The sequence below is a fragment of the Ylistrum balloti genome, unplaced genomic scaffold (assembly GCF_031769215.1).
Source record: "Ylistrum balloti isolate Yb309-2 unplaced genomic scaffold, AGI_CSIRO_Ybal_v1 Utg369654, whole genome shotgun sequence".
Lineage (NCBI taxonomy): Eukaryota > Metazoa > Mollusca > Bivalvia > Pectinida > Pectinidae > Ylistrum > Ylistrum balloti.
In genome coordinates, this window is record NW_026781908.1 from 4,252 (window position 1) to 76,340 (window position 72,089).

At 38.3% G+C, this 72,089-nt stretch overlaps 2 protein-coding genes across 2 annotated transcripts; both read right to left on the reverse strand.

Annotated features, from left to right (window-relative positions):
• Positions 1–23,753: 23,753 nt before the first annotated feature.
• Positions 23,754–24,605, reverse strand: LOC132557433 (uncharacterized). Its single transcript, XM_060221922.1, has one exon. The coding sequence runs from the start codon at positions 24,603–24,605 to the stop codon at positions 23,754–23,756; it is 852 nt and encodes a 283-aa protein (XP_060077905.1).
• Positions 24,606–43,851: 19,246 nt separating this feature from the next.
• Positions 43,852–47,024, reverse strand: LOC132557418 (neuropeptide CCHamide-1 receptor-like). The gene has a single exon (XM_060221916.1). The coding sequence runs from the start codon at positions 46,618–46,620 to the stop codon at positions 45,475–45,477; it is 1,146 nt and encodes a 381-aa protein (XP_060077899.1). The 5' UTR covers positions 46,621–47,024; the 3' UTR covers positions 43,852–45,474.
• Positions 47,025–72,089: the final 25,065 nt, after the last annotated feature.

Here is a 72,089-nt window from a genome sequence, read left to right on the forward strand (position 1 = left end):
AAGGGGGATGATGTCACGCACACCTGTATGTTTACCTGTGCATTGTTATTGAGTTGGTCACGTGAGCGGGTATGCGAGTGTTAGCGGAACAGTGGACATTGACTGTCCAGGTGACCAGCACGCCTTTGCTCTGTTTTCGTCACCTGTTTGCCGATTTTATGGCGTGAGTGACTTTGTTTAGTCGTGGAAATGAAGCCCAGACATCTGACTGGGGTAAGTATTCTGTCTTTCTTTCGTAATATGCTGTTTTATGTGGTTGTTTATTGCCATATTTACGATGTCCTTCTTATAGGTCAAGCTATCTATTGTCGGTGCGTGTTCGTTCATGCGTAGCTTTCAGTGTTTACGATGCATGTTTATTTTCTAGGATTTAACGTTGAATTAGGCTGGATACATTTGAAAATTGTTATTGTACATCTAGAGTGGCTATTTTGTCAGTTATTTAGTCGTTGTAAAACCGTAAAGTACACGTAGAAATGTGGTTACGTTCGTGTTAAAAAAAGTATGGAAGCCGTGAGTGGAAGTCGTGTGCGCATGAACCGTTGTGAGAGCGTCACGGTATAAATTCTATAGAAGGCCGTTAGCGTCGTGTATGTTTCGCGTAACGATATGGTTGTTTTGTTGAATTTTGATATTGTGTATTTTATCACGCACCGTAGAATTTTAAAATGTAGTCGTGTATTCCCATTGTATTACACAAACAAATAATAGAGTATTGATTATAAATAATGTTAATTTACTGGTTAGTTGTAAGAAACCAATAGGTAAACTAACGAGCATCAAACACGTCCAGCTTTATATCGTACAACGGAACCAACAGGTAAACTAACGAGCATCAAACACGTCCAGCTTTATATCGTACAACGGAACCAACAGGTAAACTAACGAGCATCAAACACGTCCAGCTTTATATCGTACAACGGAACCAACAGGTAAACTAACGAGCATCAAACACGTCCAGCTTTATATCGTACAACGGAACCAACAGGTAAACTAACGAGCATCAAACACGTCCAGCTTTATATCGTACAACGGAACCAACAGGTAAACTAACGAGCATCAAACACGTCCAGCTTTATATCGTACAACGGAACCAACAGGTAAACTAACGAGCATCAAACACGTCCAGCTTTATATCGTACAACGGAACCAACAGGTAAACTAACGAGCATCAAACACGTCCAGCTTTATATCGTACAACGGAACCAACAGGTAAACTAACGAGCATCAAACACGTCCAGCTTTATATCGTACAACGGAACCAACAGGTAAACTAACGAGCATCAAACACGTCCAGCTTTATATCGTACAACGAACCAACAGGTAAACTAACGAGCATCAAACACGTCCAGCTTTATATCGTACAACGAACCAACAGGTAAACTAACGAGCATCAAACACGTCCAGCTTTATATCGTACAACGGAACCAACAGGTAAACTAACGAGCATCAAACACGTCCAGCTTTATATCGTACAACGGAACCAACAGGTAAACTAACGAGCATCAAACACGTCCAGCTTTATATCGTACAACGGAACCAACAGGTAAACTAACGAGCATCAAACACGTCCAGCTTTATATCGTACAACGGAACCAACAGGTAAACTAACGAGCATCAAACACGTCCAGCTTTATATCGTACAACGGAACCAACAGGTAAACTAACGAGCATCAAACACGTCCAGCTTTATATCGTACAACGGAACCAACAGGTAAACTAACGAGCATCAAACACGTCCAGCTTTATATCGTACAACGGAACCAACAGGTAAACTAACGAGCATCAAACACGTCCAGCTTTATATCGTACAACGGAACCAACAGGTAAACTAACGAGCATCAAAAACGTCCTCAAACACGTCCTTTCTTATCGTAAAACGAACCAAGAGGTAAACTAACGAGCATCAAACACGTCCAGCTTTATATCGTACAACGAACCAACAGGTAAACTAACGAGCATCAAACACGTCCAGCTTTATATCGTACAACGAACCAACAGGTAAACTAACGAGCATCAAACACGTCCAGCTTTATATCGTACAACGAACCAACAGGTAAACTAACGAGCATCAAACACGTCCAGCTTTATATCGTACAACGAACCAACAGGTAAACTAACGAGCATCAAACACGTCCAGCTTTATATCGTACAACGGAACCAACAGGTAAACTAACGAGCATCAAACACGTCCAGCTTTATATCGTACAACGGAACCAACAGGTAAACTAACGAGCATCAAACACGTCCAGCTTTATATCGTACAACGGAACCAACAGGTAAACTAACGAGCATCAAACACGTCCAGCTTTATATCGTACAACGGAACCAACAGGTAAACTAACGAGCATCAAACACGTCCAGCTTTATATCGTACAACGGAACCAACAGGCAAACTAACGAGCATCAAACACGTCCAGCTTTATATCGTACAACGGAACCAACAGGTAAACTAACGAGCATCAAACACGTCCAGCTTTATATCGTACAACTAACCAACAGGTAAACTAACGAGCATCAAACACGTCCAGCTTTATATCGTACAACGGAACCAACAGGTAAACTAAACATCAAACGTCCAGCTTTATATCATCAAACATCAAACGTCCAGCTTTATATCGGACAACGGAACCAACAGGTAAACTAACGAGCATCAAACACGTCCAGCTTTATATCGTACAACGGAACCAACAGGTAAACTAACGAGCATCAAACACGTCCAGCTTTATATCGTACAACGGAACCAACAGGTAAACTAACGAGCATCAAACACGTCCAGCTTTATATCGTACAACGAACCAACAGGTAAACTAACGAGCATCAAACACGTCCAGCTTTATATCGTACAACGGAACCAACAGGTAAACTAACGAGCATCAAACACGTCCAGCTTTATATCGTACAACGGAACCAACAGGTAAACTAACGAGCATCAAACACGTCCAGCTTTATATCGTCCAACGAACCAACAGGTAAACTAACGAGCATCAAACACGTCCAGCTTTATATCGTACAACGGAACCAACAGGTAAACTAACGAGCATCAAACACGTCCAGCTTTATATCGTACAACGAACTAACAGGTAAACTAACGAGCATCAAACACGTCCAGCTTTATATCGTACAACGGAACCAACAGGTAAACTAACGAGCATCAAATACGTCCAGCTTTATATCGTACAACGGAACCAACAGGTAAACTAACGAGCATCAAACACGTCCAGCTTTATATCGTACAACGGAACCAACAGGTAAACTAACGAGCATCAAACACGTCCAGCTTTATATCGTACAACGAACCAACAGGTAAACTAACGAGCATCAAACACGTCCAGCTTTATATCGTACAACGGAACCAACAGGTAAACTAACGAGCATCAAACACGTCCAGTTTTATATCGTGCAACGAAACCAATAGGTAAACTTACGAGCATCAAACACGTCCAGCTTTATATCGTACAACGGAACCAACAGGTAAACTAACGAGCATCAAATACGTCCAGCTTTATATCGTACAACGGAACCAACAGGTAAACTAACGAGCATCAAACACGTCCAGCTTTATATCGTACAACGAACCAACAGGTAAACTAACGAGCATCAAACACGTCCAGCTTTATATCGTACAACGGAACCAACAGGGAAACAAACACGTCCAGCTTTATATCGTACAACGGAACCAACTAAACGAGCATCAAACACGTCCAGCTTTATATCGTACAACGAACCAACAGGTAAACCAACAGGTCAAAAACTAACGAGCATCAAACACGTCCAGCTTTATATCGTACAACGGAACCAACAGGTAAACTAACGAGCATCAAACACGTCCAGCTTTATATCGTACAACGGAACCAACAGGTAAACTAACGAGCATCAAACACGTCCAGCTTTATATCGTACAACGGAACCAACAGGTAAACTAACGAGCATCAAACACGTCCAGCTTTATATCGTACAACGGAACCAACAGGTAAACTAACGAGCATCAAACACGTCCAGCTTTATATCGTACAACGGAACCAACAGGTAAACTAACGAGCATCAAACACGTCCAGCTTTATATCGTACAACGGAACCAACAGGTAAACTAACGAGCATCAAACACGTCCAGCTTTATATCGTACAACGGAACCAACAGGTAAACTAACGAGCATCAAACACGTCCAGCTTTATATCGTACAACGGAACCAACAGGTAAACTAACGAGCATCAAACACGTCCAGCTTTATATCGTACAACGGAACCAACAGGTAAACTAACGAGCATCAAACACGTCCAGCTTTATATCGTACAACGGAACCAACAGGTAAACTAACGAGCATCAAACACGTCCAGCTTTATATCGTACAACGGAACCAACAGGTAAACTAACGAGCATCAAACACGTCCAGCTTTATATCGTACAACGGAACCAACAGGTAAACTAACGAGCATCAAACACGTCCAGCTTTATATCGTACAACGGAACCAACAGGTAAACTAACGAGCATCAAACACGTCCAGCTTTATATCGTACAACGGAACCAACAGGTAAACTAACGAGCATCAAACACGTCCAGCTTTATATCGTACAACGAAACCAATAGGTAAACTAACGAGCATCAAACACGTCCAGCTTTATATCGTACAACGGAACCAACAGGTAAACTAACGAGCATCAAACACGTCCAGCTTTATATCGTACAACGGAACCAACAGGTAAACTAACGAGCATCAAACACGTCCAGCTTTATATCGTACAACGGAACCAACAGGTAAACTAACGAGCATCAAACACGTCCAGCTTTATATCGTACAACGGAACCAACAGGTAAACTAACGAGCATCAAACACGTCCAGCTTTATATCGTACAACGGAACCAACAGGTAAACTAACGAGCATCAAACACGTCCAGCTTTATATCGTACAACGGAACCAACAGGTAAACTAACGAGCATCAAACACGTCCAGCTTTATATCGTACAACGGAACCAACAGGTAAACTAACGAGCATCAAACACGTCCAGCTTTATATCGTACAACGGAACCAACAGGTAAACTAACGAGCATCAAACACGTCCAGCTTTATATCGTACAACGGAACCAACAGGTAAACTAACGAGCATCAAACACGTCCAGCTTTATATCGTACAACGGAACCAACAGGTAAACTAACGAGCATCAAACACGTCCAGCTTTATATCGTACAACGGAACCAACAGGTAAACTAACGAGCATCAAACACGTCCAGCTTTATATCGTACAACGGAACCAACAGGTAAACTAACGAGCATCAAACACGTCCAGCTTTATATCGTACAACGGAACCAACAGGTAAACTAACGAGCATCAAACACGTCCAGCTTTATATCGTACAACGGAACCAACAGGTAAACTAACGAGCATCAAACACGTCCAGCTTTATATCGTACAACGGAACCAACAGGTAAACTAACGAGCATCAAACACGTCCAGCTTTATATCGTACAACGAAACCAATAGGTAAACTAACGAGCATCAAACACGTCCAGCTTTATATCGTACAACGGAACCAACAGGCAAACTAACGAGCATCAAACACGTCCAGCTTTATATCGTACAACGGAACCAACAGGCAAACTAACGAGCATCAAACACGTCCAGCTTTATATCGTACAACGGAACCAACAGGTAAACTAACGAGCATCAAATACGTCCAGCTTTATATCGTACAACGGAACCAACAGGCACACTAACGAGCATCAAACACGTCCAGCTTAATATCGTACAACGGAACCAACAGGCAAACTAACGAACATCAAACACGTCCAGCTTGATATCGTACAACGGAACCAACAGGTAAACTAACGAGCATCAAATACGTCCAGCTTTATATCGTACAACGGAACCAACAGGCAAACTAACGAGCATCAAATACGTCCAGCTTTATATCTTACAACATAACCAACAGTTAAATTAACGAGCATCAAACACATCCAGCTTGATATCGTACAACGGAACCAACAGGCAAACTAACGAGCATCAAACGTGTACAGCTTCATATCGTACAACGGAACCAACAGGCAAACTAACGAACATCAAACACGTCTAGCTATCTACCGTACAAAGAATATTTGTCACTATGACGACCGCAAAACTTCCCCATACTTTTCTGAAACCTGCATCTTTTGAAATCCTGTGTTACGAGTTTGTCCGTCAGTTGATGACTTCTGGCACGGAAGAGTTGACAATGGGAACAAGTCCTTGAATATCGAATTATCTGTTGATTTGGGACGCAGAATGTTGCTATCTAGAAATCAACATCCTGATTAGGATCATAACACTTTCTTTGTTGGGGATATACCCCCACCCATTCCTCTTATTGTCCAACTATTAAACGCAGTTTGAAGGATGACCATCAACAAGTATCATCCCCGAAAACTTTGAAGCTACCCATCAACTAGTAGTGGAAAGCTAGAATACAACACTTTACGTGTTCGTAGGAGTATCGAACCTTTCATATTGATCCACACACGACATACCTCATGGCAAACTGTCCATGGTAGGTACAATCGCAGGAATGATTTTTGATGATATTGAGATATTGATGGTAAACATCAATCGGGTCTTGCTAACTTGCTACAAATCCAACCCAGAAAATTTCCATTTTAGGGTTGTTACTCGTGAAGAACGTAGACTTTATCATTGTGATAAATTGGAAATAATAGCACGGAAATGAGCCACATTCCAAATGACCAAGAAGTTTAAAGGTACATGGTCCTCCAGAAAGATATGGTGACCTGTTTTAGGACAAAAAAGGTGCTATTCAAATCGGCTACCTGTCCCATGGAACTAGTATTAATGTATGACGCTGACGTATGGCAGCTGGTTGAACAATTGAACAAAAGAGACGCCGCGGAGAGATTCTGCTTCTCCACATCGCGCCAGTCCATACCAGCTGTGTTTCGATGGAGGTTGTGTTCGAGTGTAGCTCTGAACTCTTTCCTCATCTTGACTGATTTTTCAGACCTTACTCCCCACGACATTCACCACTCTCACAGACTGAAACTAATACATCGTGACCAGACATTTGCTATGGAGGATGGGCTGAGTGCTACGTTGGAGGGCTGGTCAGATGACCATCATGTTGATAACTATTGATTGTGATGTTGCTCATTCTGTGTCTCAAACGTTTAAAATATGCCTTATATATAAACGCGCATTAATTTGTTACACTCCCATACGTGGCCTGATCATGTTTACATCTTTACATCTCCATACTGACATGCATTGACTTTAGACACAGCTATAAAATGATTAGATACACTCTAGAAGACATGTCTGTCGTTTAATTATGTAAATATGAAATAACATCAAGACAACACACTGACTTCGCTTTAAATGTAAAGGTATTAAGGCTTAAGATATAACTACACGAATGAGCTATAACCCAGTGCCTACATGAAATGTTTAAAAAAACATGTGTTTCTTGCTTGGTCTTTTCGTGGTAACTGAATGTTACATCTCATGAAAAGGATACACCAAACAAGTTGTCATAACTTTCAACATGTGCACCGAGAGTAATGGTTCGTGTCTCGCGCGTTTGTATGATACAGTATGCAATCCTTTAGGCCTATATAATACTCGCAGTACGTAGGACACGCCTTAATTCGCCATAGACTTTGTGGTTTGATTACAAACATCGAGAGTGAGATTGTTTCCAATAAGACGAATCGTATTCCTCTGATTAAGTCTAAGTCATTGTATTTCACAAGTGATGATAGGAAACTAAAGCGAGGTAATGCTTATCATCACTTGGGCTGTAAACAGACAGCCCTGTGGCACAAAAAGGCCGATTACCACACACCTATATAGACATATGTTACTATACGTAAACACGCCTCAAGCTTTTTCTAATGACATTGGTATTTTGGGAAAGTGGACATAAATTCCTTCGCTACATTTGAGAGTATACCTCCCCGCGTTTTTGGTTGATTGCATGCCATTTGTACCAATCACTAGACTCTCTAACAGCCTTACAATAAAACTAAACAATTATCTTAACTACGGCCCACATAGAATAAAGCTAATCCATTTTCCTGGTTCGCTTGCACGTAAAACAGCTTCTGTACACTTTCTTAAAATAACCGAAGAAGCTTTTGTCTAAATTTCATCCATCAGCGATATTCACTGTACATTTATTTCATATACTCCTATAAACATAGAGAATGTTTACATATATACATAATACACGTTTTAATACACATATATACATTATATATGTTTATACATATATATATATATATATATATATATATATAATACACGTTTTGATACACTTACATACATTGTATATGTTTACATATATACACGATACACGTTTTAATACACTTAAATACATTTTAAATGTTAGTTTTTCTTGTTTAGTATAAAACCTATGCAGAAATGTATTGCATGCATTGTACAGTGTCTCATTAAGAGCTGTATAATGCAGTTAACAGAGTATCGTAACACGAGTCCGAAGCGCCTACAAAAACATAGTATTTACCATTAAGAAGTATTTTGTCTGTAATCAGTTGTGTCTGAAGAGGAAGTCAAGTCATTGTTCTGGTCGGTGTGGAGCTTCCTAGCGTTGCTGTAGAACTCTAACGTGAGCTTACCATGATTTAAGTGTGTGAAGGAGAAATAGATGGACTGGCTGGGAAATGAACGGTGTGAAGCGTGTAGCACAACGGAAAACAAGCCTCCGTGTTGATCGGTAGTATATTTAGTTTCCTCAGACAAGATTCAATATCCCTAGTTTCCTTAGCTTCATGATTTTCTCAGAGAAAGAGTAAAATTCACGCGAAACATTCATGTCAAAATCAAAGCAGAATTGCGGTGTTAATAGAAAACATCATTATTCTTATACTACAAACTCTACCTCTGAAGTCAGCTCTACATATAATTATTATCGTATGTACTTTAATCTAACTCTCAATCAAAACTTGTAAAAGCTTATCACCAGGCACTAATAGGTGAAACATCATACAATCAAATAATATATGTGAATGATGTCGTGACTTCAAAATAAGATGGCAATCTCTCGATCGATATTTGTCTTTTTGAAGCATTGTTCCTGTTTAATATCAAACTTTAACAATCGAATCCAAATAATAATAGTTTGATGTTTATTGTTTGTTGTAATGTTACATAGTTCTTCAATGATATCAAATTAGAATAAGATGTTGGTATGGTAATTTCCTTGCTTTCTCTGTTTATAAAAACATGGACAGACATCGTTCACTGTAAATAAGATTGTGGACAGACATCGTTCACTGTAAATAAGATTGTGGACAAACATCGTTCACTGTAAATAATATTGTGGACAGACATCGTTCACTGTAAATAATATTGTGGACAGACATCGTTCACTGTAAATAATATTGTGGACAGACATCGTTCACTGTAAATAATATTGTGGACAGACATCGTTCACTGTAAATAATATTGTGGACAGACATCGTTCACTGTAAATAATATTGTGGACAGACATCGTTCACTGTAAATAATATTGTGGACAGACATCGTTCACTGTAAATAATATTGTGGACAGACATCGTTCACTGTAAATAATATTGTGGACAGACATCGTTCACTGTAAATAATATTGTGGACATACATCGTTCACTGTAAATAATATTGTGGACAGACATCGTTCACTGTAAATAATATTGTGGACAGACATCGTTCACTGTAATTAAAATTGTGGACAGACATCGTTCACTGTAATTAAAATTGTGGACAGACATCGTTCACTGTGAATAAGATTGTGGATAAACATCGTTCACTGTAAATAATATTGTGGACAGACATCGTTCACTGTGAATAAGATTGTGGACAAACATCGTTCACTGTAATTAAAATTGTGGACAGACATCGTTCACTGTGAATAAGATTGTGGATAAACATCGTTCACTGTAAATAATATTGTGGACAGACATCGTTCACTGTAAATAAGATTGTGGATAAACATCGTTCACTGTAAATAAGATTGTGGACAAACATCGTTCACTGTAAATAAGATTGTGGACAAACATCGTTCACTGTAAATAAGATTGTGGACAAACATCGTTCACTGTAAATAAGATTGTGGACAAACATCGTTTACTGTAAATAAGATTGCGGACAGACATCGTTGACTGTAAATAAGATTGTGGACAAACATCGTTCACTGTAATTAAAATTGTGGACAGACATCGTTCACTGTAAATAAGATTGTGGACAAACATCGTTCATAAATAAGATTGTGGACAAACATCGTTCACTGTAATTAAAATTGTGGACAGACATCGTTCACTGTAAATAAGATTGTGGACAAACATCGTTCACTGTGAATAAGATTGTGGATAAACATCGTTCACTGTAAATAAGATTGCGGATAAACATCGTTCAGTCTAAATAAGATTGCGGACAGACATCGTTGACTGTAAATAAGATTGTGGACAAACATCGTTCACTGTAATTAAAATTGTGGACAGACATCGTTCACTGTAAATAATATTGTGGACAAACATCGTTCACTGTAAATAAGGTTGTGGGTAAACATCGTTCACTCTAAATAAGATTGTGGACAGACATCGTTCACTGTAAATAAGATTGTGGATAAACATCGTTCACTGTAAATAAGATTGCGGATAAACATCGTTCAGTCTAAATAAGATTGTGGACAAACATCGTTCACTGTAAATAAGATTGTGGATAAACATCATTTAATTGTTGATAAGATTGTGGACAAGCATCGTTCACTGTAAACAATATTGTGGACAAACATCGTTCACTGTAAATAAGGTTGTGGGTAAACATCGTTCACTCTAAATAAGATTGTGGATAAACATCGTGACATTGTGAACTGCGAACTTTTTTTCGTTTTGTAGGCCTAATGTTTCGGGAATATTTTACCTATTTTCAACTTCCATCACGATATTGAAAATCACACTTTTAACTGAACGAGTCTCTCGATGTTTTATAGTATTGATGTACGGAAACGTAGAGAAGAAATGTGTTAGAAAACAGTAGACTGAAGACCAATAACGTAATAGACAGATGTAGCGATTCCCTTCATAATAGACACATGTACAATGCTTTATGTCAAGGTTAGTTCTTCAACGATATAATATACAGTTGATACATACATGTATAAAGAGTACATCAGTGACAAGGAACATGATATAGTGTTAATAGGTATTATGGTATATTTACAAGTAGTCAGGGAAGTCCGCACAAAAGCATTGACTTTCTTCACGGTAAGGATTCATTACATGTACCATAACCACAGACAGCACTTCTAAAACAATATACAACATTGGAAGGAATTCTTCAATACGATTGTCCTCAGTTGGTATCCAAGCAAATCTGACAATAGTTACTTGAAACAAACCTTTGAATATTCACTACCAAAATACCTTTAAATTAATAACTTTATCTACAATAACCAGTAACAAACCTTTCCATAATTACCAGTAACAAACCTTTCTATAATTACCAGTAACAAACCTTTTTACAATAACCAGTAACAAACCTTTCCATAATTACCAGTAACAAACCTTTCTATAATTACCAGTAACAAACCTTTCTATAATAACCAGTAACAAACCCTTCTACAATTACCAGTAAAAAACCTTTCTATAATTACCAGTAAAAAACCTTTCTATAATTACCAGTAACAAACCTTTTTACAATAACCAGTAACAAGCCTTTCTATAATTACCAGTAACAAACCTTTTTACAATAACCAGTAACAAACCTTTCCATAATTACCAGTAACAAACCCTTCTACAATTACCAGTAAAAAACCTTTCTATAATTACCAGTAACAAACCTTTCTATCATTACCAGTAACAAGCCTTTCTATAATTACCAGTAACAAGCCTTTCTATAATTACCAGTAAAAAACCTTTCTATAATTACCAGTAACAAGCCTTTCTATAATTACCAGTAACAAACCTTTCTATAATAACCAGTAACAAACCTTTCTATAATTACCAGTAACAAACCTTTCTATAATTACCAGTAACAAACCTTTCTATAATTACCAGTAACAAACCTTTTTACAATAACCAGTAACAAACCTTTCCATAATTACCAGTAACAAACCCTTCTACAATTACCAGTAAAAAACCTTTCTATAATTACCAGTGACAAACCTTTCTATAATTACCAGTAACAAGCCTTTCTATAATTACCAGTAACAAGCCTTTCTATAATTACCAGTAAAAAACCTTTCTATAATTACCAGTAACACCAGTAACAAACCTTTCTATAATTACCAGTAACAAGCCTTTCTATAATTACCAGTAACAAGCCTTTCTATAATTACCAGTAAAAAACCTTTCTATAATTACCAGTAACAAGCCTTTCTATAATTACCAGTAACAAACCTTTCTATAATTACCAGTAACAAGCCTTTCTATAATTACCAGTAAAAAACCTTTCTATAATTACCAGTAACAAGCCTTTCTATAATTACCAGTAACAAACCTTTTTACAATAACCAGTAACAAACCTTTCCATAATTACCAGTAACAAACCCTTCTACAATTACCAGTAAAAAACCTTTCTATAATTACCAGTAACAAACCTTTCTATAATTACCAGTAACAAGCCTTTCTATAATTACCAGTAAAAAACCTTTCTATAATTACCAGTAACAAGCCTTTCTATAATTACCAGTAACAAACCTTTCTATAATAACCAGTAACAAACCTTTCTATAATTACCAGTAACAAACCTTTCTATAATTACCAGTAACAAGCCTTTCTATAATTACCAGTAACAAGCCTTTCTACAATAACCAGTAACAAACCTTTCTATAATTACCAGTAACAAACCCTTCTACAATTACCAGTAAAAAACCTTTCTATAATTACCAGTAACAAACCTTTCTATAATTACCAGTAACAAGCCTTTCTATAATTACCAGTAACAAGCCTTTCTATAATTACCAGTAACAAGCCTTTCTATAATTACCAGTAAAAAACCTTTCTATAATTACCAGTAACAAACCTTTCTATAATAACCAGTAACAAACCTTTCTATAATTACCAGTAACACAACCTTTCTATAATTACCAGTAACAAACCTTTCTATAATTACCAGTAACAATCCTTTCTATAATTACCAGTAACAAACCTTTCTATAATTACCAGTAACAAACCTTTCTATAATTACTGATAACAAACCTTTCTATAATTACTAGTAAAAAACCTTTCTATAATTACCAGTAACAAGCCTTTCTTTAATTACTGATAACAAACCTTTCTATAATTACCAGTAACAAGCCTTTCTTTAATTACTGATAACAAACCTTTCTATAATTACCAGTAACAAGCCTTTCTATAATTACTGATAACAAACCTTTCTATAATTACTGATAACAAACCTTTCTATAATTACCAGTAACAAACCTTTCTATAATTACCAGTAACAAACCTTTCTATAATTACCAGTAACAAACCTTTCTATAATTACCAGTAACAAACCTTTCTATAATTACTGATAACAAACCTTTCTATAATTACCAGTAACAAACCTTTCTATAATTACCAGTAACAAGCATTTCTATAATTACCAGTAACAAACCTTTCTATAATTACCAGTAACAAGCATTTCTATAATTACCAGTAACAAACCTTTCTATAATTACCAGTAACAAGCATTTCTATAATTATCAGTAACAAACCTTTCTATAATTACTGATAACAAACCTTTCTATAATTACCAGTAACAAACCTTTCTATAATTACCAGTAACAAACCTTTCTATAATTACCAGTAACAAACCTTTCTATAATAACCAGTAACAAACCTTTCTATAATTACTGATAACAAACCTTTCTATAATTACCAGTAACAAACCTTTCTATAATTACCAGTAACAAGCATTTATATAATTACCAGTAACAAACCTTTCTATAATTACCAGTAACAAGCATTTCTATAATTACCAGTAACAAACCTTTCTATAATTACCAGTAACAAGCATTTCTATAATTACCAGTAACAAACCTTTCTATAATTACTGATAACAAACCTTTCTATAATTACTGATAACAAACCTTTCTATAATTACCAGTAACAAACCTTTCTATAATTACCAGTAACAAACCTTTCTATAATTACCAGTAACAAACCCTTCTACAATTACTAGTAAAAAACCTTTCTATAATTACCTGTAACAAACCTTTCTATAATTACCAGTAACAAGGCTTTCTATAATTACCAGTAACAGCCCTCCCTATAATTACCAGTAACTAGTCTGTCAGTAGACACTGATAACAAGCCTGTTAATAATTGATAATAAAATCATCTTATTTACTGTTAGAGTACAAGGAGTTTAGGACAAGACATTGTTGTTGATGTTACTGACGATTATAATGAGTCTAAATATGGACATCCAACAATTACCTGTAGTTAGATTAAACTACGAACATAATACTACTCGGTCAGCATTCCTTTGTCAGCAATGGTTTCTTGAACTTGGTACACGTTGTTGTCACATGTCGCATGCTTTACGCGAGATTTGTGTAAATCAATCTGTTTCCATTTTTATCATCTCGATGTAAGGGTCACCGGAGATTTGTGATTAGAAAATAACATAACTGATGAAAACCGATATGTTTTCGTTGTTTACAGAGTGAACATTCTTGACATTATGGGAAAAGTCAATATTATTAATCATTCGGTTTTATACAAAAACAAAAAAACAAAAACCAATTCATGTTGTCTTCTGTTAAGATTCTTTATGTTTCTTTTCTAGATAAGACGGTTGAATTTTCTTTCAGGTTGTTTTTCATAACATTAAAAAGAAATTTGCATTTACATTTTTGAAGAAGCGTTATTGACGAGCGAGGAAATTAGTTTCTTGTGATTGTTTTTCGGTCGTTAGTAATTTAAATCTTCCTTTACTCAATCATTGTCTAATAAGTTTTTTTTTTAGATTATTCCATTCATTACGTGTTAGAATGTACAGCGAGGACAAAATGACATGACAAGACAAGATAATGTATTTTATTACTCGTTATAATGTTACATAATATTATAAACAAACACGTATTCAAGCACACACATTAATATAAAACACACACATGGCTAATATAAAACACGCACGATTTTACATTTCAATATCCAAGCACACACATTAATATAAAACACGCACAATTACGACCAAGCACACACATTAATATAAAACACACACAGTTAATATAAAACACGCACAATTAATATAAAAGACGCACAATTACGACCAAGCACACACATTAATATAAAACACGCACAATTAATATAAAAGACGCACAATTACGACCAAGCACACACATTAATATAAAACACGCACAATTAATATAAAAGGCACTGTATAAAACACACACATTAATATAAAACAAAATTAATATAAAAGACGCACAATTAAATCAAGCACACACATTAATATAAAACACGCACAATTAATATAAAAGACGCACAATTACGACCAAGCACACACATTAATATAAAACACACACAGTTAATATAAAACACGCACAATTAATATAAAAGACAGATAATCAATTACGACCAAGCACACACATTAATAAAACACACACAGTTAATATAAAACACGCACAATTAATATAAAAGACGCACAATTACGACCAAGCACACACATTAATATAAAACACACACAGTTAATATAAAACACGCACAATTAATATAAAAGACGCACAATTACGACCAAGCACACACATTAATATAAAACACACACAGTTAATATAAAACACGCACAATCAATATAAAACACGCACACTTAATTCAAAACACACACAATTAGTATAAAACACGCACAATTACTACCAAGCACACACAGTTAATATAAAACACGCACAATTAATACAAAACACGCACAATTAATATAAAAGACGCACAATTACGACCAAGCACACACATTAATATAAAACACGCACAATTAATATAAAACACGCACAATTAATATAAAACACGCACAATTACTACCAAGCACACACAATTAATATAAAACACACACAGTTAATATAAAACACACACAGTTAATATCAAACACGCACAATTAATATAAAACACGCACAATTATTTCAAAACAAAACTGATTTTACCGTGATATTCCTTTAGATACAAATGTTATTTAAATTGATAATATTTGCTATGATAGCACTGAAAGTGAATAATTTCAACATTTTATACGTAAATATTGTTTGTCTACAATATCATCTCAATTGATATTGTTTGTTTACAATATCATATCAATTAATACTGTTTGTCTACAATATCATATCAATTGATATTGTTTGAGTACAATATCATATCAATTAATATTGTTTGTCTACATTATCATATCAATTAATATTGTTAGTCTACAATATCATATCAATAAATATTGTTTGTTTACAATATCATTTCAATAAATATTGTTTCTCTACAATATCATATCAATTAATGTTGTTTGAGTACAATATCATATCAATTAATATGGTTTGTGTACAATATCATATCAATTAATATTGTTTGTCTACATTATCATATTAATTAATATTGTTAGTCTACAATATCATATCAATTAATGTTGTTTGTGTACAATGTCATATCAATTAATATTGGTTGTGTACAATATCATATCAATTAATCTTGTTTGAGTACAATATCATAACAATTAATGTTGTTTGTTTACAATATCATATCAATTAATATTGTTTGTCTAACATATCATATCAATTAATATTGTTTGAGTACGATATCATATCAATTAATGTTGTTTGTTTACAATATCATATCAATTAATATTGTTTGTCTAACATATCATATCAATTAATATTGTTTGAGTACAATATCATATCAATTAATATTGTTTGTCTACAATATATCAGTTAAGATTGTTTGTCTACCAACGAAAACCAGTCTACACAATTTGTTGTTATTATTTTCTGGGTAATGATGTATTAGTATTATAGTATTAGTGACAGCCGATTCGATACTGCTATCCCAAGACTTCATTTTAATTACCTATCTGAATTCTTTTATATATCATTGATGATGATACAATCTACTCCAAAACAGGAATTAGTGATTTCCGTTCTGTTACAGTATTTCTCCTACCCAGTTCACAGTCATACGTCATTGATGTTAATGGAACCCATTCAGTCTCTTGGTGTACGAGTTTGTTTTCATTCTGTACTTTGTCATACACTGTCATACATAGTTCCAACTGCAGGACATATTCATTTGTTTTTTTTTTTTTTTTTGTTTTTTGTTTGTTTTGTTTTTTGTGGGGAGGTGTTTGTTTTTTTTAATTATTATTGCTCTTTTTTATTTGTTTTTGTTTTGTTTTTGTGGGTTTTTTTTACATTGTCATATTCAATTTCTTCTGAAGGAACTTATTCAGTCTCCTGGGTATTTTTTTTCATTCGGATTTAAAAGAGCTTTTGTCCTTTAAAGGTATATAATTCTATCATTTATGGTATTTGAATATGTTTGAAAACAAGGCAATCATACGAAGAATGAAATCTTGGTCTTCATTGAACCACAGTTTACTCGATGTATTGCACTATTAAAGCAAATTACGGAAACATGTAGGCCTCACCAAGTCATACCCTTGTTAGTCTTTAGATATTCACTACAAGTACGTTTTTCGTTACTATTTGACAACAAGGACTACACTGTAAGAAATATAACTGAATGGATTGTCCGTTAGAATCACAGATTTCTGTAGGAAAGTAATACACTCATCTTTTGTTGGAAGGCCGGAACTGAGTGTGAAGCCCGAGACTGAGGATGAAGGTAGGGTTTGAGGGTGAAGTTCGGGACTGAGGGTGAAGGTCGGGAATTAGGGCGAAGTTCGGGACTGAGGGTGAAGGTCGGGGCTGAGGGTGAAGGTCGGGACTGAGGATGAAGGTCGGGTCTGAGGGTGAGGTTTGGGACTGAGGGTGAAGGTCGGGTCTGAGGGTGAAGTTCGGGACTGAGGATGAAGTTCGGGACTGATGGTGAAGGTCGAGTCTGAGGGTGAAGTTCGGGAATTAGGGTGAAGTTCGGGACTGAGGGTGAAGGTCGGGTCTGAGGGTGAAGTTCGGGAATTAGGGTGAAGTTCGGGACTGAGGGTGAAGGTCGGGTCTGAGGGTGAAGTTCGGGACTGATGATGAAGGTCGAGTCTGAGGGTGAAGTTCGGGACTGAGGGTGAAGGTCAGGACTTAGGATGATGATCAAGAGTGAGGGTTAAAATCCTGACTTAGGGCGAAAGTCGGGACTGAGTAAAGTTCGGGACTGTGAGCGAAAGGTCGGAACTGAGGGTGAAGGTCGGTACTGAGGGGGAAAGGTCGGGTGGGGGGTGAAGGTCGGGACTGAGGGTGAAGATCGGTTCTGAGGGTGAAGGTCGGTACTGAGGATGAAGGTCGGGTCTGAGGGTGAAGGTCGGTACTGAGGATGCAGTTCGGGTCTGATGGTGAAGGTCGGGACTGAGGGTGAAGGTCAGGACTGAGGGGGAAATGTCGGGACTGAGGATGAAGTGCGGGACTGATGGTGAAGGTCAAGTCTGAGGGTGAAGTTCGGGACTGATGGTGAAGGTCGAGTCTGAGGGTGAAGTTCGGGACTGAGGGTGAAGGTCAGGATTGAGGGGGAAATGTCGGGACTGAGGGTGAAGGTCAGGACTGAGGGGGAAATATCGGGACTGAGGGTGAAGGTCGGGTTTGAGGAACAAATGTTCGTGTCAGTAAAAGACAAAAGACCTGTAATATGATAGATTTCTGGTTTGTCAAGATTCTCATATAGCTTGTTAGTATATCTACATGTAATAATGGGTTCGCCAATACAGGCTGGCGTCTTCTAATAAAACAATTAATAGGAGAGCTGACATACATTACATCTGCAGCTCTGGACTACACAGAGCAGCTCTTCATGTGGTCCACTATTAATGCTCATGATATCGTGATAAACGCATGCTATCAATTTCGGATAACAAACACAAAGTAAGCAGGGAGCCTTTGATTACACTAAGATGCACGTGTTACCGTCGTTTTACAAAATCATCATAGTGAAAGTCATATCTAGAGGTGATTTTCGTCTTTCAGATATGACAGGTTACAAACAAAAAAGTCGAGAACTTCCTGCTATTTCTAAAGGAGCAGCGATAAGGTGCGTGCACGATCAGTGTTAATAGTTCTATCATGACGTTGTAAGACTATTTTAGTTCTGTGATGACGTAGTGTTGTCATGTGTAGAAATGTCATGACGTAGTGTTGCCATGTGTAGAAATGTCATGACGTAGTGTGGTTCCATGTTCTGTCATGACGTTGTAAGACTATTTTAGTTCTGTGATGACGTAGTGTTGTGATATGTAGAAATGTCATGACGTAGTGTTGCCATGTGTAGAAATGTCATGACGTAGTGTGGTTCCATGTTCTGTCATGACGTTGTGTGATTCTGTTTGTTTTAGTTCTGTGATGACGTAGTGCTGTCATGTGACGTGACACTCTAGTGAAACAGCAGGCCAAGGTAACACGTGACACTCTAGTGAAACAGCAAGCCAAGGTAATACGTGACGTTCTAGTGAAACAGCAGGCCAAGGTAACATGTGACGTTCTAGTGAAACAGCAGGCCAAGGTAACACGTGACGCTCAGCTGTCCTTAATACACCCCAACAACATGTGCAATATGAGAATACAAGTTTGTGACTGTTATTATCCATATCGGTTCTGACGTCAAACTATGTTAAGTCTACTCACCAGCAGGTAAAGTAATTGTCCCAATGTTATGAAGAATCAATTCCTACTCACCTGTTTGATTACGGTATAAACAGATTGTTCAGAAGAGAAATACGTGTTAGAAATGAGCCCTTGAGACTTTAAACGATAGAAAGCATCACTGACACTTCCACACCTGCTTATCAAGTACGTTCAATATGAAATATAAAACATAAAAATATAATTTGATAATCTATCGACTTTGAACAAGAAAAAACTCATTAGTTTTAGAGTATAACGTATTAGATATTACTGTGATAAGTGTGACAATACGGCGTAGCGTGGGACTATAAAGACCTGTGTTGTAAACTTTATCACCAGATACAAGAAAGTAACTGCTATTTTCAATGAAATGGAAATGTAACGACCCATCAATCATTTCCACTTAATATTGGGAGCTCATCCCTCATCCATTTGTGGGATCTTATTCAGTATAACAGGAACATCAATCAGATTTCTTCTGTAAAACAATGGACATCAGCAATAACTGTACCCTTATTATCACACGGGGATCCTGAGAAACATAAACCAAAACCCGTCTTAAAGTCCAGGAGTTTCTTACCGGCTCAATATAGAGGGCAGGGCAAAAACACCACGTAATGAGATACTTCGACAGGAAATATAAAAGTGTTCACTGTATGTGATCCTTCATACACAGTGTGTTTATATAACACTGTAAGTGATCCTACCTAGACAGTGTATTTATATAACACTGCATGTGATCCTACCTAGACAGTGTGTTTATATAACACTGCATGTGATCCTACCTAGACAGTGTGTTTATATAACACTGCATGTGATCCTACCTAGACAGTGTGTTTATATAACACTGTAAGTGATCCTACCTAGACAGTGTATTTATATAACACTGCATGTGATCCTACCTAGACAGTGTGTTTATATAACACTGTATGTGATCCTACCTAGACAGTGTGTTTATATAACACTGCATGTGATCCTACCTAGACAGTGTGTTTATATACCACTGTATGTGATCCTACCTAGACAGTGTGTTTATATAACACTGTATTTGATCCTACCTAGACAGTGTGTTTATATACCACTGTATTTGATCCTACCTAGACAGTGTGTTTATATACCACTGTATGTGATCCTACCTAGACAGTGTGTTTATATAACACTGTACGTGATCCTACCTAGACAGTGTGTTTATATACCACTGTATTTGATCCTACCTAGACAGTGTGTTTATATACCACTGTATTTGATCCTACCTAGACAGTGTGTTTATATAACACTGTATGTGATCCTACCTAGACAGTGTGTTTATATAACACTGTATGTTATCCTACCTAGACAGTGTGTTTATATACCACTGTATTTGATCCTACCTAGACAGTGTGTTTATATACCACTGTATTTGATCCTACCTAGACAGTGTGTTTATATAACACTGTATGTGATCCTACCTAGACAGTGTGTTTATATAACACTGTATGTGATCCTACCTAGACAGTGTGTTTATATAACACTGTATGTTATCCTACCTAGACAGTGTGTTTATATAACACTGTTTGTGATCCTACCTACACTGTGTAGGTGTTCCAGGGGTCTTTGATCATCCCTGGTGGGCTAATATAATTGATGATCCCTGATGGGCTTAAATCATTGATGATCCCTGGTGGGCTGGAATCATCGATCATCCCGGGTGGGCTGGAATTATTGATCATCCCTAGTGGGCTGGAATCATTGATCATCCCTGGTGGGCTGGAGTCATTGATCATCCCTAATGGGCTGGAGTCATTGATCAACCCTGGTGGACTGGAATCATTGATCATCCCTGGTGGGCTGGAGTCATTGATCATCCCTAGTGGGCTGGAATCATTGATCATCCCTGGTGGTCTGGAAGCATTGATCATCCATGGTGGGCTGGAATCATTGATCATCCCTAGTTGTCTGGAAGCATTGATCATCCCTGGTGGTCTGCAAGCATTGACCATCCATGGTGGGCTGGAATCATTGATCATCCCTAGTTGTCTGGAACCATTGATCATCCCTGATGGGCTGGAGTCATTGATCATCCCTGATGGGCTGGAGTCATTGATCATCCCCGGTGGGCTGGAATCATTCATTTATTGTAGAATATGTTATTTTGTTTTAGACACCTTCTTCATGACTAATGCCCATCACCATGGCAACTTGGTTTAGTTTGAAAGATAGCGTGTTATGTAATCAACTGTCATGGTTTTGTAAAACAATGATGGGTGTGTAATGTGAACCGAGTTTTCGGGAACTCTGTATTAGGACTGTCGCCAAATTGACAAGTACTACCACCGTATTCTTTTCCTGCACAAATTATACAAATCACAGTGGCAACTAGCCAATTATTGCCTTTTAAAAGTCGAACGCTTCATTTATACATCTGTTTTTCATGAAGAAGACGTTCCCATGAAAATTATTGTTATTCCAAAAATGCGTTGCAAAGAAAATTACATTTTTGAGTTGGTGCCACAGATTTTTTTATTATTAAGACGAGATTATGTTCTTCATAGTCTATGTTTTTACTGACGATAATATGCATGGACAAGACAGAGGCTATAGGGACGATAGCAGCAACTCATTACATTTCATATTGAATTCAAAAAGATTACACAAACGGAATAGGATAAATTTATATTAAACTTAGGGTATGAACAAATGATGCTGGTAATTTTAGATCATGACTTTTTAGTTATCATTGCCAAATCATTCCAATTTTATCGTGACTGTAGGTGACGAACTGACTGCCGTTAGTAATCTGGCTTACTTTAACTCGCCCAAAAGATGATAACTGACAGTCAGTCACAGCACTGGACGAAGTGGACACTGGTCAACCTATGGATAAGCTATAGAAACGAAAGTGTTTTGACTGGTAACCTGTAATTGTCTGACCGTACACGACACCTGCTGTTGACCATACACAACACCTGTTGTTGACCGTACACGACACCTCCTAATGACCATGCACAACACCTGCCGTTGACCGTACTGCTGTTGACCGTACGCGACACCTACCGTTGACCGTACACGACACCTGCAGTTGACCGTACACGACACCTGCTGTTAAAGGTACACTACACCTACTGTTGACCGTACATGACACCTACTGTTGACCGTACATGACACCTGCTGTTGACCGTACACGACGCCTGCTATTGACCATACACGATACCTGTAGCTGACCGTGCACAACACCTACTGTTATCCGTACACGACACCCGCTGTTGACAGTACACGACACCTCCTGTTGACCGCACACAACACCTATTGTTGTCCGTACACGACACCTGTTGTTGACCGTACACGACACCTCCTGTTGACCGTACACAACACCTGTTGTTGACCGTACACGACACCTGTTGTTGACCGTACTGTTGTTGACCATACGCAACACCTACTGTTGACCGTACACAACACATGTTGTTGACCGTACACGATACCTGATGTTGACCGTACACGACACCTCCTGTTGACCGTACTGTTGTTGACCATACGCAACACCTACTGTTGACCGTACACAACACATGTTGTTGACCGTACACGATACCTGCTGTTGACCGTACACGACACCTCCTGTTGACCGCACACAACACCTATTGTTGTCCGTACACGACACCTGTTGTTGACCGTACACGACACCTCCTGTTGACCGTACACAACACCTGTTGTTGACCGTACACGACACCTGTTGTTGACCGTACTGTTGTTGACCATACGCAACACCTACTGTTGACCGTACACAACACATGTTGTTGACCGTACACGATACCTGCTGTTGACCGTACACGACACCTCCTGTTGACCGTACACAACACATGTTGTTGACCGTACACGATACCTGCTGTTGACCGTACACGACACCTCCTGTTGACCGCACACAACACCTATTGTTGTCCGTACACGACACCTGTTGTTGACCGTACACGACACCTCCTGTTGACCGTACACAACACATGTTGTTGACCGTACACGACACCTGTTGTTGACTGTACTGTTGTTGACCATACGCAACACCTACTGTTGACCGTACACAACACATGTTGTTGACCGTACACGATACCTGCTGTTGACCGTACACGACACCTCCTGTTGACCGTACACAACACCTACTGTTGTTCGTACACGACACCCGCTGTTGACAGTACACGACACCTGCGGTTGACCGTACACAACACCTCCTGTTGACCGTACACAACACATGTTGTTGACCGTACACGACACCTGTTGTTGACTGTACTGTTGTTGACCATACGCAACACCTACTGTTGACCGTACACAACACATGTTGTTGACCGTACACGATACCTGCTGTTGACCGTACACGACACCTCCTGTTGACCGTACACAACACCTACTGTTGTTCGTACACGACACCCGCTGTTGACAGTACACGACACCTGCTGTTGACCGTACACAACACCTGTTGTTGTCCGTACACGACACCTGTTGTTGACCGTACACGACACCTTCTGTTGACCGTACACAACACCTGTTGTTGACCGTACACGACACCTGTTGTTGACCGTACTGTTGTTGACCATACGCAACACCTACTGTTGACCGTACACAACACATGTTGTTGACCCTACACGATACCTGCTGTTGACTGTACACGACACCTCCTGTTGACCGTACACAACACCTACTGTTGTTCGTACACGACACCCGCTGTTGACAGTACACGACGCCTGCTGTTGACCGTAAACAACACCTGTTGTTGACCGTACACGACACCTGTTGTTGACTGTACACGACACCTCCTGTTGACCGTACACAACACCTGTTGTTGACCGTACACGACACATGTTGTTGACCGTACTGTTGTTGACCATACGCAACACCTACTGTTGACCGTACACAACACATGTTGTTGACCGTACACGACACCTGTTGTTGACCGTACACGACACCTCCTGTTGCCCGTACACAACACCTGTTGTTGACCGTACACGACACCTGTTGTTGACCGTACACGACACCTGTTGTTGACCGGACACGACACCTCCTGTTGACCGTACACGACACCTCCTGTTGACCGTACACAACACCTGTTGTTGACCGTACACGACACCTCCTGTTGACCGTACACGACACCTGCTATTGACTGCTTCGACGCTTGCTCTACAGGTCACATATCATCATTAGGAATTGACACGGTATTGGCGACAAAGATAAATGTTTTGTTGTGAAATACGTTCAGTACCCATACAACTCTACACTAGAGTTATAACTAAATATTTCTACGGGAAATCTTCTTAACTCGATTTGTAAAAAAGCAGTATTTGTTGATTTTCCTAGTCTTAGTAATTACTTAAGAAATGCGATATGAAGTTTTTTTTTTTCAATTTCTGCAGCTTTGTGATAACCCCTGATTTCAGAACCATACATTAAAAAGACTATTTTACTAAATATCAAGTACAGCAAGACGAAATTCAATATTAAAAACATTCTTTCTACAAACATTATTGACGTATAATACTTTTCGTCCTTTCCCATTAACATTTAAAGCATGACCAAGGTGATTAAATTCATCTATCATTTCAATTCCTTCTACCGTAAAACATTTCTCCTTCGTAAGTATTTAACCACCATTCCTAAAGATGTTGTCTTACTTACAGTTAAACTCCATTTTCTACTATACTCCCCTAATGAATCTAGTATTTTCTGTAAGTCATCTGGTGTTTCAGATAAAATAACCATGTCATTTGTATACATACGTAAAAAACGTTCATAGTCTGGATTTCTATTGATGAACAACTCTTTTTTATAAAATAATTTTTTAAAACATTAACAAATAAAGTAATTAAAAAGGGAATACAATATTTGCCCCTGAAATAATCCACAGTCACATTTGAAGAAATCAGTTATACCACTGTATTTAACACAACTTCTTACTTTGTCATAGAGATTTCTAATAATTTTCAGAAATTTCCCATCTATCCCTTCCTTAATCATTTTATACCAAAGATTTTGACGACTAACAAAATCAAAAACTTGTTTGTAGTCAAAAAACAACAATAAAATCTACGACGATTTTAAGAGTTCTATTGATCAGAGACTGTGATACTATATAGAATAACATGCATTGTCGATAGGTCTTTTCTAAATCCAAACTCTACATCGATAGAATAAGTTTTATCAATGCTTTATCAATCTCTCATTGAGTATAGCTGTTAAAAGTTTACCAAGACAAATTACTTAGGTAATACCCCTATAATTAACTGTTACAAACACATATTTTTAAATAGTGGTATATCTCCAATATTCCAATTATCCGGGAAAATCCAGAGCTGAAGATTCTGCTATAAAGCACTTTCAAACAAGCGGCCAAAATATCTTGACATGCTACAAAAAGTTCACAAACCGTCAAGTCCACAAACTTTATTACGTTTTAAATTACCGATTACATGTAAAACCTCTCTCTCGGTGATATCTGTATCTAATTCTTCATAAGGATTCATATCATTACCTGAATTATCGTACTTCTTCATGAATCTGTCAACATCATCATTTAGAGTCAAATGATGCCAGATTTTTGATGTGTTAAAAGAAATCATCGTTCATCAAATCACTTTCTTTGACTCTTGACCCCTTGACCTCTGTAAATCCTATTTCATATAGGATGATGTCGGTAACGACCTTAACCTTTATTACTAAACAATTGTCCGATTATCTCCCTTATACATTACTCCAGTATAAACGTATCCAAACAAAAACATAATTATTACCCGATGAACCTTTCGGGAATGTTACAATTACAACCCCCATAGTGATAAACATAGTACCCAGCACGTGATGGCAGAAACAACATAGCATTGTATTTACCCAAGTCATGTGTATGTGATGAGATTGCTATACAGAGCTAGAAGAAGTGTTTTCATATTACGTATAAATTGAACTAATTGAAATAGATTTACAGAAAGGCACCCATATGGTAAAGGCATTCGCCTCTTTTCTATCACTAGACTTCCGTTTCTGTGACCAGTCTCCCCTTTCCTATCACCAGACTTCCGTTTCTGTGACCAGTCTCCCATTTTCTATCACTAGATTTCCGTTTCTGTGACCAGTTTTCTCTTTTCTTTCAGTAGACATCCGTTTCTGTGTCCAGTCTCCTCCTTTCTATCACTAGACTTCCGTTTCTGTGACCAGTCTCCCCTTTTCTATCACTAGACTTCCGTTTCTGTGACTAGTCTCCCCTTTTCTATCACTAGACTTTTCGTTTTCTGTGACCAGTCTCCCCTTTTTCTATCACTAGACTTCCGTTTCTGTGACCAGTCTCCCCTTTCCTATCACTAGACTTCCGTTTCTGTGACCAGTCTCCCCTTTCCTATCACTAGACTTCCGTTTCTGTGACCAGTCTCCCCTTTTCTATCACTAGACTTCCGTTTCTGTGACCAGTCTCCCCTCTTCTATCACTAGACTTCCGTTTCTGTGACTAGTCTCCCCTTTTCTATGACAAGACTTCCGTTTCTGTGACTAGTCTCCCCTTTTCTATCACTAGACTTCCGTTTCTGTGACCAGACTCTCCTTTTTCTATCACTAGACTTCCGTTTGTGTGACCAGTCTCCCCTTTTCTATCACTAGACTTCCGCTTCTGTGACCAGTCTATCGTCTCTGTATCATTAATATCTCTCGGGTTACGTTTATGTGTCCCGTATGTGCAGTCTTTCGTCCGTTTTTTTTTTTTTTTTCTAATATTGCATGTGAACCATGTCTCTTCGTTACCTAGATCTCAAATAATTGTGTTCTTAGGTGTGCTTCGCTATACGAGGCTCTCATCATTAATGGCAACTTATTACAAGTAATTTTATACAATCTGTATAAAAAAACAGTCACTGCATTTGAAGTTTTATTGTATTTGTCATAGGATACAAAATCCGACTCTACAAGAAACACTCTTACAAATATAGATATCACAGTCATTTCTGTACTCATCTTGTGATACAAAATCTGACTCGACAAGACACACTACAATATAGGTATTACAGTCATTTCTGTACTCACCTTGTGATACAAAATCCGACTCTACAAGACACACTCTTACAAATATAGGTATCACAGTCATTTCTGTACTCACCTTGTGATATAAAATCTGACTCGACAAGACACACTACAATATAGGTATTACAGCCATTTCTGTACTCACCTTGTGATATAAATTCTAACTCGACAAGACAAGACACACTACAATATAGGTATTACAGTCATTTCTGTACTCACCTTGTGATACAAAATCTGACTCGACAAGACACACTACAATATAGGTATTACAGACATTTCTGTACTCACCTTGTGATACTCTACAGGAAACACTCTTACAAATATAGGTATCACAGTCATTTCTGTACTCACCTTGTGATACAAAATCTGACTTGACAAGACACACTACAATATAGGTATCACAGCCATTTCTGTACTCACCTTGTGATACAAAATCTGACTCGACAAGACACACCACAATATAGGTATCACAGCCATTTCTGTACTCACCTTGTGATACAAAATCTGACTCGAAAAGACACACTACAATATAGGTATCACAGCCATTTCTGTACTCACCTTGTGATACAAAATCTGACTCGAAAAGACACACTACAATATAGGTATCACAGCCATTTCTGTACTCACCTTGTGATACAAAATCTGACTCGACAAGACACACCACAATATAGGTATCACAGTCATTTCTGTACTCACCTTGTGATACAAAATCTGACTCGACAAGACACACTACAATATAGGTATTACAGTCATTTCTGTACACACCTTGTGATACAAAATCCGACTCTACAAGACACACTCTTACAAATATAGGTATCACAGTCATTTCTGTACTCACCTTGTGATACAAAATCTGACTCGACAAGACACACTACAATATAGGTATTACAGCCATTTCTGTACACACCTTGTGATACAAAATCCGACTCTACAAGACACACTCTTACAAATATAGGTATCACAGTCATTTCTGTACTCACCTTGTGATATAAAATCTAACTCGACAAGACAAGACACACTACAATATAGGTATTACAGCCATTTCTGTACTCACCTTGTGATATAAAATCTGACTCTACAAGACACACTCTTACAAATATAGGTATCACAGTCATTTCTGTACTCACCTTGTGATATAAAATCTAACTCGACAAGACAAGACACACTACAATATAGGTATTACAGCCATTTCTGTACTCACCTTGTGATACAAAATCTGACTCGACAAGACACAACACAATATAGGTATCACAGCCATTTCTGTACTCACCTTGTGATACAAAATCTGACTCGAAAAGACACACTACAATATAGGTATCACAGCCATTTCTGTACTCACCTTGTGATACAAAATCTGACTCGAAAAGACACACTACAATATAGGTATCACAGCCATTTCTGTACTCACCTTGTGATACAAAGATACAAAATCTGACTCGACAAGACACACTACAGTATAGGTATTACAGTCATTTCTGTACACACCTTGTGATACAAAATCCGACTCTACAAGAAACACTCTTACAAATATAGGTATCACAGTCATTTCTGTACTCACCTTGTGATACAAAATCTGACTCGACAAGACACACTACAATATAGGTATTACAGCCATTTCTGTACACACCTTGTGATATAAAATCTGACTCTACAAGACACACTCTTACAAATATAGGTATCACAGTCATTTCTGTACTCACCTTGTGATATAAAATCTAACTCGACAAGACAAGACACACTACAATATAGGTATTACAGCCATTTCTGTACTCACCTTGTGATATAAAATCTGACTCGACAAGACACACTTCAATATAGGTATTACAGCCATTTCTGTACTCACCTTGTGATATAAAATCTAACTCGACAAGACAAGACACACTACAGTATAGATATAAATATTTCTAAACACTGTTTTTCTCTTTTGATAAGAACTCTGACTTTAAGTTTTGTTTATGTCCGTGTTTTGTCAACATGTCTGTAGGAATATTGTTAAAATTTATTATGTGTATGTTGTTTGATTTAACCCTAAGCTCACCGTTATGATTCTAATCCCGGGCCCTATTTTTGGTATCCTATTTCACACTTCCGTGTCGATGGTCATCAAATTACACGATACACCATCACAAATGTGATCATAACCGGAATCTGACATATCGCAGAACATCCATCTAACCGATGAGCATGACGAATTCACTGGCCGCGGACAAATCGGTCTTAAATTGACATGGAACGAGAGAGCTTGGGACTCATTAGCAAATCCCTAATTCCTAGGTCTGGAAAAAAGTGACCTGGAATGCTTTCTCGTACCGCCATAACAATAATAAGCATTTCCTTTTATTGCAGTATCAAAACAGCTTCCGGGCCAATAAAGTGTAATGTAACATGTACAGATTTAATATTAAAACGGTTTCAAAGTCAACCCAATCAATATTTACAGTGAAGGAGCCGGAAGTGACGTTGTGGCTTAGTCTACCGTTTAAAGTCTCCGTCGACATTTTAAGATTTACTAATTGAACCTACACGGAAGCTTCGTGGTTGATTTAATTTACATGAAACCGCGGGGGATGGGTTAGGAGTTAATAAAACATGACCCAACACGGAGAGTTCCGGACCAGTAATTTATCTATATAAACAAAAGCCTACCAGACATAAATCTAACGTTACCAACAAAATTGCATACGGACAATTAACACTTAAAAAATGTAATGTAATAACGACAACTGAACTGGAAATAAACTATGCTAATTTCATTATGTATCAATGAAAATATAATCAGAATATTCTTCATTCGGTTTCACAATCTGCTGTAACGGACATGTATATAATTTCAATAAAATACAGATGTATCATGATACATATATACAGGGTTATACAATAGCAATCAGCTTTGTCTGGCAGAGGACAAATTAGGACTGAGTAATAGCCCAAATTTTAAAGGCGACCTCTCAGGTAACCAGCCCATTGTAATGGTGACCTCACAGGTAACCCGCCCTTTGTAATGCTGACCTCTCAGGGAACCCGCCCATTTTAATGGTGACCTCTCATGTAACCCGCCCATTGTAATGTTGACCTCTCAGGTAACCCGGCCGTTGTAATGGTTACCTCACAGGTAACCCGGTCATTGTAAAGGTGACCTCACAGGTAACCCGGCCATTGTAATGGTAACCTCTCAGGTAAACCGGCCGTTGTAATGGTTACCTCACAGGTAACCCGCCCATTGTAATGGTGACCTCACAGGTAACCCGGCCGTTGAAATGGTGACCTTTCAGGTAAACCGGCCATTGTAAAGGTGGCCTCTCAGGTAAACCGGACGTTGTAATGGTGACCTCTCAGGTAAACCGCCCATTGTAATGGTGACCTCTCAGGTAACCCGGCCTTTGTAATGGTGACCTCTCAGGTAACCCGGCCGTTGTAATGGTGACCTCATAGGTAACCCTCCCATTGTAACGGTGACCTCTCAGTTAAACCGGCCGTTGTAATTGTGACCTCTCAGGTAACCCGGCCATTGTAATGGTGACCTCTCAGGTAACACGCCAATTGTAATGGTGACCTCTCAGGTAACACGCCAATTGTAATGGTGACCACACAGGTAAACCGGCCATTGTAATGGTGACCTCACAGGTAAACCGGCCGTTGTAATGGTAACCTCTCAGTTAAACCGGCCATTGTAATGACGACCTCACAGGTAACCCGACATTTGTAATGGTGATCTCTCAGGTAACCCGGCCATTGTAATGGTGACCTCTCAGGTAACCCGGCCGTTGTAATGGTGACCTCACATTGTAACGGTGACCTCTCAGGTAACCCGGCCATTGTAATGGTGACCTCTCAGGTAACACGCCAATTGTAATGGTGACCTCTCAGGTAACACGCCAATTGTAATGGTGACCTCACAGGTAAACCGGCCATTGTAATGGTGACCTCACAGGTAAACCGGCCGTTGTAATGGTGACCTCTCAGGTAAACCGGACGTTGTAATGGTGACCTCTCAGGTAGCTCGGCCATTGTAATGGTGACCTCTCAGGTAACCCGCCCATTGTAATGACGACCTCACAGGTAACCCGACCTTTGTAATGGTGATCTCACAGGTAAACCGGCCATTGTAATGGTGACCTCTCAGGTAACCCGGCCATTGTAATGGTGACCTCTCAGTTAATCCGCCCTTTGTAATGCTGACATCACAGGTAACCAGTGTCATCCACGTACATCAAAATAAATAGGTTTATCAAATGTAATTCATGACTGTGAAAAATAGAGTCTATAAATTCACTTTCTATATCATTGACAAATAATGAAAAAAGTATTGGAGACAACGATTCCCCTTGTAATCAACCGACATGTATCTCAAATATGGCGGACAATTTGTCATTTAATTTTACACATGAACGTACATTATCATAAATTAATTTAATTACATTAAGAGGTCTAAACCTAATACCACTTCTCCAAAGTTTATACCACAAATTCCGGTGTGTCACACCATCAAATCTGTGTCCCTCGTACCTAATTCAGGCTTAAAACCAAACTGGACAATGGAAATCAAATATTCCCGCGCTTCGCAGTAGAAGCGGGAATAATTTGTCTCGTGCGGCACGGTAGGCGTTTTTCAGCACGAGCGGTCGTGTACCGTGACGTAGGCAGGCTAGGGTAGGCAGTGTAGGCACTGGCGTGTCATTTTCTAGCCGCCCATCAGGACATGCGGTTCGACCTGTTAAACATCATTATGATTACACCCATATATCTTTTTTTTTATATATATTTGTTCCAGTAGAAAGGTTGAGATGCATATAGGCATGAAGCTATTACTAGGCACTGTGCTGATATAGTCAGTAACACTTAGAAATGTTTTCTATATTTCCTATGGTTTTTATTATTGGATAGAGCATGACGATCGGTCTAGTTGTCATCGCGGGAGGAATCGGGCTTGTGGGTACGGAAACAGGTCCTGGCCATTGGACGCAGGTTTCCGAGTAATTATGTGTTTTTTCCTGGGCGTGCAAGCTCATTCCGGTGATCGCGTGCTCTGTGGATTTTTTTTTTTTTTTTTGCATACATATATATCGAGATGTTACGCCACCTGATTGTCAACAAATTATTAATAGTACATCGCATTTGTTGCAATCACTTAAATATAAAATTATTGTGCATATATATATGTTGATTAAACGCTGGAGACACCGCTCTACGTCCTTGCGGCGAGCTGACGGCAAACTGGATGTTTGCCTTTGAGTCGTTTTTTTTTTAGTACCCAAGTGGCGTTGAGACCAATATTTTCTCGTGTACTCCATTGTTTATCTAACAGCGACGTAAACATTTTGGCTAAATGGCTAATTAATATAATTCCCGATAATTATTGATATTGTTTATATCACCCTTTTGTGTAAAGCAATAATAACGCCTTGAGTACATGATTCTGGAAAATATCCTGGTTGTAACATAGTATTAAATAACCTTAATAAAACAGGTGAAAAAATCTCTTTGTACTTAATAAAATATTCGTTATGTATGAAATCAATGCCAGCAGATTTACGATTAGATACACCCTTAATTACTTCTAATCATTCATCTGTGTTCGGATATACATCTTATTTAGGAAACAGTCAGTATTTTGTCCTCCAAAACGCCACCGCCATTGTCCTCACCTGCTAAACCTTTAAGATAAGTGAAGAAATCAGTGAATGTTACATCCCCTATCTTACAAGTGTTACCATTAGGAAAATTACGATAACATTATTTAGGATTATTACATTTTTTAACCCGTGTCAGACTTATCCTGTTGGACAGTGAACGCTCGCCATTAAACACTGCTAATACACTTTTATAAATTTTGTTCGATGATCTACAGTTATTATCGAACCCTGGTTTATCTGGTCCTCTTTTTATAGGTGTGACAGTATGACAAGAACATGAACAATTTAATACTTTTATACCGGACAGACAAAATTTATCATTGCGGGTACATTCCACAATATTTCTCAGGCATGTATCTATACTTTCTTTTGAGTTAGTAAGATGGTCAACCGTGCTTTCGATCAAGTGTCCAGCATCATAAATATCGTTTTGTAACGTTACCACTAGCTTCTATCTGACCACACTACGTTAGTTACTCTAACAGATTTATCATTAACAGAACAACACTAGCATCTTGTATTTTCTGACTAGAGACAATCTACTACTAAATATCATCGGGGCATACACGTTACAACAAAGATATCTAAATACCTGTTAGACGTTACAACAGAGATATCTTCATACCTGTTACACGTTACAACAAAGATATCTGCATACCTGTTAGACGTTACAACAGAGATATCTTCATACCTGTTACACGTTACAACAAAGATATCTGCATACCTGTTAGAAGTTACAACAGAGATATCTTCATACCTGTTACACGTTACAACAGAGATATATTCATACCTGTGACAACAGAGATATCTTCATTCCTGTTACAACAGAGATATCTTCATACATGTGACAACAGATATCTTTATGCCTTTTAGACGTTACAACAGAGATATCTTAATACATGTGACAACAGAGATATCTTTATACCTGTTAGACGTTACAAGAGAGATATCTTTATGCCTTTTAGACGTTACAACAGAGATATCTTTATACCTGTTACATGAGAGAGATATCGTCATACCTGTTACACGTTACAAGAGAGATATCTTCATGCCTGTTACAACAGAGATATATTCATGCCTTTTAGACGTTACAACAGAGATATCTTCATGCCTGTTACAACAGAGATATATTCATGCCTTTTAGACGTTACAACAGAGATATCTTCATACCTGTTACATGACAGAGATATCTTCATACCTGTTACACGTTACAAGAGAGATATCTTCATGCCTGTTAGACGTTATAACAGAGATATCTTCATACCTGTTACATGACAGAGATATCTTCATACCTGTTACACGTTACAAGAGAGATATCTTCATGTCTGTTAGATGTTACAACAGAGATATCTTTATACCTGTTACAACAGAGATATCTTCATGCCTTTTAGACGTTACAACAGAGATATCTTCATACCTGTTACATGAGAGAGATATCTTCATACCTGTTACACGTTACAACAGAGATATCTTCATGCCTGTTACACGTTACAACAGAGATATCTTCATGCCTTTTAGACGTTACAACAGAGATATCTTCATGCCTGTTACAACAGAGATATCTTCATACCTATTACAACAGAGATATCTTCATGCCTTTTAGACCTTACAACAGAGATATCTTCATGCCTGTTACAACAGAGATATCTTCATGTCTGTTACAACAGAGATATCTTTATACCTGTTACAACAGAGATATCTTCATACCTGTTACACGTTACAACAGAGATATCTTCATACCTGTTACAACAGAGATATCTTCATGCCTTTTAGACCTTACAACAGAGATATCTTCATGCCTGTTACAACAGAGATATCTTTATACATGTTACAACAGAGATATATTCATGCCTGTTACACGTTACAACAGAGATATCTTCATACCTGTTACAACAGAGATATCTTCATGCCTTTTAGACCTTACAACAGAGATATCTTCATGCCTGTTAGACGTTACAACAGAGATATCTTCATACCTGTTACAACAGAGATATCTTCATACCTGTTACAACAGAGATATATTCATGCCTGTTAGACGTTACATCAGAGATATCTTCGAGTTATTATCATCGTGTTATGGCGTGAAGTGTATCTTCATGAAGGTATTGTCGCGAGCGCTACAGTAGCATTGGTAATGGTCGTCAGAAGAAAATGTCTACACCAAAATTATAACTGATGATTGTGGGTACATACTATGTGTGTGTAAACTCAGGCCAGACAGACATATATCTGTAATAATTCGGCATCAGACCGTTCTTAATCACAAACTGCATCAACAATTTTGGTTTGTGTCAACAGAGATTTGATTTTTTAAGTGTAGCCAGCTTTAGGAGAAATATTTAATCATTTCATCCTGGCAGATTTTCAACAATACAGATTGTTTCTCACTGCTTCCAAAATACAAATTGATGTGGCGTATCAGACTGTATTGTTTAAATATATCACAAAACAATCAGCATTATGATACCAGGATAGCTGCATTCTTTATATCTAAAGTTCTGCACTGACGTATATCTAATATACTGCCAGTCAAATATCACATACTGTCATTATATACAACCCTAGTTCTCACATACATGTAAACCCCATTGTAGTGTACATGCGCATGCTAACGCCAGATGTCATGTTAACATGCTAACGCCAGATGTCCTGTTAACACAAGCTGTCATGTTAACTTGTTCATGATAAAAGGCGTTGGCATCTATATGACTACTGTCGTCAACATGTTCCCGACATCTGGTGTAAATATTAGCGTGACAACTTGTGTAAACGTGTACATGACAACTAGTGATAACGTGTACATGACAACTTGTGTTAACGTGTACATGATAACTAGTGATAACGTGTACATTACAACTTGTGATAACGTGTACATGACAACTTGTGATAACGTGTACATGACAACTTGTGTAAACGTGTACATGACAACTAGTGATAACGTGTACATGACAACTTGTGTTAACGTGTACATGCCAGCTAGTGATAACGTGTACATGACAACTTGTGATAACGTGTACTTGACAACTAGTGATAACGTGTACATGACAACTTGTGTTAATGTGTACATGACAACTAGTGATAACGTGTACATGACAACAAATGATAACGTGTACAAGACAACTAGTGATAACGTGTACAAGACAACTTGTGATAACATGTACATGACAACTTGTGATAACGTGTACATGACAACTAGTGATAACGCGTACATGACAACTAGTGATAACGTGTACATGACAACTAGTGATAACGCGTACATGACAACTAGTGATAACGTGTACATGACAACTAGTGTTAACGTGTACATGACAACTTGTGATAACGTGTATATGACAACTAGTGTTAACGTGTACATGACAACTAGTGATAACGTGTACATGACAACTAGTGATAACGTGTACATGACAACTAGTGGTAACGTGTACGTGTACATGGCAACTAGTGATAACGTGTACAAGACAACTTGTGTTAACGTGTACAAGACAACTTGTGATAACGTGTACAAGATAACTTGTGTTAACGTGTACAAGACAACTTGTGATAACGTGTACATGACAACTAGTGATAACGTGTACATGACAACAAATGATAACGTGTACATGACAACTAGTGATAACGTGTACATGACAACTAGTGATAACGTGTACATGACAACTAGTGTTAACGTGTACATGACAACTTGTGTTAACGTGTACAAGACAACTAGTGATAAGAGGAACATGACAGGTGGTGTTAACATGTACAAGAAAGCTGACAAAACTGACTAGATAAATGATAACGGACATATTTTAGCGTTATACAGAGTGAAAGCTATCAAAGCTGACTAGATAAATGATAACGGACATATTTTAGCGTTATACAGAGTGAGAGCTGACAAAGCTGACTAGATAAATGATAACGGACATATTTTAGCGTTATACAAGGTGAGAGTTGACAAAGCTGTCTAGATAAATGATAACGGACATATTTTAGCGTTATACAGAGTGAGAGCTGACAAAGCTGTCTAGATAAATGATAACGGACATATTTTAGCGTTATACAGTGAGAGCTGACAAAGCTGTCTAGATAAATGATAACGGACATATCTGAGCGTTATACGGTGTGAGAGCTGACAAAGTTGTCTAGATAAATGATAACGGACATATTTTAGCGTTATACAGAATGAGAGCTGACAAAGCTGTCTAGATAAATGATAACGGACATATCTGAGCGTTATACGGTGTGAGAGCTGACAAAGTTGTCTAGATAAATGATAACGGACATATTTTAGCGTTATACGGGGTGAGAGCTGACAAAGCTGACTAGATAAATGATAACGGACATATTTTAGCGTTATACAGGGTGAGAGCTGACAAAGCTGTCTAGATAATTGATAAGGAACATATTTTAGCGTTATACAGGGTGAGAGTTGACAAAGCTGACTAGATAAATGATAACGGATATATTTTAGCGTTATACAAGGTGAGAGCTGACAAAGCTGTCTAGATAATTGATAAGGAACATATTTTAGCGTTATACGGGGTGAGAGCTGACAAAGCTGACTAGATAAATGATAACGGACATATCTGAGCGTTATACGGGGTGAGAGCTGACAAAGTTGTCTAGATAAATGATAACGGACATATTTTAGCGTTATACGGGGTGAGAGCTGACAAAGCTGACTAGATAATTGATAACGGACATATTTTATCGTTATACAGAGTGAGAGCTGACAAAGCAGACTAGATAAATGATAACGGACATATTTTTGCGGTTAATTTAGATTAGCGCTTTCTGCTCTGAAATTGTTGTTTTTTTGTTACTAATTTCAGTTACTGTATGCTGTAGCGAGTATTTTGGATGCGAAAGTTTATATATGCTAATATTTGACGTTAGGTGACGCCAGTGGTCACGTTAATGTTAACAGCAGTTATCATCGTGTGTATGTAAAAGTTAACGCCAGTTGTAATATACAGACAAACTTCGTTGTTTCGACGTTCAGGTGACAAGCAAACATACTTCGATACATCGAGACTTCACAATATAAGTGGTGGGTTATATCGACGTTTTCATGTTCATTACCCAAGTGGAGGGCACATTATTTCTACCTGAACAAACAAAATGAATACCCAAACATTAGTTAAAAATAAAGAGTGATTTTTTAAAACAAAATTATCACTTGTCATGAACATATCAACACCGGGTGTAATAAATAATAACACCACTTGTCATGTAAATGATAGAAGTCAAACAAGGTTTTAATGCTGAGTATATCTACCATCAATGTTGGTAAATCTACCATCCAAGTTGGTAAATCTACCATCCATTATGGTAAATATACCACAATTGTTGGTGATGGTAAATCTAGCACCCATGTTGGTGAATCTACCACCAATGTTGGTGAACCTACCATCAATGTTGGTGAATCTATCACCCACGTTGGTGAATCTACCATCTACCATCAATGTTGGTGAATCTATCATCCATGTTGGTGAATCTACCATCTACCATCAATGTTTGTGAATTTACCATTAATGTTGGTAAATTTACCATCCATGTTGGTGAATCTACCAATAATGTTGGTAAATCTACCATCAATGTTGGTGAATCTACCATCAATATTGGTAAATCTACCATCAATATTGGTAAATCTACCATCAATGTTGCTGAATTTACCGTCAATGTTGGTAAATCTACCATCAGTGTTGTTAAATCTACCATCATTGTTTGTAAATCTACCATCCATTATGGTAAGTCTACCATCAATTTTTGGTAAATTTACCATCCATTATGGTAAATCTACGATCCATTTTGGTAAATCTATCATCAATATTGGTAAATCTACCATGAATGTTGGTGAATCTACCATCTACCATCAATGTTGGTAAATCTACCATTAATGTTGGTGAATCTACCATTCAAGTTGGTAAATCTACCATCAATGTTGGGAAATCTACCATTCATGTTGGTGAATCTTCCATTAATGTTGGTGAATCTACCATCAGTGTTTGTAAATCTACCATCAGTGTTGCCATCCATGTTGGTAAATCTACTATCAATGTTGGTGAATCTACCATCTACCATCAATGTTGCTGAATCTACCGTCATTGTTGGTCAATCTACCATCAATGTTGCTGAATTTACCGTCAATGTTGGTAAATCTACCATCAGTGTTACCTTCCATGTTGTTAAATCTACCATCAATGTTGGTAAATCTATCATCATTGTTTGTAAATCTACAATCCATTATGGTAAATCTACCATCAATGTTGGTAAATCTACCATTCATTATGGTAAATTTACGATCCATTTTGGTAAATCCACCATCAATGTTGGTTAATCTACCATCAATGTTGGTGAATCTACCATCTATCATCAATGTTGGTTAATCTACCATCCATGTTGGTGAATCTACCATTAATGTTGGTAAATTTACCATCCATGTTGGTGAATCTACCAATAATGTTGGTAAATCTACCATCAATGTTGGTGAATCTACCATCAATGTTGCTAAATCTACCATCAATATTGGTTAATCTACCATCAATGTTGGTGAATCTACCATCTATCATCAATGTTGGTTAATCTACCATCCATGTTGGTGAATCTACCAGCAATGTTGGTAAATCTACCATCAATGTTGCTGAATCTACCGTCAATGTTGGTAAATCTACCATCAGTGTTGCCATCCATGTTGTTAAATCTTCCATCAATGTTGGTAAATCTACCATCATTGTTTGTAAATCTACCAACCATTATGGTAAGTCTACCATCAATTTTTGGTAAATCTACCATCCATTATGGTAAATTTACGATCCATTTTGGTAAATCTAACATCAATGTTGGTAAATCTACCATGACTGTTGGTGAATCTACCATCTACCATCAATGTTGGTAAATCTACCATTCATGTTGGTGAATCTACCATTCAAGTTGGTAAATCTACCATGAATGTTGGTAAATCTACCATCAATGTTGGTAAATCTACCATCAATGTTTGTAAATCTACCATCAATGTTGGTAAATCTACCATTAATGTTGGTAAATCTACCATCAATGTTGGTAAATCTACCATCAATGTTTGTAAATCTACCATCAATGTTGGTAAATCTACCATCAATGTTGGTAAATCTACCATCAATGTTTGTAAATCTACCATCAATGTTGGTGAATCTACCATCAATCTTGTTGTATACCTCCACTCCTTTCTAGAGACGTCCAGCTCTACTTCGTGTGATCTATTTATTGGTTAATTGATAAATTAATTGATTTTTTATCTTTTTATTTATTTATTTTATTGAGAATGTTTTGGCACCTTACTTTCTATTGATGTAATACATGAGAAAGATTGGCCTGTTTCGATGAAAAGGGTGCTTAGAGTAATTGACTGCTATAGATCACACATTCAGATGTTTCTCATTGAGAAAAAAAACGACAAAGTATTTATTGAAATAAATATTACTGATTTCCACCACTGAATCGTGTAAAATGAAAGTTATTTCAGTAAACATGTAACTTTTCATAATTATTCTTTCATTTTTAATGATGAAATATTTGTATTACAATGTAATTCCCCTGATTATGTAACAAAAATCTGTCCAATCAGAGAGCTTTCCAGTCACTGCATTAAACTTCGTAGATCTGTCTTTTCGGAGGCAAATGAGGAAAAAATTATTATATGTACATACAGTTCATCGAATCTTCGCTACGTAACCGTGATCTTTACTTAGAATAATATCTCCAACAAATGTGATAACCCTGACAATAACCCAACCACTAAACCACCAACCCCCCCCCCCCCCCCCACCCCACCACCCCCCCACCCCCCCTCCCACCCCCACACTTTTTTTTAAAATATTGTGTAGACTATCTGAGAGAAGAAAAAGGAGGCAACTTCAATTACTGTATAAAATGAAAAACAGACTTACTCCAGATTTGCTCAATAGAATTCTTCCTAACACAATTTACCGATATGTCTGATATCTCCTTAGGAAATGATGCCACCTTACCAAAGTTTTAGACTTTACCAATTCATCCTTTCTTCCTTCTGCTCTTACAAATAATATTGATGTTGCAGTTAGGTCGTTAACAATTTATTCTCTCTGTCTGTGTCTCTCTGTCTCTTTATGTCTCTCTCTGTCTCTCCTACTCTCTGTGTCTCTCTCTCGCTGTCTCTCTCTCTCTCTCGCTGTCTCTCCCTCTCTCTCTCTCTCTTTCTCTGTCTCTCCTACTGACTCTCTCTCTCTCCCTTTCTCTCTCTGTCTATCTTTCTCTGTCTCTCCTACTCTCTCTGTCTCTCCTGTCTTTCTCTCTCTCTCCCTTTCTCTCTCTCTCGCTGTCTCTCTGTGTGTCTCCTACACTCTCTCCCTCTCTGTCTCTCTCTGTCTCTCTCTCTCTCTAATGTATCACAAAAATGACATAATGACATATTGGTGAATCATTGTCTCTTGGATTGGGTAGCAAAAGAGAACGTATTTCCCGCATGCAGTAATCCTACCTACCTCAATATGTTGTGCCTACCATCAATGTTTTAATGTAATTATTAAAGAATCACCGTAGAAGTCAAGATCTTTTCTTCTGTAGACCATATAACATTATTTGTTTACATTATGCCTTTTTTTCGCCTACCTTCCCTACATTTTTCCAATGTGTCACAGGAAACTTTTTTGTCTTGCATAATCATTGTCGAGATAACCGTGTCTCCAAATAGCTGTAACACCAATTTATTTATGTCGATTAAGCGAGATATACAAAAAAAAAAAAAAAAACGTGTATCGTGGTAGTTAGCCATCCCTACAACACGTACTTTTTATATGACCAGCGTTGTGCGCATGTCCGTTATTTAGATAGTCGATTTCGATACTGATTAAATAGAAAGGAATTGAATGGTACATGTGTTCTTACTTAAACTCTCACGCCAGGTTTTCTAGCTTTGTATTTTTGTTACCCCAATGGCTCGCAATACCTAAATGAATATAAATTCTAGTAGTGGTCACCAAGAAACCAGTTCGCCGTCAACACCTAAAATAAATCAAAATCCTTCTTGTTTAATAACAGTTTATTCAGACCCTGGTCTGTATACATCGAATCAATGTTATCTACATGACAGCACATACAATATAGAACTTGGATACTTGGGGGCACTCGAGAAAACATCCAGGTACATAGGATTGTTAATAACTTTCCTCTCACTATATCACATCACACATTTAATATAAAATAAATATAAATATAACATTTTTAGGTCCCTTCAAACAGAGTCCCGAATATGTTACTATCAAGTTCCTATAGACAGAATCCCGAATATGTTACTATCAAGTTCCTATAGACAGAGTCCCAAATATGTTACTATCAAGTTCCTTTAGACAGAGTCCCGAATATATTACTATAAAGTTCCCTTAGATAGTGTCCCGAATACATTACTATTAATTTCTCTTAGACAGAGTCCCGAATATATTACTATAAAGTTCCTTTAGATAGTGTCCCGAATGTATTACTATAAACTCCCTTAGACAGAGTCACGAATATATTCCTATTAAGTTCCATTGAATCCTGAATGTATTACTATAAAGTTCATGTAGACAGAGTCACGGAGATATTACTATAAAGTTCCTTAGACAGTATTTTACGATAAAGTCCCTTAGACAGAGTCCCGAATATGTTACTATTAAGTTCCTTTAAACAGATTTCCGAATATATTACTATACAGTTCCTTTTGACAGAGTCTCGAATATTTTACGATAAAGTCCCTTAGACAGAGTCCCGAATATTTTACTATAAAGTCCCTTAGACAGAGTCCCGAATATTTTACTATAAAGTCCCTTAGACAGAGTCCCGAATATTTTACGATAAAGTCCCTTAGACAGAGTCTCAAATATGTTACTATTAAGTTCCTTTAGACACAGTCACGAATATTTTACTATAAAGTTCCCTTAGACAGAATCCCGAATATGTTACTATTAAATTCCCAAAAGACAGATTCACAAATATATTACTATTAATTTCTTTTAGACAGAGTCACGAATATTTTACTATAAAGTTCCCTTAGACAGAATCCCGAATATGTTACTATTAAATTCCCAAAAGACAGATTCACAAATATATTACTATTAATTTCTTTTAGACAGAGTCCCGAATATATTACTATTAATTTCTTTTAGGCAGAGTCCCGAATATATTACTATAAAGTTCCCTTAGAGAGTGTCCCTAATACATTACTATAAAGTTCCCTTAAACAGAGTCCCGAATGTATTACTATAAAGTTCCTTTAGACCGATTCCCGTTTATGTTACTATTAAGTTCCCTTAGACAGAGTCCCAAATATATTACTATTAATTTCTTTTAGGCAGAGTCCCGAATATATTACTATAAAGTTAGAGAGTGTAGACACCCGAAATACATTACTATAAAGTTCACCTATTAAAACAGAGTCCCGAATATATTACTACATTCCTATAAAGTTTATGTTACTATTAAGTTCCCTTAGACAGAGTCCCAAATATATTACTATTAATTACTCTTAGACAGAGTCCCGAATATATTACTATTAATTACTCTTAGACAGAGTCCCGAATATATTACTATTAATTACTCTTAGACAGAGTCCCGAATATATTACTATTAATTTCTTTTAGACAGAGTCCCGAATGTATTACTATAAAGTTCCTTAAGACATAGTCCCGAATATATTACTATAAAGAACTTGTATATCACTTATGGAATCCTATTTTCTTGGACCTTATTGCCGCCAAATATTGTCCTTGCCGCTTCCAAGAAAGAGGGAAACGAAAACATGATTTTCGGAACATTTTCATTTCATAGTCTTAATGATGCGTTATAAACTGCCCCCTAGATCAACAACATTATACCAAAAATGGCGAGGACTTGAAAGATCTAAGTCTTCATTCCGTGTAACTTTCATTTAGAACTGAATACCGATTTATTTTTGTGATTTGTGAAAGTAGATTTGAGGGTGTTTATCTGTAAAATGTTTTCATATTATTTCAGAAAAAGATGAATACATATCTGGGTATCTGTGATAGGGTTATAAGATGAATGTGATATCTTGTGATATTTTGTAGAATGTGATTCATCTTAAAGTCAATTTTAAAACCTCTGTTAATAACGATACATAGAATTAAGGTTGAGTACTATATCTATATATCAAGATACAATAAGGACATAAATAAAGCAATTTTTACATTTGTTTTCTTCTCCATTTAGACATCAATATTGACTTGAGAAATCTAGAAAAGCTGCCGTGTCGTGTCAGTGGAAACGAATCTTGGGACCAATCGAATGAGTTTTAAAAATGACATAGATTTCAAATAAATAAATGTTGAAAAAGGATTTTTAAAAAAAATCCCGACCCCAGCCTTACTTTTCAGTCACATTTCTGTTTGTAAACGGGTAAGTAAGTTATATAAATACAGACAGGATATTAAGGATGCTTTCTCGGAGGGTGCCCCCAGTAGAGCATACCATGACAATGACATTACTTTAGAAATCCGTGTGAAAACTCTACTAATCCAGATTAAAGAATGTTGGTCTCACAGCAGTGATATGTGACGTTCTGTTTAATACTGTGACGAGGTCCCAACGTGTCCAAACGTCCGCTGTAAAGATATTCCACCGTGTCAAATCGTCCGTACAAAGGACGTCGGATCTGTATTTTAGCAATGTAGCGAGAACTATCACTAATCCAAGTTAACAATCATCTGTTACAAACGCATACATGATTTGGCCCAGATGCACCACAACAACAAACGATAAATAACTTTTGACAGAGTTGGAAATCTCCGACATTCAAAAATGTAACAAATAACTGTAAATTTACATTTTTGACGAATTCAGCTCATTTCCCGGAATAAAAGTTGATATTTGGACCACTTGTAGTAATAACAATCGTATCCATTAATGTACCCTGATCCATCAACGTCACGTGGGAAGTGAAATTCGCTGGACGCTCAGATTATCATTGTTTTTAAAGTAAAACATGAATTTGATGATGTTCAACACACCTTAACTTGTATGAAACGAACGCGTCCAGCGGTATGAATCGAATGCACCCGATACTACAGACAAGTTAGCGACTACCTCTCCCGTTAGGAAGGTAGAAATGATCACATTTCTGAATTGGACTTGACCATAGTTAGAGAGGTGCTGCCCCTCCGGACTGTACTGTAGCTTTGTAGTCCGGAGCCATTGGAATCCCGTAGTCGATAAGACTTCGGACAGCACCTGAACAGGTAGCGGTTATAGTACTTCCGGAATTGACTGCTCAGGAAGTAAAGTGCGTAGGGGTTGACACATGAGTAAACATAAGTAAGACAGAAACCGAAAACTTTGAACCATATCCAGAAGTCGCTAAAGTCGAAATCGGTCCAGTAGAACCAGATTAGATAGACATGGCGAGGAAGCCAGCAAATGACGAACAGAAGAACGAACGACAATACCACGCGCGCCACTTTCATTCGAGCCTCGATCTGGCGCTGTTGTTGCTGACTCTGCCCTGGGCCCTTTGTGGCTTCACAAGGCATCTGGCGACTGCTTTTGACAAGGATCCGTGCCATTAAGCAATAGAATGTCCCAATGATAATGAGAGGGATCAAGAAGAGAGTGAAGAAGCGAAACAAACAGTGGGCTTTCCCATACCACTCGTGCCATCGGTCGGGAAACGGATGGCAGTAATAAACCTCCGAAAACTCGATGTTAAAACTGATGGCATCAGGGATAGCGAAAATAGCGGAAATTATCCAAATGGATGCCACGGCAATTGATGTCTTAACCGTCGGTTTACCCTTGTGCTTGCTCATCGGATACACAATGGCGACGTAGCGGTCACCACTAAGGGCAGTGAGAGTGAGAATCGACACTCCAGCCGACAAGGTCTGCAGGTATTCGTTCATCTTACATATCAACTCCCCGAAAGGATAAGATTCCAATGTAAAGACTGTCGCTGAAAACGGCGCGGACATCAACAGAAGAAGCAAGTCCCCGGCAGACAAATTTACAATGAGAATATTCGGAACATTCCGCATGGATTTGTTTCGTAGGACGGTAAATATGAGTGTACCGTTCCCTAGGACACCAGTCAACATAAGTATAACAAACAGAATAGGAACCACGATCTGCGGTACAGGATGTATCAAGTCAAAGTGTTCTGTGACATTGGAACAGTTCCCTGTCCCAGTAAAATTACAAACGCTGTTGTTTAGAATACCCGCGTTCTCTTCCACAGGTTCGGAGGTGACATTGGAATTAGCCATTGTGAATGTTGTCAATCCTCAGAAATGTTCTATAATTTACATCTAAGTAAATGTTGACTTTGGCCCAGATAAATTACAACTTTCATGAAAATTGGAGATGATTAATTGTCTTGAACTGTTAAAGCAGTTTGCCGTTTTTTTCTGAAATACACGCCTCACCTTGTAACGGGGTGTAGACTCCTTTAAACAGTCCGGTCACGTGTCCTGTCCCAAAGTAATGATAACATACATTCCAGCACTTTAACTGCTACACTTGTGAAAACTTTAAGTCCAAAACTTAGTGTTAACTGGATATGTCCGCCTTATGACACGACACTTTTTTGTTCAGGTTAGCGAGAGTAGCGGATAAACAATGCCATGTTGATAAATTTAGTACCCATCCCGTACCTCAGGTCCAACCACTTTATATGAGAGAGTGACTCCCTTGGGAGTAAACCGTTCACTCTTATCTCGGTGCCTGCAATTCAACTAATGTATCCTTTTAATAAGTTGGATCGGCAAACCACACCTTGGAATGTGATTGGCTCGGCGCGCGTGAGGAGCGAGCCCGTTGGTTGGTAGGCTGGTAATCAATAATGCTATAGAAGTGTGGTAACGACGGAGGACTGGTAGTGCTGAGTTGGAAAAGTGATAGTACGTATTGCAGCTTACAGAGGAAATATATATCATGAATAGTGTTTAGGTCAAATACACAAAAAAAAACAAGCATACACACGCACGCGGACCCTGACACAAACATGTATACGTTTGGCAGTGTAAAACGATCGCGCACCCATACACTCTACATTAAGTATGTACCATTTATACTGTGTTGGTATGTTTTGACGACTTCATGCTAGCTTGTGCTACAGAACACACGTGCACTGTAAAACGTATATCGGGAGTTGTGTGACATAATACAATGATAACTATGCCGGGGCGACAAGATGAGGCTAATGTAGAACGCTAAGCTGTCTGACCCATCACTAAGGTTTCCTGAATCTCAGGTTTTTAATTTCGAGGTGTTTCCTTTGGTTGTTAAGTCGTAACGTGATGTGTTCAGTAGATCAGGTGTTACGATTTCTTCGGGTAGCTGATTCCAGGATTTTGTAAATTTCTGTGAGAATGATTTTTTGCCTATAGTGTGTTCTACTGTTTCCTCTAGTATCGGTGTTGAGTTCTAACAGTCTTCCTACATCACTTTTGTCGATGATATTTAACAATGCTTTTGTATGAATCTGAACAGGTGAATTTTGATGGTATGATTTACGAACTATTCAGTGAACATCCTCGTGTCATTGGACCTTTTGTGACGTATGGCGATAGATGGTCGTGAAATGACGTCAAATACTCGCAGATCATATTAAGACGTCACTATGGAAACGATCATTATGAATCGAAGATGGAGTGAAGAATGACAAATGAAATAATATTTTCTGTATCGATTACAAAATAACAGGATAATGTTTTTAAGGTGATCTGAAATTAATTTCCATTTCTTATATTATTAATTAAATCCGTCACATTTCTTTATTTTCACTAAAGCTGGTCAATGGGAACGAATCGGGACAGACCTTTTTGTACGAGACTGGACAGACATTTTTATACGATACTGGACAGACATTTTGATACGATACTGGACAGACATTTTTATACGACACTGGACAGACATTTTTATACGACACTAGACAGATATTTCATATGACACTGGATAGATAATTTTATATGACACTGGACAGACATTTTTGTACGACACTGGACAGACATTTTGATACGAGACTGGACAGATATTTCATACGACACTGGACAGACATTTTATACGACACTGGACAGACATTTTTATACGAGACTGGACAGATATTTCATACGACACTGGGCAGACATTTTTGTACGAGACTGGACAGACATTTGTATACGAGACTGGATAGGACTTTGTATACGAGGCTTGACAGAGATTAATACGAAAATGGACGCATATTTGTATGAGAATTAGCAGACATTGATACGAACGACAGTCGCAAGTTGTACGAGATTGGAAAGACATTCTTACGAAGTTGGACAGGATTTGCCTGAGCTAGACGGACATTGACCTGAGATGGACATATTTTTGTACGAGCTTTGCAGATATTTGTATGAGCTGGACAAACATTTTTTATGTGACTGGACAGATATTTTTACGTGACTGGACATACATTTGTATGAGCTGGATATACATTTGTACGTGACTGGACAGACATTTGTACGTGACTGGACAGACATTTGTATGAGCAAGACAGATATTTGTATGAGTTGGACAGACGTTTGTATGTGACTGGACAGACATTTGTATGAACTGGACAGACATTTGAACGTAACTGGACAGACATTTGTACGTGACTAGACAGACATTTGTATGAGCTAAACAGACATTTGTACGTGACTGGACAGACATTTGTGCGTGACTGGACAGACATTTTCATGAGCTGGACAGACATTTGTGTGAATTGGACAGACATTTGTATGAACTGGACAGACGTTTGTATGTGACTGGACATACATTTGTATGAGCTGGACAGACATTTGCCTGAGCTGGACAGACATTTGTACGTGACTGGATAGACATTTGTGCGTGACTGGACAGAAATTTTATGAGCAAGACAGATATTTGTATGAGTTGGACAGACGTTTGTATGTGACTGGACAGACATTTGTACGTGACTGGATAGACATTTGTGCGTGACTGGACAGAAATTTTATGAGCAAGACAGATATTTGTATGAGTTGGACAGACGTTTGTATGTGACTGGACAGACATTTGTATGAACTGGACAGACATTTGAACGTAACTGGACAGACATTTATACGTGACTAGACAGACATTTGTATGAGCTAGACAGACATTTGTACGTGACTGGACAGACATTTGTGCGTGACTGGACAGACATTTGTATGAGCTGGACAGACATTTGAACGTGACTGGACAGATATTTGTACGTGACTGGAAAGACATTTGTACGTGAGTAGACAGACATTTGTATGAGCTGGACAGACATTTGCCTGAGCTGGACAGACATTTGTACGTGACTGGATAGACATTTGTGCGTGACTGGACAGAAATTTTATGAGCAAGACAGATATTTGTATGAGTTGGACAGACGTTTGTATGTGACTGGACAGACATTTGTACGTGACTGGATAGACATTTGTGCGTGACTGGACAGAAATTTTATGAGCAAGACAGATATTTGTATGAGTTGGACAGACGTTTGTATGTGACTGGACAGACATTTGTATGAACTGGACAGACATTTGAACGTAACTGGACAGACATTTATACGTGACTAGACAGACATTTGTATGAGCTAGACAGACATTTGTACGTGACTGGACAGACATTTGTGCGTGACTGGACAGACATTTGTACGTGACTGGACAGACATTTGAACGTGACTGGACAGATATTTGTACGTGACTGGAAAGACATTTGTACGTGAGTAGACAGACATTTGTATGAGCTGGACAGACGTTTGTATGTGACTGGACAGACATTTGTATGAGCTGGATAGACATTTGCCTGAGCTGGACAGACATATGTATGTGACTGGACAGACTTTTGTATGATCTGTACAGATATTTGTATGAATTGGACAGACATTTTTACGTGACTGCACTGACATTTGTATGATCTATACAGATATTTGTATGAATTGGACAGATATTTGTACGTGACTGCACAGACATTTGTGCGTGACTGAACAGACATTTGTACGTGACTAAACAGACATTTGTATGAACTGGACAGACGTTTGTATGTGACTGGACAGACATTTGTATGAGCTGGACAGACATTTGCCTGAGCTGGACAGACATTTGTACGTGACTGCACAGACATTTGTGCGTGACTGGACAGACATTTTCATGAGCTGGACAGACATTTGTAGGTGACTGGACAGACATTTGTATGAGCTGTACAGATATTTGTTTGAATTGGACAGACATTTGTACGTGACTGGACAGACATTTGTATGAAACGTATACGAAATTTGTATAAAGAAAAGGGGACTGAAAAATTAGAGAACAAGGCTGATCAGTGCGTTGTCTTGCCCGAAGCATTGATTATCATTGTAGGAGGTGAATTTCTAGTAAAACAAATGACCAGACATGTTTGTGATGATATCATTTGACTTGTAAAGGTCTCGAGGGCAAACATCTCTGTCTGCTCTGTCTGGCGATTCTGAAAAAAATCACCGCGGGTATGAACGACGACGAAACAGAGAGAAGAAAAATAGCAATTTTCCCATATTCTCAGTGGCCTGATATTATCAAACACAATTTACAATGTACGTATCAACACCATGCTATCTTAATTGGACGTTGATAAAGGCCTCACGCCTGGAGGCTACGAGTGCGAGTTGCTAATTGGCCAAAATTTCAATGTTTTACTAGCTATCAAAAATATGCAAATGCAAAGGCCATGTTTGTCATCTATAGATTATGAATTAGTTGTAATGTTGTCGGATTTGGAATGGATTTCGGCAAAGTGTTAACAAATAAAAACGACCCCAGTACATGTAGCAGCGGTCTATTGCTTGAACGAACACGTGCTGACCGAGAAGAAACCACTCTGTTTGGTAAGGTGAAAGTCTACTGTACAGGTTAGAACTTTTACTTTGATTACAATACTATTGGCGAACCAAGCAGGAAATACCCATTGAACAAACCGACCAGAAAACAACTATCAAAGGTGTGGAGGGATGCTCAAAGTCGGGCTTGTGTCTTTGGTGGTCCCAGATCAAACAAAATGCCGCCGGATATAGTAAAACGAGTTATAGATTTGCACGGGCAATGACATGCACGTGTACGCGCGTGTGGTACTGCATGACTTCAGTGGAATAGTCGCATGCTGCAGGCATACTACGACTGACGGCGAACGGTCCTAGCGATGTATCTTAGAGATCGCATTGTAAGTTTTATACAGCCGTCTGTATCGACTCGACTGCAAGTAACGGGGAAGGCAAATTATGTCGGTTCTAAATCACTTGATAACAAAATACAAGAAAAATAAAAAAGGAAAGATTTTCAACGCCATATGGTGACAATGAGCGAAGGAACAAAAAACGATGTTTTATTAATGTTAGTGTTACATACAATGAACTATGACTTTTTTACGTGTTGTAATACATGTACATAGAGTGGTGCTAGTAGTGCTATTGTGTGACTTTGTACCTGTAGTAGTGTTATTGTGTGACTTTGTACCTGTAATAGTGTTATTGTGTGACTTTGTACCTTTAATAGTGTGACTTTGTACCTGTAGTAGTGTTATTGTGTGACTTTGTACCTGTAATAGTGTTATTGTGTGACTTTGTACCTGTAATAGTGTGACTTGTGTACTGTTGTAGTGTTAATTGTGTGACTTTGTACCTGTAATAGTGTTATTGTGTGACTGACTTTGTACCTGTAATAGTGTTATTGTGTGACTTTGTACCTGTAATAGTGTTATTGTGTGACTTTGTACCTGTAATAGTGTTATTGTGTGACTTTGTACCTGTAATAGTGTTATTGTGTGACTTTGTACCTGTAATAGTGTGACTTTGTACCTGTAATAGTGTTATTGTGTGACTTTGTACCTGTAATAGTGTTATTGTGTGACTTTGTACCTGTAATAGTGTTATTGTGTGACTTTGTACCTGTAATAGTGTTATTGTGTGACTTTGTACCTGTAATAGTGTTATTGTGTGACTTTGTACCTGTAATAGTGTGACTTTGTACCTGTAATAGTGCTATTGTGTGACTTTGTACCTGTAATAGTGTTATTGTGTGACTTTGTACCTGTAGTAGTGTTATTGTGTGACTTTGTACCTGTAGTAGTGTTATTGTGTGACTTTGTACCTGAAATAGTGTGACTTTGTACCTGTAGTAGTGTTATTGTGTGACTTTGTACCTGTAATAGTGTTATTGTGTGACTTTGTACCTGTAATAGTGTTATTGTGTGACTTTGTACCTGTAATAGTGTTATTGTGTGACTTTGTACCTTTAATAGTGTGACTTTGTACCTGTAATAGTGCTATTGTGTGACTGTACCTGAAATAGTGTTATTGTGTGACTTTGTACCTGTAGTAGTGTTATTGTGTGACTTTGTACCTGTAGTAGTGTTATTGTGTGACTTTGTACCTGAAATAGTGTGACTTTGTACCTGTAATAGTGTTATTGTGTGACTTTGTACCTGTAATAGTGTTATTGTGTGACTTTGTACCTGTAATAGTGTTATTGTGTGACTTTGTACCTGTAATAGTGTTATTGTGTGACTTTGTACCTGTAATAGTGTTGACTTTGTACCTGTGTGATTGTGTCTGTAATAGTGTTATTGTGTGACTTTGTACCTTTAATAGTGTGACTTTGTACCTGTAATAGTGTTATTGTGTGACTTTGTACCTGTAGTAGTGTGACTTTGTACCTGTAATAGTGCTATTGTGTGACTGTACCTGAAATAGTGTTATTGTGTGACTTTGTACCTGTAGTAGTGTTATTGTGTGACTTTGTACCTGTAGTAGTGTTATTGTGTGACTTTGTACCTGAAATTGTGTGACTTTGTACCTGTAGTAGTGTTATTGTGTGACTTTGTACCTGTAATAGTGTTATTGTGTGACTTTGTACCTGTAATAGTGTTATTGTGTGACTTTGTACCTGTAATAGTGTTATTGTGTGACTTTGTACCTGTAATAGTGTTATTGTGTGACTTTGTACCTGTAATAGTGTTATTGTGTGACTTTGTACCTGTAATAGTGTTATTGTGTGACTTTGTACCTGTAATAGTGTTATTGTGTGACTTTGTACCTGTAATAGTGTTATTGTGTGACTTTGTACCTTTAATAGTGTTATTGTGTGACTTTGTACCTGTAGTAGTGTAATGTTTTAAAAGACTTTGGATATATCCAATTGTTATTGATACAATTAAGCTTTCTAGGAGCTGTCGTTTCAGGTGTAGGTATGTTATTCAGCCTACCTGGGTACTGATATGTCATTGAGAGGTTCTTGTTAACATAACGGATATTTTGGTGGCAACCAAGTTGAAAGTCTCCCTCTTGGACAGATTTACAATGTGACTCCATGCTATAGAGCATATCTGGTGTGTAGGTGATTAATATGACTTCCAGATTACTTCCACGGGGAAAACTTTTCGTATTATTTTGGACAGATTTCCACAATAGAATCCATTTCACTACTGTACTGCACCACTACTGTGACTTCCGATATTTTGAAATAGGAACTGAATTGATAGACGATGTCACGTGATACATCTCCAGAGTATTGGTAGGTTAATGTGCGAGGGTGTGCAACACAATATTGTTCTCCGAAGCATGGCGATAGGAATGCACCGATAATTAACAGATATTGTTTCATAATTAAATTGAGTTGTCTGGAAGAGTTCCTGGTGGTCTCACTGTTGATTAAGAAAGTTTGTGTAGCCCCGAGGATCACTCATTAGGAACAAACGTTACCGGTGAGGAATTTTCAAATTGAATGACTGAGCATGTGAATTACCAACAGACTTCGACTTTCACATCGGTGTGCATCTATGGTAAAAAAACAACACGAGGGCACCAATATTTTAACAGAATGTAAACCAAAACTGAGGAATTAAGATTGAATAAGAGAAGACATTGAGAAAAGTTAAAGAATAAAAATATTTTCCGGAATTAATTTCTTATTTATATTGCATTTAATAGTATGAATAATTCATGTGTAAACAATCCTACTGAGTATTTCTAAAGCAACACATGTCCCCTACCGACTCCCACAGAGACACATTTCCCCTACCGACTCCCACAGAGACACATTTCCCCTACCGACTACCACAGAGACACATGTCCCCTACCGACTCCCACAGAGACACATTTCCCCTACCGACTCCCACAGAGACACATTTCCCCTACCGACTCCCACAGAGACACATTTCCCCTACCGACTACCACAGAGACACATTTCCCCTACCGACTCCCACAGAGACACATGTCCCCTACCGACTCCCACAGAGACACATGTCCCCTACCGACTCCCACAGAGACACATGTCTCCTACCGACTCCCACAGAGACACATTTCCCCTACCGACTCCCACAGAGACACATTTCCCCTACCGACTCCCACAGAGACACATTTCCCCTACCGACTCCCACAGAGACACATTTCCCCTACCGACTACCACAGAGACACATTTCCCCTACCGACTCCCACAGAGACACATGTCCCCTACCGACTCCCACAGAGACACATGTCCCCTACCGACTCCCACAGAGACACATTTCCCCTACCGATTCCCACAGAGACACATTTCCCCTACCGACTCCCAAAGAGACAGGTAACTATATATAACAATACTACTCAGTATTTCTTAAAACAACAAATGTTCCCTACCGACCCCCGCAAGCTAGTACACTGTAAGAACTGTTGCTGTTTGGGTTGAATTAGATGAAAACATATCTAGTTTGTAACTGATGTTAAACAACAATGCAATTAATAAGTATGACAATATATAATAATTTGTATAGAAGAAAGCCGAAAGACTTATCGCAATGTTAACAAAATCGGACAAAGAAACGGAACGGATTACAGAAGACTCAACATACAGATGTACAGAGAAATACTGGTTTTCATTGGGTTATTTTTTTTGCGACTTTTGTGTTTAATTTTTTTTTTTTTTTTTTTGGGGGGGGGGGGTTGTCGTGTTTTTTTTAATAATCTCACCTTAAAGGACAAAACACGGACTAATAATTTAATTTGTATTTATAGACACTGAAAATATCATTAATCATAACTCGGAGCCATAAACCGTCCCTAAAACTGAGGTTTTATATCGGGCCCAATATTTGTTGTAAAGTCCTGTGTGTCATATTAAGTATTAATTACATTAATACATATTTATAAAAACATTAAATCTAAAGATGTTTCCAGATGATAATATCAATTAACGAATGTTTGGTTCTACATCAGAAGAATATTACTCAAGATTTGCCATAGTCCTCAGGCTTTGGGGTAGATTTGGACCAGCAACATTCGGAGTTATGATTACGACCAAGTTAAAATTATCCATTATAGAAAAAAGAGAAAAAGACATAATACTACCAGTATCCCATCCCGAACCCAACGTGTATGGTAGAGGATCAGAGGTACAGGATGGGGATAGAGGAAAAGCATAGGGGATAGAGGGTAGGGGTAGGGAATAGTGGGTAGAGGGTAGGTGTAGGGAATAGTGGGTAGAGGGTAGGGGTAGAGAATAGTGGCTAGAGGGTAGGGGTAGGGAATAGTGGGTAGAGGGTAGGGGTAGGGAATAGTGGGTAGAGGGTAGGGGTAGGGAATAGTGGGTAGAGGGTAGGGGTAGGGAATAGTGGGTAGAGGGTAGGGGTAGGGAATAGTGGGTAGAGGGTAGGGGTAGGGAATAGTGGGTAGAGGGTAGGGATAGGGGTAGGGAATAGTGGGTAGAGGTAGAGGGTAGGGGTAGTGAGTAGGGGTAGGGAATAGCGGGTATATGGTAGAGGATAGGGGTAGGGAATTATGGGTAGAGGGTAGAGGGTAGGGGTAGGGGTAGGGAATAGTTTGTAGAGGTAGATGTTAGGAGTAGAGGGTAGGGCTAGGGGTAGGGAATAGTGGGTAGAGGGTAGGGGTAGATATTAGGGGTAGAGGTTAGGGGTAAAGGGTAGGGGTAGGGGTAGGGGTAGAGGGAGGGGGTAGAGGTAAGGGGGTAGGGGTAGAGGGTTGGGGTAGGGGTAGGGAACAATGGGTAGAGGTAGGGGGTAGGGGTAGTGGGTAGGGATAGGGGTAGGGAATAGTGGGTAGATGGAAGAGGGTAGGGGTAGGGAATAGTTGGTAGAGGATAGGAGTAGGGGTAGAGGGAAGGGGTTAGAGGATAGGGGTAGAGAGTAGAAGGCAGGGGTTAGAAGAGAGGTAGTAAAAGGTAAGGGGTAGGAAAAAGGAGAAGGGGGCAAAGGATTGGGGATAGAGAGTAGAAGGTAGGTGTTAGAGGAGAGGAGGTACAGGATGGAAGTAGAGGGTAGAAGGTAAGGGGTACAGGATGGAAGTAGAGGATAAAGGGTAGAGCTAACAGGGTGACAGAAGATTGGGGATAGAGGGAAGGGAGTAGATTATAGAGGCTACTAATTTTAGGTACATGCAAAAAAAGGATTGAAACTTTGGTTAATTTGAGCCCTGTAGGCTTACATCCTTTGGACCCCTGGACGTTGACCATGTTATCAACAGTCGTCTTAAACGATGCCAGGATTCCAGAGCAAAACTAGGAAATATCTTCCTTTTTACAAAGCTCGACGGACAACAGCGGGTTATGGACAATAGCAATATTCGTCTCACGTGATATTAGGTACAGTCATATGGATGTTCAAGCGAATAAAGTGAATTAATTGAACAATTTAGTGATCCGATCTGTGTTGTGTGGGTATTTTAATAATACCCATTAAAATGTTCAACCCGTGAAACATTTTATGATGGAACTTCTGTAGGCATGGTAGCTGTCTGTCTGAAGGTAAGTTTCTCCCAAGTACACCTTTATGATACATTGGTAGCTGTCTGTCTATCGGTAAGTTCCTCCAAACTAGTCGTTTGATTCTTGTCCCGAAATTGCCACATAGTTTTTATGACGTCATCATATTAACATCGTTAAATAGAGATTTTATTACTCACTATAGTGTATTATAAAGCTAGCCTTCAGAAGTACATAAAAGGTGGAAATACTTCTCTCATTTTCAACCTCAGTCGTAAATCTGCTTTCTAAAGAACACATTATCTTGTAGTATTGAGATATGTTTTAAATGTTGCTGGTATTATCTTATCTCACCTGGTCTGAATTGGTCAGAAAATTTTCTCTTATCCTGTTAAGAGTTCGATACTGACAATCTACAGCCATACTTCACTAATCCAGTCCTCGTCTGGCATATTACAAAGATATTGTCATACGAGTCTCTTGAGTAGGAAAAAGACGTAGGGACACCTTGTTAATCAGGACCAGCACCCCAGGGGTTAATGGCTACACAATTATATACGATGTCGTTGAACTTTGCTACCAGGACAAAATTCAAATTATAACATAATGCCATGAATGAAACCTGGCGTCTGAAGTCACGAACACATCCTCGGCAATAGCGATTTGGTGTTTACTGTGAAACTAGTAAATTGTTCCATACACACTGTAAAATAATAACTTTTACTTGGTATCAACTGTCAACTGTCACACTGATAATTTGTTCAGTGGTACCCACTGTCAAACTGATAATTTGTCCAGTGGTACCACCTTTCACACTGATAATTTGTTCAGTGGTACCCACTGTCACATTGATAATTTGTCCAGTGGTACCCACTGTCACACTGATAATTTGTCCAGTGTTACCCATTGTCACACTGATAATTTGTTCAGTGGTACCCACTGTCACACTGATAATTTGTTCAGTGGTACCCACTGTCACACTGATAATTTGTTTAGTGGTATCCACTGTCACACTGATAATTTGTTCAGTGGTACCCACTGTCACACTGATAATTTGTTCAGTGGTACCCACTGTCACACTGATAATTTGTTAAGTGGTACTGGTACCCACTGTCACACTGATAATTTGTTTAGTGGTACCCACTGTCACACTGATAATTTGTTTGGTTCACACTGATAATTTAGTGGTATACTGTCACACTGATAATTTGGTACCACTGTCACACTGATAACAGTGGTATCCACTGTCACACTGATAATTTGTTCAGTGGTACCCACTGTCACACTGATAATTTGTTCAGTGGTACCCACTGTCACACTGATAATTTGTACAGTGGTACCCACTGTCACACTGATAATTTGTTCAGTGGTACCCACTGTCACACTGATAATTTGTTCAGTGGTACCACTGTCACACTGATAATTTGTTCAGTGGTACCCACTGTCACACTGATAATTTGTTTAGTGGTACCCACTGTCACACTGATAATTTGTTCAGTGGTACCCACTGTCACACTGATAATTTGTTCAGTGGTACCAACTGTCACACTGATAATTTGTTTAGTTGTAACCACTGTCACACTGATAATTTGTTCAGTGGTACCCACTGTCACACTGATAATTTGTTCAGTGGTACCCACTGTCACACTGATAATTTGTTTAGTGGTACCCACTGTCACACTGATAATTTGTTCAGTGGTACCAACTGTCACACTGATAATTTGTTAAGTGGTATCCACTGTCACACTGATAATTTGTCCAGTGGTACCCACTGTCACACTGATAATTTGTTTAGTTGTAACCACTGTCACACTGATAATTTGTTCAGTGGTACCAACTGTCACACTGATAATTTGTTTAGTTGTAACCACTGTCACACTGATAATTTGTCCAGTGGTACCCACTGTCACACACTGTCACACTGATAATTTGTTCAGTGGTACCACTGTCACACTGATAATTTGTTAGTGGTACCACTGTCACACTGATAAGTGGTACCCACTGTCACACTGATAATTTGTTCAGTGGTACCAACTGTCACACTGATAATTTGTTCAGTGGTACCCACTTTCACACTGATAATTTGTTTAGTGGTATCCACTGTCACACTGATAATTTGTTTAGTGGTACCCACTGTCACACTGATAATTTGTTCAGTGGTACCCACTGTCACACTGATAATTTGTTCAGTGGTACCCACTGTCACACTGATAATTTGTTCAGTGGTACTGTCACACTGATAATTTGTTTAGTGGTACCACCACTGTCACACTGATAATTTGTTTGTACCCACTGTCACACTGATAATTTGTTTCAGTGGTACCACTGTCACACTGATAATTTGTTCAGTGGTACCCACTGTCACACTGATAATTTGTTCAGTGGTAACCACTGTCACACTGATAATTTGTTCAGTGGTACCAACTGTCACACTGATAATTTGTTCACTGGTACCAACTGTCACACTGATAATTTGTTTGGTACCAACTGTCACACTGATAATTTGTTCAGTGGTACCCACTGTCACACTGATAATTTGTTCAGTGGTACCAACTGTCACACTGATAATTTGTTTAGTTGTAACCACTGTCACACTGATAATTTGTTCAGTGGTACCCACTGTCACACTGATAATTTGTTTAGTTGTAACCACTGTCACACTGATAATTTGTCCAGTGGTAACCACTGTCACACTGATAATTTGTTCACTGGTACCAACTGTCACACTGATAATTTGTTCACTGGTACCTACTGTCACCCTGATAATGTGTTTGGTACCCCCTGTCACACTGATAATTTGTTCAGTGGTACCAACTGTCACACTGATAATTTGTTCAGTGGTACCAACTGTCACACTGATAATTTGTTTAGTTGTAACCACTGTCACACTGATAATTTGTTCAGTGGTACCCACTGTCACACTGATAATTTGTTTAGTGGTATCCACTGTCACACTGATAATTTGTTCAGTGGTACCAACTGTCACACTGATAATTTGTTCAGTGGTACCTACTGTCACACTGATAATTTGTTCAGTGGTACTCACTGTAACACTGATAATTTGTTCACTTGTGGTACCACTGTCACACTGATAATTTGTTCAGTGGTACCCACTGTCACACTGATAATTTGTTCAGTGGTCACACTGATAATTTGTTTAGTGGTATCCACTGTCACACTGATAATTTGTTCAGTGGTACCCACTGTCACACTGATAATTTGTTCAGTGGTACCCACTGTCACACTGATAATTTGTTCAGTGGTACCAACTGTCACACTGATAATTTGTTCAGTGGTACCCACTTTCACACTGATAATTTGTTTAGTGGTACCCACTGTCACACTGATAATTTGTTCAGTGGTACCCACTGTCACACTGATAATTTGTTCAGTGGTACCAACTGTCACACTGATAATTTGTTCAGTGGTAACCACTGTCAGTGGTACCCACTGTCACACTGATAATTTGTTCAGTGGTACCCACTGTCACACTGATAATTTGTTTGTGGTACCAACTGTCACACTGATTTCACTGGTACTGATAATTTGTTCTAACCACTGTCACACTGATAATTTGTTGGTACCACTGTCACACTGATAATTTGTGGTACCACTGTCACACTGATAATTTGTTCAGTGGTAACCACTGTCACACTGATAATTAGTTCAGTGGTACCAACTGTCACACTGATAATTTGTTGATAATTTGTGGTACCCACTGTCACACTGATAATTTGTACCACTGTCACACTGATAATTTGTATCCACTGTCACACTGATAATTTGTTTAGTGGTACCCACTGTCACACTGATAATTTGTTCACTGGTACCAACTGTCACACTGATAATTTGTTTAGTGGTATCCACTGTCACACTGATAATTTGTTCAGTGGTACCCACTGTCACACTGATAATTTGTTCAGTGGTACCAACTGTCACACTGATAATTTGTCCAGTGGTACTCACTGTAACACTGATAATTTGTTCACTGGTACCAACTGTCACACTGATAATGTGTTTGGTACCAACTGTCACACTGATAATTTGTTCAGTGGTACCCACTGTCACACTGATAATTTGTTCAGTGGTACCAACTGTCACACTGATAATGTGTTTGGTACCAACTGTCACACTGATAATTTGTTCAGTGGTACCAACTGTCACACTGATAATTTGTTTAGTTGTAACCACTGTCACACTGATAATTTGTTCAGTGGTATCAACTGTCACACTGATAATTTGTTCAGTGATACCCACTGTCACACTGATAATTTGTTTAGTGGTATCCACTGTCACACTGATAATTTGTTCAGTGGTACCCACTGTCACACTGATAATTTGTTCACTGGTACCAACTGTCACACTGATAATTTGTTCAGTGGTACCAACTGTCACACTGATAATTTGTTCAGTGGTACCAACTGTCACACTGATAATTTGTTCAGTGGTACCCACTGTCACACTGATAATTTGTTCAGTGGTACCAACTGTCACACTGATAATTTGTTCAGTGGTACCCACTGTCACACTGATAATTTGTTCAGTGTACCAACTGTCACCTGATAACTGTCACACTGATAATTTGTTCAGTGGTACCACTGTCACACTGATAATTTGTTCACACTGATAAGTGTACCAACTGTACCACCACTGTCACACTGATAATTTGTTTCACACTGAGTTGTGGTACCACTGTCACACTGATAATTTGCCCAGTGTCACACTGATAATTTGTCCAGTGGTACTCACTGTAACACTGATAATTTGTTCACTGGTACCAACTGTCACACTGATAATGTGTTTGGTACCAACTGTCACACTGATAATTTGTTCAGTGGTACCAACTGTCACACTGATAATTTGTTTAGTTGTAACCACTGTCACACTGATAATTTGTTCAGTGGTACCCACTGTCACACTGATAATTTGTTCAGTGGTACCAACTGTCACACTGATAATTTGTTTAGTTGTAACCACTGTCACACTGATAATTTGTCCAGTGGTACCCACTGTCACACTGATAATTTGTTCACTGGTACCCACTGTCACACTGATAATTTGTTCAGTGGTACCAACTGTCACACTGATAATTTGTTTAGTTGTAACCACTGTCACACACACTGATAATTTGTTTAGTTGTAACCACTGTCACACTGATAATTTGTCCAGTGGTACCCACTGTCACACTGATAATTTGTTCACTGGTACCAACTGTCACACTGATAATTTGTTCACTGGTACCTACTGTCACCCTGATAATTTGTTCAGTGGTACCCACTGTCACACTGATAATTTGTTTAGTGGTATCCACTGTCACACTGATAATTTGTTCAGTGGTACCCACTGTCACACTGATAATTTGTTTAGTGGTACCAACTGTCACACTGATAATTTGTTCAGTGGTACCAACTGTCACACTGATAATTTGTTCAGTGGTACCTACTGTCACACTGATAATTTGTTCAGTGGTACCCACTGTCACACTGATAATTTGTTCAGTGGTACCAACTGTCACACTGATAATTTGTTTAGTGGTACCCACTGTCACACTGATAAATTTGTACCCACTGTCACACTGATAATTTGTTCAGTGGTACCCACTGTCACACTGATAATTTGTTCAGTGGTACCTACTTTCACGCTGATAATTTGTTCAGTGGTACCCACTGTCACACTGATAATTTGTTCAGTGGTACCCACTGTCACACATTTGTGGTACCAACTGTCACACTGATAATTTGTTCAGTGGTACCAACTGTCACACTGATAATTTGTTTAGTGGTATCCACTGTCACACTGATAATTTGTTTAGTTGTAACCACTGTCACACTGATAACAGTGGTACCCACTGTCACACTGATAATTTGTTCAGTGGTACCCACTGTCACACTGATAATTTGTTCACTGGTACCCACTGTCACACTGATAATTTGTTCAGTGGTACCAACTGTCACACTGATAATTTGTTTAGTTGTAACCACTGTCACACTGATAATTTGTTCAGTGGTACCAACTGTCACACTGATAATGTGTTTGGTACCAACTGTCACACTGATAATTTGTTCAGTGGTACCAACTGTCACACTGATAATTTGTTTAGTGGTACCCACTGTCACACTGATAATTTGTTCAGTGGTACCCACTGTCACACTGATAATTTGTTCAGTGGTACCAACTGTCACACTGATAATTTGTTTAGTGGTATCCACTGTCACACTGATAATTTGTTTAGTGGTACCCACTGTCACACTGATAATTTGTTCAGTGGTACCCACTGTCACACTGATAATTTGTTTAGTGGTACCTGCTTTCACGCTGATAATTTGTTCAGTGGTACCTATTTTCACGCTGATATTTTGTTTAGTGGTACCTACTTTCACGCTGATAATTTGTTTAGTGGTATCCATTTTAACACTTAGTTGTTTTACATCTCTGTCTGATTATGGTTGATGTATGTTGTATTTATTTGTCGTTTACGTTTGCTTGTGAAACGACATTTCGCCGTAGTTCTTACTTCGCAAGGAAGAGTTGGAAACAACATGTATGTTAAGAGTATATTAAGTCTTCGTGATCGCGTTACATGCTGTGGTAGTGACAACCTACAATCCTGGTTTACGTCATAATTTAATCTACTGAGTTCATACCTTCTCTCGAATGTTAACAAGGCAGAAACGTCACATGAGAGCTGTTTTTACCGGATTTTGTGTCCGGACCGGTTAGATGTTTAGTCTAGTACATTTGTGACTATGGTAAATATCAAACTCCCATGGTAACAGGATTCCGCTACCTAAATGTGGTGGTAGGCGCTTTGATTGGACAGATAAACATCGAATAACTGATATTCTTCGTATCCGCTTGATCCTGTTTTCATATTATTTTAAATACTTCCATATTTGTATATATTGTTTTTTTCACATAATCCATTTGTTATTCTGTGAATTCGCTTTTTTGATATTTTCAGGTATTTGAGATGAGTATATAAAATATACCTGTATGTTTAAATTGATGGTCAATCCAGAAATCTATTGCAAAGTTTTTAAACAGCAAACATTTTACTGATGACAGAACAAAATGGCGGCATCCGTTTGATTTGATTACCCACATTTTACCATGAAAACGTAATTTTACCGACTTCAACGATACAAAGTATATACCATTTGTTTTTAATTCACATGAGATTCCATAAAACTCGTGTAGAAGTTTTTAATTTTGCTCGCTAGAACTCCTACAAATCGAAACTTCTAAGACTCGCTAAAAGAAATTCCTACGAAATGAGAACTCCTATTAGTACCAGCGTGTATATACCCCCAATATTAACGGTCGTTAGCAGACATATATCAGAAAGCAAACATGTATTGGTTTAGTACTAGGTGGTTCAGTATTTATTTTAGTGGTGAGCACGTGTACGTCATTCACCAGTATGGACCTAATTTACAGTTCTCCGAGTAATCAAACTCTTCATATAGAGTTTTATGTAACAGAGTATCAGAGATCAGCCGTTATCATTTACATATTGAATGTAGAAAAAGAAGTCAAATTTTAACCTTTGACATGTTTTAACCTTTGACAGGTTTTTAACCTTTGACTTGTTTTAACCTTTGACATGTTTTGACATTTGACATGTTTTTTAACATTTGACATGTTTTTTAACCTTTGCCATGTTTTTAACCTTTGACATGTATTAACCTTTGACATGTTTTTAACCTTTGGCATGTTTTTTAACCTTTGACATGTTTTTAACCTTTAGCATGTTCCCGTAAGAGTGTGGTTGCTATAGGCGATCGGCAGTGACTGCATTCTTATTTTATATTTTGATAAGTGCTATGAAAATGGAGACACATATTTTGAAAAGGCTTTAAACTATTGCATTGATAAACGTCATGTTTCTCTCTGTAATGTAACAATCAACACCTCTGTTAATTTCAGATCACTGTCATTCTTGGTTTATCTATGTAAACAGCCAGAGTTCTCATTTGTGTAGTCGGTGTCTGTCTCACTCTACAACATTCGGGAGTCCCTGGCCCATGTCGTCCAGAGTAATTAGGGTTAGTTGTCTTGTCCAAGAACAAAACCACTTCAGCACTGACCAGTTCGTTTTTCAGCCAAAACCTTCAGGGATAGGGAGTTTTGATCCAGGAACCTCGGATCTTCACTCGTGGTTACGTATGGCATAATCTAACCAACTGAGCTATTACGGCCCTCAATTTCCGGAAAAGGTGAAAACGGAGAGACTTCTGCATGTCTCAGCTTCGACCACAGATAAAATACCTCTCCTCCAGTAATACGGAATGTATTACGGAATAAAGATTTTAACACCTGTGACCTTGAAAGTGGGTCAAGGACATCAACTTGAACAAACTTGGTAGCCATTTATCCCTCCACGTAAAGACCTTTCGGTTATTGATAAGAAGACAGAAATGTAATTTGTTTACGACGAACGACGCACAACGCACGACGACGGACAACAGGCGCGCGCAATAAGTCACGTGAGACTTTGTCTCAGGTGACCTAATTAGGCAATCTCTGCTCTGATGGCTCCAAATGCCACGTGTAATTTGTCTCCGACTTATCTTGGTCGTTGTCAGATTGGTGATCTAAATATTGAGGCAGATGACCGAATTTCTGGTTCCAGAATGAACATTGGATTGCAACTGGTATCCTATCACTGTAAGACAAAGCTTCAGACAACAGTAAGTATACCATCGCCTCATTACATCAACGTTATTAGGTCTTTAGTATACTGATATACATTGAAAAGAAATTAATTTGATTCTTCGTCATAATTATGACGTCCGTGTAGTTTAATACTAAAATGATCAGAAGTGTATTTTTATATATTTTTGGCGGTCGCCAGTTAATTTCTCGTAGCTGCCAGATCACTAAGAGGGGGCCGTCAGATAAAATATTTTCTGTAGTGGCACTAGTAGGCTTCCGTATTTTCGTACATTAAACAATACGTGGTATTTTTAGGGATTTTATTTAAACCTGGCTGGCGATTGTATTAATTGTCGTGCATTAAACAATATATTGTTTTTTTCGGAGTTTTATTTTAACCTGGCTGTTGTATTAATTTGCGTACGTTAAACAACATATTGCTTTCTCGGTGTTATATCTGTACGTTAAACAACATATTGCTTTCTCGGTGTTATATTTTAACCAGGCTGTTGTAGTGGTTTCTGTACGTTAAACAACATATTGCTTTCTCGGTATTATATCTGTACGTTAAACAACATATTGCTTTCTCGGTGTTATATTTTAACCAGGCTGTTGTAGTGGTTTCTATACGTTAAACAACATATTGCTTTCTCGGTGTTATATTTTAACCAGGTTGTTGTAGTGGTTTCTATACGTTAAACAACATATTGCTTTCTCGGTGTTATATTTTAACCAGGCTGTTGTTGTGGTTTCTATACGTTAAACAACATATTGCTTTCTCGGTGTTATATTTTAACCAGGCTGTTGTAGTGGTTTCTATACGTTAAACAACATATTGCTTTCTCGGTGTTATATTTTAACCAGGCTGTTGTTGTGGTTTCTATACGTTAAACAACATATTGCTTTCTCGGTATTATATCTATACGTTAAACAACATATTGCTTTCTCGGTGTTATATTTTAACCATGCTGTTGTAGTGGTTTCTGTACGTTAAACAACACATTACTTTTATTGTTTTCTCTGTGTTTGATTTGATCCTGATGGTTAAATTGACTTCTGTACGTTTAACAATGCAATGTTTTCTAATCACCACTGTTTTTCCAACATAACACGTGCAAGTATTGTTACGCAGCACATTGGCTTGTGTTGACGCGAGAAATATAACACACACATAGGGTCGGTACACACCTTCTCGTGTACGTCAATATATCTGTTCCTTCAGGAATTATTTTTACTTTTATAACACAATAGGCTGTGATATCACGCGAAGCCCCTTGGTTCACTACGTATATATCGCTCAGCAATCATCACACGCACGCGCACAAGTGTTACCCGATGTGGACTTACCATTAATTACCACGTTACATTGCTCCATACTATACAGACCGATAACAGAAATACACTAAAGAAAAAACCACTTACTATAAACGGCTGTCTGTAAAGGTGCAGCGGACGACGGTAATTTTTATATAGAATGTTGCATCTGTTGTTTAAATCACGGTGTGTGGTTTTGAAGATTTCGCTTGCATTTCATCGGAACTATTTTGTTTTAAACACGAGATGTTAGATAGCCGTGCAGGTCCTAGCAGATGGCGCTTGCAGCGTTGGCAATGGTTGTGTTTAAACTGTCTTTAGTACAACTATCTTCATCAACATGCTGTAAAACCTTGTTCGGTTAAGACACAAAACAGACACATACCACCGTCAATTAAGGGATCAAATTTTTAAGGTCGATCTTTGTGTTAGGTTGGTATTACATAACTTTAAATATCAGCTCCCTTACATCGAATCCAATTACAATAAAGTAGGTTTATCCTTGTTTCTAGCACAACACGTTGTATCATTCAACTCTCAGACTATTGTGTTAACAAGCTAACAGATGTATAGATATAAACCTCTGTATGAACCACTAGTGGTATATGATCTTCCGGTGTTTTGATTGGTTGAGAAAATGAGCATATTTCACGACTATTTCTTTAATAATTACCATTTATCTATTGTATAGATTTCTATCTAGTTATTGCTCTGAAAATATCAACCCATTTATTTTACTTGTTATGATTATAATATTTCCCCGTATTTCTGAAATTGTTAGTTTTGCTTTTTTTAAAATTCGCTGCAGATCGTGTCATTAAGCTCCACCTGAACCAGGGGTTGTTATTTTATAGTGACAGAACAGGTCTTTGTTGTTTGTATGGTATTTCTTTCATTCGTGTTAGTTCTTCTTTATAAACTAGTTTTCTCAGAAAATACATAATAATTAATGTTTTCACGAGCGATCTACGATTCTGCCTGAGGAGTTCCGGCAATTCGTAACCACGAGGGATGTACGATTCTGCGCTAGGGGTTCGGGCAATTCACAACCACTCCTGGAAAGCCAGACATTTTCAGAGACGGACGAAGTGCGGTTCTGCCCGAGAATTTGACCACTTTCAGCCATGAGCGATGTGCGGCGTTCTCGAGAAACAACACAGGAACTGTAAATGTTTCTTGTTTTTGTAGTGTTACACGACTTATACGTTAGAGTACCTCTCATTTATCCCACTGCACTCGCAGTCGCATCAGAATGTGGATATTCATTGTATGATAATTGATGTATATTTTTAGCTTCTATTGCTAAACTGCCAGTAAACTACTCCACAGATTTGGTCTGAACGTACTAAACAACACACTCCTTTACGACATTGTTCATCACCTTGTCTTGTCGTACTCTCGCCATGAAACTCGAGCAGGTGGACAATACATACACGATGATGATTGTTTCCTTTTCTGTAAAATTTTCCCCGTCTTGTTCTTGAGTATAACTCGCAGTAAAATCTGGAGAATGTCTGTTTAAATAATTGTAGTGGTAATTGTTTGTCTATTTAGGTAGAAACGGAGATTGTTTGACGCGGTCAAGGTCATCCGTTTTTCGTCAGATTAACGCCAGAATGAGTTTTTTCACAATTTGAGAAAAACGCGTGATGTTAATTGTTAAAGAGTAGTAGGTCTGGAAGTGATGAAAAAACCGTACCAAGCCGTGTCTGTAACTTTGTACCCTCCAGCCTGTACGTGTCAGTATCTCTGTACTCGCCTGCCTGTATATGTCTGTATCTCTGTACCCTCCTGCCTGTATATGTCTGTATCTCTGTACCCTTCTGCCTGTATATGTCTGTATCTCTGTACCCTCCTGCCTTTATATGTCTGTATTTCTGTACGCTCCTGTCTATGTATGTCTTTATCTCTGTACCCTCCGGTCTGTATATGTGTGTATCACTGTTACCTCCTGCCTGTACGTGTCTCTATCTCTGTATCCTCCTGCCTGTATACGTATGTATCTTTGTACCCTCCTGTCTGTACGTGTCTCTATCTCTGTATCCTCCTGTCTGTATATGTCTGTATCTCTGTACCCTCCTGTCTGTATATGTCTGTATCTCTGTACGCTCCTGCCTGTACGTGTCTGTATCTCTGTACCCTGCTGTCTGTATATGTCTGTATATCTGTATCCTCCTGCCTGTACGTGTCTGTATCTATGTCTATATCTCTGTACCCTCCTGTCTGTATATGTCTGTATCTCTATACCCTCCTACCTGTATATGTCTGTATCTCTGTACCCTCCTGCCTATATATGTCTGTATCTCTGTACCCTCCTGTCTGTATATGTCTGTATCTCTGTACATTCCTGTCTGTATATGTCTATATCTCTATAACATCCTGTCTGTATATGTCTGTATGTCAGTACAGTCCTGTCTGTATATGTGTGTATCTATGTACGCTCCTGCCTGTACGTGTCTGTATCTATTTACCCTGCTGTCTGTATATGTCTGTATCTCTGTACCCTCCTGTCTGTATATGTCTGTATCTCTGTACATTCCTGTCTGTATATGTCTATATCTCTATAACCTCCTGTCTGTATATGTCTGTATGTCTGTACAGTCCTGTCTGTATATGTGTGTATCTCTGTACGCTCCTGCCTGTACGTGTCTGTATCTATTTACCCTGCTGTCTGTATATGTCTGTATCTCTGTACCCTCCTGCCTGTACGTGTCTGTATCTCTGTACCCTACTGTTCGTATGTCTGTATCTCTGTACCCTCCTGTCTGTATATGTCTGTATCTTTGTAACCTCCTTCCAGTAAGTGTCTGTAACGGTCATCACTACGTCAGATCACTCTGTCATCACAACGTCAGATAACCCTGTCATCACTACGTCAGATAATCGTCATCACTACATCAGATAACCTTGTCATCACTACGTCAGATAACGCCGTCATCACTACATCAGATAACCCTGTCATCACTACGTCAGATAACCCTGTCATCACTACATCAGATAACCCTGTCATCACTACATCAGATAACTCTGTCATCACTACATCAGATAACCCTGTCATCACTACGTCAGATAACCCTGTCATCACTACATCAGATAACCCTGTCATCACTACTCTGTCATCACTACGTCAGATAACCCTGTCATCACTACGTCAGATAACCCTGTCATCACTACGTCAGATAACCCTGTCATCACTACGTCAGATAACCTTGTCATCACTACGTCAGATAACCTTGTCATCACTACGTCAGATAACCCTGTCATCACTACATCAGATAACCCTGTCATCACTACATCAGATAACCCTGTCATCACTACGTCAGATAACCCTGTCATCACTACGTCAGATAACCCTGTCATCACTACGTCAGATAACGCCGTCATCACTACATCAGATAACCTTGTCATCACTACATCAGATAACCCTGTCATCACTACGTCAGATAACCCTGTCATCACTACGTCAGATAACCCTGTCATCACTACGTCAGATAACCCTGTCATCACTACGTCAGATAACCCTGTCATCACTACGTCAGATAACCCTGTCATCACTACGTCAGATAACCCTGTCATCACTACGTCAGATAACTCTGTCATCACTACATCAGATAACCCTGTCATCACTACGTCAGATAACCCTGTCATCACTACGTCAGATAACCCTGTCATCACTACATCAGATAACCCTGTCATCACTACGTCAGATAACCCTGTCATCACTACATCAGATAACCCTGTCATCACTACGTCAGATAACCTTGTCATCACTACGTCAGATAACCCTGTCATCACTACGTCAGATAACCCTGTCATCACTACATCAGATAACCCTGTCATCACTACATCAGATAACCCTGTCATCACTACGTCAGATAACCCTGTCATCACTAAGTCAGATAACCCTGTCATCACTACATCAGATAACCCTGTCATCACTACGTCAGATAACCCTGTCATCACTACGTCAGATAACCCTGTCATCACTACATCAGATAACCCTGTCATCACTACATCAGATAACCCTGTCATCACTACGTCAGATAACCCTGTCATCACTACATCAGATAACCCTGTCATCACTACGTCAGATAACCCTGTCATCACTACATCAGATAACCCTGTCATCACTACGTCAGATAACCCTGTCATCACTACATCAGATAACCCTGTCATCACTACGTCAGATAACCCTGTCATCACTACATCAGATAACCCTGTCATCACTACGTCAGATAACCCTGTCATCACTACGTCAGATAACCCTGTCATCACTACATCAGATAACCCTGTCATCACTACGTCAGATAACCTTGTCATCACTACGTCAGATAACGCCGTCATCACCTCGTCAGATAACCCTGTCATCACTATGTCAGATAACCTTGTCATCACTACATCAGATAACCCTGTCATCACTACATCAGATAACCCTGTCATCACTATATCAGATAACCTTGTCATCACTACGTCAGATACATCTGTCATCACTACGTCTCAGATAACGTCAGATCAGATAACCCTGTCATCACTACGTCAGATAACTACCTGTCATCACTACATCAGATAACCCTGTCATCACTACTGTCAGATAACCCTGTCATCATCAGATAACTACGTCAGATCTGTCATCACTACTACGTCAGATAACCCTGTCATCACTACGTCAGATAACCCTGTCATCACTACGTCAGATGACCCTGTCATCACTACGTCATATAACCCTGTCATCACTACGTCAGATCACTACCTGTCATCACTACGTCAGATAACATCACTACATCAGATAACCCCTGTCAGATCATCACTACATCAGATAACCCTGTCATCACTACGTCAGATAAGTTTGTCATCACTACATCATATACATCTGTCATCACTACGTCAGATAACCCTGTCATCACTACATCAGATAACCCTGTCATCACTACATCAGATAATCCTGTCATCACATCAGATAACCCTGTCATCACTATATCAGATAACCTTGTCATCACTACGTCAGATAACCCTGTCATCACTACATCAGATAACCCTGTCATCACTACGTC

Bases quoted from the DNA above. Each gene is read 5' to 3' on its own strand.
- LOC132557433 (XM_060221922.1), bottom strand. From the start codon at position 24,605: ATGTGTTGTGTACGGTCAACAGTAGGTGTTGCGTATGGTCAACAACAG.
- LOC132557418 (XM_060221916.1), bottom strand. From the start codon at position 46,620: ATGGCTAATTCCAATGTCACCTCCGAACCTGTGGAAGAGAACGCGGGT.